The 55,482-nt window shown below is 44.4% G+C and overlaps 1 protein-coding gene and 2 long non-coding RNA genes across 3 annotated transcripts; 2 read left to right on the top strand and 1 right to left on the bottom strand.

Moving 5' to 3' along the window:
* Positions 1 to 16,057: 16,057 nt before the first annotated feature.
* LOC140725039 (uncharacterized) lies at positions 16,058 to 20,750 on the top strand. The gene is made up of 2 exons (XR_012098244.1): positions 16,058 to 16,763; positions 19,590 to 20,750. It is a non-coding gene; the product is annotated as an uncharacterized lncRNA (long non-coding RNA).
* A 16,308-nt stretch (positions 20,751 to 37,058) lies between these two features.
* On the bottom strand, positions 37,059 to 41,199 carry hey1 (hes-related family bHLH transcription factor with YRPW motif 1). The gene is made up of 5 exons (XM_073039961.1): positions 40,879 to 41,199; positions 40,543 to 40,618; positions 40,347 to 40,430; positions 40,048 to 40,129; positions 37,059 to 38,875 (listed from the first exon to the last, which is right to left on the bottom strand). Exons 1-5 carry the CDS (start codon positions 40,962 to 40,964, stop codon positions 38,304 to 38,306), a joined length of 900 nt encoding a protein of 299 aa, XP_072896062.1. The 5' UTR covers positions 40,965 to 41,199; the 3' UTR covers positions 37,059 to 38,303.
* A 381-nt stretch (positions 41,200 to 41,580) lies between these two features.
* LOC140725032 (uncharacterized) lies at positions 41,581 to 44,547 on the top strand. The gene is made up of 2 exons (XR_012098242.1): positions 41,581 to 41,823; positions 44,143 to 44,547. It is a non-coding gene; the product is annotated as an uncharacterized lncRNA (long non-coding RNA).
* The last annotated feature ends 10,935 nt before the right edge of the window (positions 44,548 to 55,482 follow it).

Below are 55,482 nucleotides of genomic sequence, written 5' to 3'. Positions count from 1 at the left end.
AGGGAGAAAAAAATTGAGGTACAGCTTTTTGGATTTCAGAATTTCAGATAAGAGATTGTGGACCTGTACTGTACATGGGTTCATTGTCCGTGCAAACTCAGATGGAAGTGGGAAGAAGCTGTTTCTAAAGTGTTGAGTGTGTGCCTTCAGGCTCCTGTACTTCCTCCTTGATGGCACAATGAGAACAGCCGTGTCCTGTGTGATGGAGGCCCTTGATAATGAATGGCGCCTTTTTGAGGCATCACCTTTTGAGGGTGTTCTCGATGCTGGGAAAGCTGGCGCCCATGATGGTGTTGGCTGAGTTCACAACCTTCTGCAGCTTTTACTGACCCCGTGAATTTGACCCTCCACGCCAGATGCTAATGAACCATTTGGAATGTTCTCCTCGGTATCTCTGTGGAAATTTGAGAGTGTCTTTGCTGACATACCAAGTCTCCCCAGATGCCTTATAGCTTCTTTGTAATTGCATTAATATGTTGAGCCCAGGAGAGATCTTCGGAGATGTTGACACTCAGGAACTTGAAACTGTCCACTCTTTCCGCTGATGATCCCTCGATGAATGGCGTGTGTTCCTTCAACTTCCCCTCCCTGATGTCCACAATGAATCTCCAGATGTTGAGTGCAAGGTTGTTGTTGCAACCCTGCTGAACCAGCTGATCTGTCTCATTTTTGTACACCTCCTCATCACACCCACCAACCATTGTTGAGTCATCAGCAGATTTATAAACGGCATTTGAGCTGTGCCTCACCACACAGGTGTGGGTGTAGAGAGAGTAGAACAGTGGGCTAAGCACACATCCTTGAGGTGCCCCAGTGTTGATTGCCAGTGAGGAGGAGATGCGATTTCCAGCTGTACTGACTGTGATCTCATGGTGAGGAAGTCAAGGATCCAGTTGCACAGGCAGGTGTTCAGGCCCAGGTTTTGGAGCTTGTTGATTAATACTGACGGTATGATGGTGTTGAACGCTGAGCTGTTATCGATAAACAGCAGTCTGACATAGGTATTGCTATTGTCCAGCTGATCCAAGGCCGAGTGGAGGGCCAGTGAGATTGCAATTTCCGTCCCATTTGGGCTCCATCAAACAAGTAGGAGGGAAACACAAATTTCACAACATATGCCAGTGATATTAAGTCTGATTCTGAACAGCCAAAAATGGTGAAATAGTAAATTGAGTTAGTGTGTCCATACTTGATTAGAGAGTCCACTTGTTATCTCATTTTGCCAATTTGTGCTCCAGAGGCGAGTCAAAATGTTTGGTACAGTTTCTCATTTATTCAAGCTCTGGTATGATTCCTGGTTGTAATTAGAACTGGACACCAACTCTCCACTGAGGATAACTTCTAATTGGCTCCTTTCAATATCTCTGCTTGCTTGCAAATCTTCATTCTGTTTTCCAAAGGATTCTAGTTGATTCTAGTGTTGTAGTCATTGGTACCAAGAAGACAAACAGCCATGCCTTGATCAGAGGTGCTGCGTGGCTTGTAAAAATGGTGTATTAATGTTTAATATATGAGTGCTCCCTGTGTGACGAGGCCACTCTCAGGTTAGAGGAGCAAAACCTCACACTCCACTTGGGAAGCCTTCAGCCTGACGGCATGAACATCAATTTCTCCCCACTCTACCTTCTCTCTTCTTCCGTTCCTTACCCAGGGTCCCCTCTCACCACTTCTATTCTCTTCAGCTGCCTATCACCTCTCTCCAGTGTTCCTCCTCCTTTTCATTCTCCCATGGTCCACTCTCCACTCCTATCAGATTCCTTCTTCTTCAGCGCTCTACCTTTTCCACCTATTAACTCCAAGCTTCTCACTTCACCTCCCTTCCCCACCCACCTGCTTTACCAAACCACCCCCCACCCCACAATGCATGACTTCACCTATCACCTTCTAGCTAGTACTCCATCCCCTCCTCCCTCACCTACCTTCTTATTCTGGCTTCCTTCCCCTTTCTCTCCTGTTCTAATAAAGAGCCTCAGCCCAAAATATTGATTCTTTATTCCTTTCCATAGATGCTGCCTGACCTGTTGAGTACCTCCAGCATTTTGCACCTGCTCCTATTTCTTATCATTTTATGAAATAGATTGATCTACATAAAATGCTTTCTAATAAATAATAATAACAGAAAATGCTGGAAACACTTGGCAGGTTAAGACTTTAGGTCTAGGATCCTTTGTCAGATCTGGGAAAGTAAAGTATTTATTTCTCCAGTGCAGCAGTGGCTAATACCAGAGCACATCCTTTTAAGTTGAGCAGAGGAAATTTTAGCAGAGATAATTTTTTTTAAAAAACACAGAGAATGATAACTGCATGGAATGCACTCGTGGATGTGGTTGCAGAGGCTGATACATTAGGATGATTTAACAGACTCTGAGAGAGGCAATGGGTATAAGAACAATGGAAGGTTATGGGCCGTGTAGGATGAAAGGCATAATTTGCTCCTGGAGTATATTTATTTAGGTCAGCACAACATCATGGGTCAAAGTACTCTACTGTTCTATGGTTGAAAATCAAATAAATTTTCAGTAGGAGATGAGTGGGTTGGATGGGTAGAAGAGGAAATAACTCTGATAGGGTGAGATTAAATGGATTAAAGGGGCTGTTGAAGGTGCGTTAGTTTTTTGATGTATTGTTATTGGTGAGACGGTGGGAGATGCATAGCAGACAAAAAGAATAAGAAAAACTGATCTAAAGTGATGACTGGCAGAAATAGCCCATTCTGATTCAGGCAGGAAAAGAAGAGTGCATTGGTCTGGGGTTGGAGAATCTGATACAATGTTTAAAAGATTAGAAAATGCCCCGATGGAGTACTACTGAACAGAAACAGACTTACCCAGACTATATCCCTCTAAACCCTTCTCAGTCAGCTGTCTATCCAAAACTTCTCTTAAGTGTCACAAATAAATCTGATTCTTGCAGCTTGTTCCAAACTCACACCACCCTCTGAGTGAAATAAAAGTTTCCCTCAGGTTCCCTCTTAAATATTTCACATCTCACCCTAAACCTATGATGTCTGGTTCTCATCTCACCCAATCTGTGTGGACAAAGCCTGCATGCATTCACATTATAGTTTAATATAACATTGTAAGACCTCTCCTCACTCTCCTGCGCTCCAGGGAATGAAATCCTTATTTGGGTGGAAGATGATGTTTTTCTTCCCTCAAACTTGTGTTGGACCTTATTGTAAGGTGGAGGATCACAGACACAAAGGTCAGAATGGGCTGGGATAGTGAATTAAGAGGAGGCACCTTGTGAACAGCAAACACAGAGGATCAGCTTGAAGGAAGTGCAGATGCTCGCTCCTGGTTGGGTCTCTGAATGGTGGGAAGGGGAGATGTAAAAGAACAAAATTGTTTCTCCTGCAGTTCCAGAAAGAGCCATAAGATGAGAAACAGTTAGTTGTGGATAGAAGAGTGAGACAAGCAGTGGATTTCTGTTGGAGCTGTTGGAAATTGTGAAGGATTATTGATTGAATACATAGGGTGCTGGGGTAAAAGCTAAGGACCAAGGAAATAGATGAGATGTGGTCAAGGATTCTGTCAATGGGATCTCTACCCAATAGAGGAGCCCTGGTTCAACAAGGAGGAAGACATTTCAGGGCATTTGTGCATGATGCCTCATTGTTGAAATAGAGCCCCCAAAGGAGACGTTGTTCAGGGAAATATAATCAGGTTAACTATGGGTGTTCATGGGCTTGATCAGATGTTTGTGGTTAGCCAGGGAAGGAGACAGAGGTACCCAGAAATAGGAGTGAAGAGTCAGGGACTGTCCATGTGAAGATGGTAGAAATTGGTAGCAAAAGTAACGAGATGTTGGAGTTGTGCATGAGTGTAGGAAGCAGCACTGATACAGTCATCAATGTGCCTAAAAAAGGTTTAAGGGAGTGGACCTGAATAGGATAGAAACAAAACTAGGTTACTTATTTCAAAAATGACAAGTTTAATGTGGGCCAATGTGAGTGTCAATTGCAACATTTGATCTGGAGAAAGTGAGTGGAGGTGGGGGGACAAGTTCAACCAGACAAATGAATGTATTAGTGGAGTGGGGCTTGTTCAGAAAAGTAGTGGAGAGCTCTCAAACCCTGATGTGTGATCGCAGTGAGGAGGACTGTCCATCCATGGTGAAGATGAACTCGTTGGCAGCAGGAATCACACAGGGCTCACTGAAGGGTCTTCCTTCCTCGCTACCATAGTGGACAGAATCTCACCTACTGTAGGACCTCTACTCTCACCTCTCCCCTCATGGACAGAGCCAGAACCGAGTTCTTCTGGCACCCTCAACCAGCCTCCACATACAGTGAATCATCCTTTGATCTAATTCCAACAAGATTCCAGATCGAGACACATATTCCTTTCCCCTAAATGATGCCCTGGTCCAGTCTTCCCTCCAGAATAGCCAATCCCCGTCACATGACACTTTCCATGCCTGAAAGCATAGTCTACCAGGCTCAAGGGCAGCTTCTCTCCCATTTCTGTACAATAAGATTGCTTCTTGGCCTCACAATCTATCTGATTATGATCTTCCACTTTACCATTTACCTGCACTACATTTTCTCTGTGGCTTGACTTTTTTCACGGGGGATATCAGAGGACTACTCATGAAGAAAACGGAGCTGCTCTAGAGCTGTAGTCAAAAATCGGCACTTTGTCAACATCACTGGAACAGATGATCTGCTTATTGATCACTGTTTGCAGGACTTCACTCCCTACATGACAGCAAGACTATGACTGAATGTAAAATGCATCGAAACATCCCAAGATCAATCATAAAAGGTGCCGCATCATTGCAAGAAATCACATTCCCATTTAGATTTTTACTGCAGTTGTTTTTTATTTTGATATTTATGGTTGTTTTACTTGGTGGAAGAGTGCCCAGGTTCCGCCTCGATAAAGCATTACCGTAATCCCATCTGTAATCAGCAAAAGCTTTCAGCTTTCTCAGCCACAGTCACCACAGTGTTCGATATACCAGCGCCTTGAACAAACGAGCAGTAAACTACAAATCCATAACGAGCTTCTCAGCTGCCTTGAAAGTAGAAAAGGTAAAGATTTGTTTGTTTAAGTAAATGATTCATCATATGAAAGAAAAGGTCAACGCAAGTAGATTAATTCAAATTAAAGGGCAGATATTCCTCTGAGGTTACTCAGTCATTGTCCAAGTTATATCCAGGATCCTCCCCACCAACTGAATACACAAGCAGTTATTTTTAAATTACACTCAGGAGAACGCAGTCAGTATTTAAAATCATAATTGTAGCTTAACCAACAATTCCTTCAAACATATTTTGCCTTTAATGTAATTAAATATGTCTCCCAGTGCTACAGCAATCCTGCTGCCTCACGGCACTGGGGACGTGGATTCTATCCAAACCTCAGATGCTATCTATGCAGAGACTGCATGCTCCCCCCTATCCTGATGGGTTTCTGCGTGATGCTCCGGTGTTCTCTCGCATTCCAAAGATAAGGAGGTTGTAGGCTAATTTGTCCCTATTTGTAGATGAGTAGAAGAATATGGGACAGTTTTTGAGTCAAAGAGCTATACAACACAAGAAGAAACCCTTTGCCTTAAATCACCTATGCCAACCAAGATGTCTTTCTGAGCCAGTCTCGTTTGCCTGCATTTGGCCAACATCCCTCTAAACTTTTTTTGTAGGAGCCACCTATCTATTTTCTATCTGCGCTGTATTTTGTGTTGTGCATTTATTAGGTTTATTAAGATAGTTACTCACATGGGTTGGGGCATAGTAGAAGCGAAGAGCTTAGTTATGTATTCATGCTTTGTCTTTGGGGTTACAGTCTACTTTGAGTGGAGCTAGAAAGCGGGACAGGGGTGATAGATTTTTTGTTGCTCATTTAAGACCACTTTAAATCACTTAAATATGTTTGAATATTCTTGAATACATTTAAGAACTCTTCATAGAAACATAGAAAACTAACAACACAATACAGGCCCTTCGTCCCACAAAGTTGTGCCAAACATGTCCTTACCTTAGGAATTACCGAGGCTTACCCAAAGCCCTCTATTTTTCTAAGTTCCATGTACCTATCCAGGAGTCTCTTAAAAGACCCTATCATATCCGCCTCCACCACTGTCACCGGCAGCCCATTCCATGCACTCACCACCCTCTGCATAAAAACTTACCCCTGACATCTCCTCTGTACCTACTTCCAAGCACCTTAAAACTGTGCCCTCTCATGCTAGCCACTTCAGCCCTGGGAAAAAGCTTCTGACTATCCACATGATCAATGACTCTCATTATTTTATACACGTCTATCAGGTCACCTCTCATCCTCCGTCGCTCCAAGGAAAAAAGGCTGAGTTCACTTAACCTATGCTCATAAGGCATGCTCCCCAATCCAGGTAACATCCTTGTAAATCTCCTCTGCAACCTTTCAATGGTTTCCACTTCCTTCCTGTAGTGAGACGACCAGAACTGAGCACAGTACTCCAAGTGGGATCTGACCAGGGTCCTATAAAGCTGCAACATTACCTCCTGGCTCTTAAACTCAATCCTACGATTCATGAAGGCCAATGCACTGTAAGCCTTCTTAACCACAGAGTCAACCTGCATAGTAGCTTTGAGTGTCTTATGGCTTTTCCTGTGGACTCAGACCCCAAGACCCCTCTGATCCTCGAGTCTTACCATTAACACTATATTCTACCGTCATATTTGACCTACCAAAATGAACCACCTCACACTTATCTGGGTTGAACTCCATCTGTCACTTCTCAGCCCAGTTTTGGATCCTATCAATGTCCCGCTGTAACCTCTGACAGCTGTCCACACTATCCACAACACCCCAACCTTTGTGTCATCAGCAAATTTACTAACCCATCCCTCCACTTCCTCATCCAGATCATTTATAAAAATCACAAAGAGAAAGGGTCCCAGAACAAATCCCTGAGGCACTCCACTGGTCACCGACCTCCATGCAGAATATGACCGGTCTACAGCCACTCTTTGCCTTCTGTGGGCAAGGAGAGTTCTGGATCCACAAAGCAATGTCCCCTTGGATCCCATGCCTCCTTACTTTCCCAATAGGCCTTGCATGGGGAACCTTATCAAATGCCTTGCTGAAATCCATATACACTACATCTACTGCTCTTCCTTCATCACTGTGTTTCGTCACAAACTCCAGAAATTCAACCAGGCTCGTAAGGCATGACCTGCCCTTGACAAAGCCATGCTGACTATTCCTAATCATATTATACCTCTCCAAATGTTCATAAATCCTGCCTCTCAGGACATTCTCCACCAGCTTACCAACCACTGAAGTAAGATTCACTGGTCTATAATTTCCTGGGCTATCTCTACTCCCTTTCTTGAATGAGGGAACGACATCCACAACTCTCCAATCCTCTGGAACCTCTCCCATCCCCATAGATGATTCAAAGATCATTGCCAGAGGCTCAGCAATCTCCTCCCTTGCACACCATAGTAGCCTGGGATATATCTCATCCAGTCCCGGTGACTTATCCAACTTGATGCTTTCCAAAAGCTCCAGCACATCCTCTTTCTTAATATCTACATATTAAGTCATCCCTACAATTGCCAAGATCATTTTCCATAGTGAATACTGAAGTACTCATTAAATACCTCTGCCATCTTCTCCCGTTCATATACACTTTTCCACTGTCACACTTGATTGGTCCTATTCTCTGACGTCTTATCCTCTTGCTTTTCACATACTTGTAGAATGCCTTGGGGTTTTCCTTAATCCTGTCTGCCAAGGTCTTCTCATGGCCCCTTCTGGCTCTCCTAATTTCATTCTTAAGCTCCTTCCTGCTCACCTTATAATCTCCTAGATCTCTATCATTACCTAGTTTTTTGAACCTTTCGTAAACATTTTTCTTCTTGACTAGATTTATAACAACCTGTGTAAACCACGGTTCCTGTACCCTACCATCCTTTCCTTGTCTTATTGGAATGTACCTATGCAGAACCCCACGCAAATATCCCCTGAACGTTTGCCACATTTCTTCTGTACATTTCCCTGAGACAATCTCTTCCCAATATATGTTTCCAAGTTCCTGCCCGATAGCCTCACATTTCCCCTTACTCTAATTAAACGCTTTCATAAGACCACTTTCTTAACTTGTCTGTTCCTATCCCTCTGCAATGCAATGGTAAAGGAGAAAGAATTGTGATCACTATCTCCAAAATGCTCTCCCACTGAGAGATCTGACATCTGACCAGATTCATTTCCCAATACCAGATCAACTACAGCCTCGTATGTTTAATATGCTAAGACTGCTTATTTTGTTGTATCATTAATTTAGTTTCATTCATTTTTCAATCGCTTCAAAGTTGTTTGTTTTACAAGTTTCTTAATAGAAGATCAAACGTCTAATTCTACTTTGGAATTTTGTCATTGGATTGGATAGCGCATCATACAGTATCAACCCTCCCCCACCACCATAGTCTCTAAGCAGTTTTGGTTTGTATGAGTAACTGCTACATTTTTTCAAGCCATGTACATGCCTGTATGTTTTTTGAACATTGTGATTTTACCTGCCCGCAGTGTTTCCTCTGCCAGCTCATTCCATATGTGCACAACCCTGTGTAAAAAAGAACACTTTTCAGATTCCTTTACAATTTCTCCTTTCTTACCTTAAAGCTAGACTGAGCTATTCTGGAAAAAAGACGGTGACCATCCATCTTATCAATGCCCCGCCTGATCAGTCTATAAGGTCACCCTTCAGTCTACTGCACCAGCTTAACCAGCCTCTCCTTATAACTCAGGTCCTCCTGTAATTCCTGGTAACATCCTTGCAAATCTTTTCTACACCATTAATGACATCCTTCCTACAGCTGGGCAGCCAGAACTACACGCAATACTCCGAGTGTGGTCTCACCAACAATTGTACAGTTGCAAAGTAGCAACCCAACTACTGTACTCAGTGCCCTGGCCACCCTGCCATTTCAATAAAAGCAGATCACCCCCATCGTTACTTCAAAGGTATTCCACAAAATAAAAAAATTCAAAGTTGAGAGTCCATCTATTGAATTGACTTTATTACTTACATCCTTCATATACGGGAGTCAAAATCTTTGCATTACATCTGTCTAAATGTGAAATTATAGTAATTTGTAATACACATTATGTACAACAGGATAATCAAAATAACATAGAAATACAGTTGTGTCAGCATGAATTAATCAGTCTGATGGCCTGGTGAAAGAAGCTGTCCCGGAGCCTGTTGGTCCTGGCTTTTATGCTGCGGTACTGTTTCCTGGATGGTAGCAGCTGGAATGGATTGTGATTGGGGTGACTCAGGTCCCCAATGATCCTACGGGCCCTTTTTACACACCTGTCCTTGTAAATGTCCTGAATCATGGGAAGTTCACAACTACAGATGCGCTGGGCTGTCTGCACCACTCTCTGCAGAATCCTGCGATTGAGGCAAGTACAGTTCCTATACCAGGCAGTGATGCAGCCAGTCAGGATGCTCTCAATTGTCCCCCTGTAGAAAGCTCTTAGAATTTGGGAGCCCCATACCAAACTTCTTCAACCGTCTGATGTGAAAGAGACACTGTTGTGTCTTTTTCCACCACACAGGCAGTATGTATAGACCACATGAGATCCTCAGTGATGTTTATGCTAAGGAACTTAAAGCTGTTCACCCTGTCAAGCCCACACACATTGATATCTATAGGGGTTAGCCTGTTTCCATTCTTCCTATAGTCCATAACCAGCCCCTTTGTTTTTGGATTTCATATATTTTACCATCTACTACCTTGAGATTCATCTTCTTGCAAGCATTTACAAGGAAAAAGAAATAGAATAGGATTTCACAAAAAAATCTATACATAAACAGATAAAGACTGACAAATAATCAATGTGCAAAAGAAGACAAATTGTGCAAATAAAATAATACTGGGAAAATGAATTGTAAAGAGTCCTTGAAAAGGAGTCTGTAGGTCGTAGAATCAGTTCAGAGTTGTGGTGAATGGTTCAAAGGTTCGTTTTATTATCGAAGTATACAACTCTGAAATTCTTCAATTCTCCAGGTGGCCATGAAACCAAGAAAGAAAAGAAAGGCAGTATGATCATCAACCCCCAAATCCCCCCTCCCCATAAAAATCAAACAAAGTGGAACAGGCACATCGACGCCCAAATCCCTCCTCCTGCACAAAAAAATGAACAAAAATGGATCAGGCATATCAACTCCCCCCCCCACCCCCCCTAATCCCTCCTTCCGCACAGAAACCAAGCAAAACAGAACAGGCACATCAACACCTCCCACCAAATTTCTCCTCCCACACAAAAAAATGAAGTAAGTTAATTAGGTACATCAACACCCCCTCCCCAAATCCTTCTTCCCACACAAAGAAAGAACAAGGTGGATCAGTCACATCGAACCCTGCCCCCCAATCCCTCCTGCACAAAAAATACCGAACAAAACAAATCAGGCACATTGACCCCCCCCCCCCCCAATCCCTCCTCCCGCATAAAAAAAGCCAAGAAGATAAGGCAATAAAACACAGAATATAAAAGCGATAACAGTCTAAGTACACATCCACCTGGACAACACTGTGCACTCCCCCTCTCTGGTAGCGTAGTAGAGTGATCAAAAGGCACTCACCCTCTGCTCTCACTTTGATGCTTCAATCACCCTCGCTGCTTCAGTCAGCAAGCACTGGAAGCTTTAATCATTGAAATTGACCTTGTGCCCTGTCCTGCAGCCTGCCCACCACCAGGCTGGCAACTTCTTTGGCAACCAGACTAAGCCTGCAGAGAAAATTAAAGTAACAGATACTGCAAACTTGATATTGTTAGCTGCTGGATGCATTTATGGAGTCATAGAGTTGTACTGCACAGAAACAGGCCTTCCAGCCCACTATCTCTATCCTAACCATTCTGCTCATCTACACATCCTAATTTTGTGCTTTAGGTCTTTACCCCCTCTATGCCTTGTCTCTGTAAGTATCCGCCTATATGTCTTTTAAACAATGTGTTTGAATTTGCCTCCAGCACCTCCCCTGGCAGCATGTTCCAGATATCAAACACTCTCATCTTAAAAAAACCAAGATCAGTTGATATAAACATTATATAATACAATGACCATTTGTGGTGAATGAAATCACTATAAAAGGAGGGCTGGAATGTTTGCATTTATATAGCCCCCACCATGACTGCAAGATGTTCTAAAGTGCATTCATGCCAATTACCTTTCCTGAAGAATGGGGGTAATGTCAGCTAACTGGAGCAGAGGAACACCAGTGTGATGATAACCAGACAACCTGTTCTAGTCATGTTATTCAGGGATTAAATAATGGTCAGGAAAGCATTTGAGAAATCACGTGAAGCCTTGTTAATATAGCTCGGGTGCAATGGTTTACAAAAAGATCGCCATCACCTTCTCAAGGTGGCCAATAAATGCTGACTCTGAAAGTAGTGCCCTTCATCCCAGAATTTAATTTTTAAAACAGAGATCTTCCTCTAATGACTCCGTTAAGCTGTTTTCTCAGACGATTTCTGAAACAATAGGACTATGTTTTCAATTAGAAAACCTAGGATATATTTTATATTCCATCTTAAATGCATTTATCTTTCCCTTTCAGGGTTCTTTTGAAGACCCTGACCTGGAGTTGCACGCTGACTTTCGTTCTTTGGGGGAATGGGACCCACTCTCAGGTCTCATAACCGGCCATTGTTTGACACGCCAAGGGCTCGGCCTAAGAGTCCGGCTTGGATTTGGAAGCCTAGGATCTCAGGACTCTGGAGACAGGCAGATCGAGGGTCGGTGTCACGGCAGGAGTCCCGTGTGTCATCGGGGGAGTCGGAATATCTACAGCTGTGTGCCCGGAGACCCAAGATCTTTGAGATCTTCAGGCACCGAGCTTGAAAAAAGCAACGTAACGGACTTTTAACATCGTAAACCAGCGAGTTGTTTGCCATGTCTCCCCACTCGCTGGGAAAATGGAGACACCTCTTTCCCCCTTATTAGGGAGAGAGAGCCTGTGGTATGTCGTATACCAGGTGAAACGTGAAGTCTTTGGGGTAACTGCAAGTCTGTGTCTTTGCTGTTGTTTTGCTCAAGCTTGAGTGCTCGGTGGCGGGTGCCGATGCTTTTTTTCCTGTCGGTGGGGGGGGGGGGAGGGGGATTGTTGCTCGCTGCCACTTACACACGGGAGGGAGGGGAGCTGGGGGGACTTTGGGGTTCTAACATTTAACTGTCGTTCATTCTTTGGAGCACTCCTCTGTTTTTGTGGATGGCTGTGAAGAAAAAGCATTTCAGGATGTATATTGTATACATTCCTCTGACATTAAAGTAGACCTTTGAACATTTGATTACACCTTTAAGTAGCTTGGGTTTGAAAACTCTTTCATTCTATGTCAGTAAAATAACCATAACAGAGCAAAACTTCCATTCATTAACTGTAGCCACATTGTTGAGAAGGAGAGGGGATTTGCATTTGCATAATGTGGTGCCATCTTAAAAGTTTCTTCCCTCAGACAGTAAATCTGATCAACCATTCTCAATGGCCCCCAACCCCCTCTATATACTGCGTCAGTCAATGCACTGCACTGTGAACACTTTAAACCAATTTTTTATAAAGCTGTTTACATTATAGGTACATGCTAGTATTCATGCAGTTTATTGCATATCTGAGCTTTAACCTCTAACTTTAGATAATTGTTCATTATTTATAATTGTTGAATGTTGTTTTTTGTTACATATCATGCCAACATACCACAGCAAATACCTAATACATGTAAATGTATATGACCAATACAGTTGATTTTTGATAGTTAATCTTGATGTTAAGATGCCCAGATCCACAGCAGTATACAAATGTCTGGGCCAAATGATCGTTGGGGCGGAGGGAGAATCCCACTGTGTATCGATGATTCCAAGGCAGTGCAACCATTTAATTTAGGCATAGACTATTTAGGAGAAAATGAAGATACCTTTGACAGGATGATGTGATTTTGCCAGCTTTATGTTGTCCCCAGACATCACCAATGATGGGAGTGGATGTAAACATCATATGCCTCTTACTGGCTGATGAAATCCTAGGGTACATCAAAGCCAAAACTGATCAAAATAAGAGCTGGTTTGGTTTAGAGTAATTAGTGATCCCTCTGTAAACAGTAGTTATAATATTATATCAATGTTTGCTACATATTTCCTGCTGTAACTGGTATTCTGTCCTAATCCACATAATTTGTACTTGCAATCAAAACACAATTTTCATTTGCATATCTAGCTCGAATCTTCACTCTGTGTGAATAATGTAAAGACCAGAGATCCATGTGATGACAGCCACGTATTATCATCCAGAACGGCATTAAATATACTCTCAGTGACCCGTATATCTCTAATAAAATGGCCACTGAAAGGTTCAAAGGTTCAAAAGTTTATATAATATCAAAGTACACAGCTCTGAGATTTGTCTTCTCCAGATAGCCACGAAACAAAGAAAACCATGAAAGTGATTCAAAGAAAAACATCAACACCACACGCACAAAAAAACAAATCTTGCTAAAACGACACAATCATCAACCCCACCACCACCCCCCAGTGAAAAAAATGCACAAATGGCAAGAACACCAAATTCCAAGCCCTCCTGCACAAAAAATGCTAACAAATCACACCAAGCGGCAACTAGGAAGAACAGGCAAAAATACAGAATCTTAAAGAAGACTAAAAGAGTCAAATTTGAACTACAGTCCACAGCCCAATCCATAAATGGCAGAACTTCGGTAATATCCTCCGATGGCATCGGGGGAGAGACAGAGCACTCAAATGCATATGCCTTCCCTCGGGAGCAGAGAGCGACAGATCTATCACACACAGTCACCTTGTGCTCGTAGTCTTCTGTTGCTGTAGACCATCCACCTCAAAGTTCGACATTTGTGCATTTAGAGATGCTCCTTTGCACACCACTGTTGTAACACGTGGTTATTTTAGTCATTGTCACCTTCCTGTCAGATTCAACCAGTCTGGCCATTCTCCTCTGACTTTTCTCATTAACAAGGCATGTTTGCCCACAGAACTGCCACTCACTGGCTGTTTTTGTTTATTTTTCACAGCATTCTCTGTAAACACTGGAGACCGTTGTGCATGAAAATCCCAGGAGATCAGCAGTTTCTGAGATACTCAAACCACCCCGTCTGGCACCAACAATCATTCCACAGTCAAAGTCACTTAGATCACATTTCTTCCCCATTCTGATGTTTGTCCTGAACAGCAATTCAGCCTCTTGGCCATGTCTGCATGCTGTTATGCATTGAGTGGCTAATCACACATAATTGGCTAATTAGATATTTGCCTTATCGAGCAGGTGTACCTCGTAAGGGAATGAGATGGTGGCTTGAATGAGAAATACTCAAGGAATCTGGGAAATTGTGATTAGAATAGGTAACTTTTGTCACTGCTCCTCCCTGGAGGCTGCTCACACTTATTAGAGGGAGAAGCTGTAATTCCCACCTCACTATCCCTCAAAAACAAGCATTCAGTATGAACAACGGCGGTCTGTTAGACAAACTGAGGTCCATCATAACTTTAAGGACATAAAATTAATCTATGTGCAGTATACTTACTGTAATACTACATGTTACAAATTACTATAATTTGCACGTTGCATATTCTGACAGAGACATAACATAAAGATTTTCATTCCTCATGTATGTGACATTAGGCGGCAGCACCAACCTTGAATCCGCCCGCCTCCAGAGCCATGAAAATCCAGCACTCTGAAGGCGCAATAGTTTTCCAGGCCGTGTCCTTGGCACATTGAAAAGCAGCCGGTCGTGAGGACGTGAGACTGGGTCCCATTTCTGCAAAGAACCGAAGTCAGTGTGTAACTCCAGGTCAGGGTATTGAACCGAAGCCTGCAGATATTCAATGAAGAACTTATACTGGAGAAAAGATAATTCCTGTGGAAATGACATTCGTAACAGTGAAATACAACAACCAACAAAACACGTTGAACTTATACATGGTATAAGCAGGAGGGCCAGTATTGTGGGGACATGATTGGATGACACAACTACAACTTGATTGGAGATCCATCCATCATTTTGCATGCCACATCCTCTCCAGTGAAGCCATATGAAAGTGAATGAAGAAAGATACTGGATGATGCCACAGCAATGTTTAAACATAGCATTGGAAAAATCAAGCATGTCAAGGGTAAAATAGTGTAAGATGAAAATGCCATACCCAACCTTTGCAAAGTTCGTTGGGTTCCTTCTACCATCCTTGTAAAAGTAGCAAAGGGGGCTGAAGGAATTCCTTCCAAGGTTGAGTAGAGCCCATGAGCAACACCAGTGGTCCCAGCAGCCAAGAAGAATGGGTCTTTCAGGATCTGTGGTGACCAGTGATTCCGCCAGAAAAAGTGGGATCTCTCAGTGGTCACCCACTTTAATTCCACTTCCATTCCCATTCTGATATGTCCATCCATGGCCTCCTCCACTATCATGATGAGGCCACACTTAGGCTGGAGCAACAACACCTTATATTCCATTTGGGTAGCCTCCAACCTGAATCCATGAACATAGATGTCTCAAATTTCCGGTAATGCCTCCCATCTCCCCTCATTCACTATTCTCCATTCCCTTTTCCCACTCTCACCTCATCTCCTTGCCCATCCATCACCTCTCTCTGGTGCTCCTTCCCCTTTTCTTTCTTCCATGGCCTTCTGTCTCTTTCACCAATCCACTTCCCAACTCTTTACTTCATCCCTCCCCGTCCGTTTCACCTACTGCCTGGCATTTCTCTCTCCCCTCCCACCACCTTTCAAATCCACTCCTCAGCTTTTTCTTCAGTCCTCCCGAAGGATTTCAGCCCAAAATGTCGACTGTACTCTTTTCCTAGATGCTGCCTAGCCTGCTGAGTTCCTCCAGCATTTTGTGTGTGTTGTTGTATAGTGCATACATACTTATATAATAAATAAACCTACAAACCTTTGAACCTTTGAAATCTTTAGGCCTGCGTGGGGCAATTTAAGATTTCCTATGCCATTAATGTCTGTACATGGTAGCTGTATTATTTAGTGTACTGTGTATATAGTTGATGCATTCTCTACTGAGTTGGAGTTTATAGCTAATGTTGGGGTTAATTAGTATTGGGGTTAATTAGTATTGGGGTTAATTCGTGTCGGGGTTAATTCGTGTTGGGGTTAATTCGGGACCGCCATTACAGGTCAGGAGTGGCTCACGTAACGCACATCATGTTAGGAAGCTGGAATGCGAGCGAGGGGGAGCGAAACTGGGGACCCCGCTACACCGATACTATTAGTGTCACGCGATACAGTAAACAAAAGAAACAGGTAACTCGTGAGCATCTGGCTATGGGCCAATAGATGGACACGAGTGCCCGATATTACCTAATATGTAACGGGGTATTGTGGTGGGGGGAAAAAGGGATATAAATAAGAGCAGATTGTAAGGAGAGGCCAGAAAGCGCGCCTTCTCCAGCGATTTCCTTGACTCGCTGTACCAGTTACGATTCCAGCCAATAAAGCCACGTTTTGCTATATTCCGATGTTGGTTGTCTCTCTTCCTAAAAGAATACAGGGCAGAATTTCAAGCCCAACATTTGGTGACCCCGACGTGGGGAGGGAGAGACAACACAGGCTGGCGGGTCTGTCGGCAGACAACTTGCGGCCGCACATCGAGTAAGGTAAAGAAGTGCCTGTTATATCTAAGACTTCCACTAGATAGTCAAATTACTGAGTTAGATCTTGTCTGCCGACGGAACCTCACCAACCCCAAATTACCTCGAGAGAGTTCATTCCAGGTGCGGAATCGTGACTGGTAAGTACTTATTTTTCTTATCCGTTTTAGCAGGATCCTCCGCCCGTGGAAAAGTCTTCTGAGTGAGGGGAGTTGAGAAACCCGCCGCCCATAAGGGCATAAAAGTCTCAGAAGTGAGGAGGAGAAAGTGTTCCGTGGTACACCTTAGTGCACGGGGATTTTGACTGCGCCTACCTTAGACCGGTTGTTAAGAGGAGAAATCTCCCACGCGAAGGTCAGGTTTTGAAAGGCGACTGTCCCACATTTTGATCCTCTCTGTGCACTAGGGAGCCATGGAACACTTCAACTTTAAGTTACCAAAACTCAAGACACCTGCGTGTTGAACAACCCGGTGTCCCGTGGTGGCGACTGAGCCTAAACCACGGCACTAATCTTACATCGCAGCTATTGTTAGATAATGCCATTATGGACCCCAACAATGTACTTCAGGTACTAGACCAGGCACCCCACCAGAAAGACCACCTTCTAAGTGAGGTTCGACGCACCCTTGTAGACCCCGTTCACATGGCTAAAATTTTGGATAACCTGGCAGCGAATCCCCAAGCATCTGCCAGAACAGTGATAAAATTAGGTAATCCGCCCCCTGCCTGGGAGGGAATAAAGCAGGCCCCGCCACACAAATGGAAGACGGAGCTCACAATGAGTCTGACCCCAAAGTGGGAGTCACGGGATTGGCCTGAGAAGGGATCAATGCAATCAAACTTTCCGCGTGGCATTGGACCTTTAACAACCGTGCCCCTATCGGGCACCGCCCATCCGGCGAGTACAACCGCGGAACTGGGGTTTGTGGCAGTCCACCTCACGTATCCCCCTAATTCAGACTTCACCCAAAAGGAGTCCGCGACTGTGGCCCCCGCCACTGTCGCTGCAAATAGACCACGCACTGGAGAGGTGCTCCAGAGCGTCAGGCACTCGATCTCCCATAACAATACAGTAAAGGTAGGTGAAAAGAAATTACACATGTTAGAAAAAAAAGCCTTCGGGCGTGGAGAGACAAAGGATGGTTCCCAGCCGATGACCAACCATTTCTGATCCTCTCCTTGCTGGCTAAATTTCAACTTCGTGTCCTCAATGATATGGAAAACAGACGAGGAGAGGCAAAACGAAAGTTTTTTGGGAAATCCAAGTCCGTAGCCAAATTAGAGGATGAGGATGTGTATCTCAAGGAATTCCTGTCCCGGTTCCAGGCGCATGCGGACAAACCGCCAGGGAACTCCGTGCTCCCGCGCCCCACACCAAGGGAGTCAGCCACGTGTCCAGACCCCGAGACTGACCCCGCAGACCCAGAGTGGATCATAGACCACCAGCCTCTTTACCCACCATTTCCCTCCGGATGGTCTAACGCCGCTCATGCCCCGCATCACAATATCCCAGTAACGGCCCCTCCACCATATGCAGAGCCCCCCCAGCCACCCAAAGCAGATCTAGCACCATCAGTCCCGTCAGCCCCGCAGGAGAATGTCCAAGCTCCTATGATGGAAATAAAAGGTGGTATTATTGACGTAGAGGACCCCATCCGAGAACATATGCTCACCCTGCTGACGCAGCACAGCCAGCAACTAAAAGAACTCACTGCCCTGACAGAGGAGGAGGCGAGGACTCTCAAGGCCCATGTCGCCCTCCCGAGGGAAGGGGAGGACTGGCCGGACTGGTGCCTGCCCTCCGAACCTCCCCACTCAGAGTCATTCCAGCGCGTCGCCCAGGCTGGCCGACATGCCGCCCTCACGATTCTAGGTGGCAAGAGAGACCCTGAGCTGAGGCGACAGACCGAGCCTCAAGGGCCTCCAGAGGAGGACTCGGTAGTAGTCACAGGGTATGGACTGCGAGCCACACTGGTAAAAGGCAGCCCGTCCATAGGTCAGGCTAACGGACCCGACCCCTTGGAGGACGGGGATAGCACGCCGGGGGATGGTGTCTCCTGGCGGGGTCTACAGGGCCCCCTACTGGCCACACAGGGAGGGGGGGTAAAGTATGTCCCCTGGGCCCGTACTGATCTGGACACGTTAATAAAAAAGCTGCTGCCACTAACAAATGGGGCGGCGGCGTGGATACGGACCTTTGAGAGGGAGACCTGCCAGGACCGCTTAGCCCTAGCCGATATACGTACCATATTGCTGAAGGTCCGGGCGGAAGAGGCACTGAGCCAAGCACAGAAGCTGGCAAAGTGCACCCGCGCAGATGAGTCATCCCTATTTGACCCGTCTAGGAACCGGTTTTGGGACTCCCTAAAATCTCCCCACTATCCCCACTAAAATCTGCACAGACAATGGCACCCACTTTAAAAACGAACACTTGGCCAGAGTAGAGGGCGTTCTAGGGATAACCCATCGGTTCGGCAGTGTCTACCACCCGGAAAGCCAGGGCCTAGTGGAAAGAGCAAATCGAACCATAAAAGACAAAATTGCAAAAGTAATGGCAGGCACCCAGCTCACTTGGGTGGAGTCTCTCCCCCTGGCTCTGATGTCCATGCGGCAAGAAAAGAATGGGGAAACTTTTCTAACACCACACGAGATACTAACCGGGACCGCGCACATCGCCACGGTGGGAGGAAAACTGGGAGACAATGAATCAGGACATGACCCAATACATGAGAGTCCTGGGCCAGATGGTGAGGCTCATAGCTAAACAAGTCAGGAATGCCCACCCTGAGGATGCAGCCCCCGAGCTGCCGCTAAAAATAGATGAGGTCTACCTGCGGCAACCAGGGCGCTCCTGGAGCGAGCAGCGATGGCATGGCCCGTACCCTGTTACAGAAATTTCAAACAATACACTCAAGGTGGGAAGGGAGGGGGACAATAACTGGCACCATTTCTCGCACTGCTCCAGGACAAAGAAAGGAAGACGATTGATCCCGACTCCGACATAGAGGAGGAGGAAGCTGAGGAGGATGACGCCATGGAAAACCCTGATATGGGTAGGAGTGATGCTCCTAGGTAAGGCGCCGATGGCCGAAGCGAACAATACAGGCCCGGACGGATCACTGACCAAGGGTTTGACTAAATTGCGGTCCCTGGCCAATGAGCTAAAGCAACAATCGGGAGTCAATAACCCAGTGCTGGATTGGTTGAACCGTATGTTTGGGAAATGGGGGGTCCTATTTGGACAGTTGGCTTTAGGACTGTCTATTTCAATTGCTATCTTTATCACGTGTGGTTGTTGTTGCATACCCTGTATCAGGACCCTAGTTGTCCGAACTATAGATCGAGCCTTGACTGGAAAGGATGGACCTCCACCGGCGTACCAGGCACCCTTGTTCCCGGTGGAAGGGGAGATCGAGGCCCTCCCGAAAGCGGACGCACTATGGAAGAACATGGACTGGAATGGGCCATGCCAAGGAGGAAATTGAGAGTTGCTTTTGAATAAGTCTTCTGAAATGTTGCATGCTACTTGTATAAATTGCGTATGTTTAGGGAACCCCTACCCATATTTTGTGACCCTAGGTCGGACAAATCAGGATGTGCAAATAGGGAGGACATGCCAAAGAGTGCTGGGGGACGCTCACCTCCCTGCCTGATCCCGGCAGCCGCGGAAAAGATTGTAAGGGATGTGGGGATGTGGCCTCTGGGAGGGAGTGTTGGGGTTAATTAGTATTGGGGTTAATTAGTGTCGGGGTTAATTCGTGTCGGGGTTAATTCGGGACCGCCATTACAGGTCAGGAGTGGCTCACGTAACGCACATCATGTTAGGAAGCTGGAATGCGAGCGAGGGGGAGCGAAACTGGGGACCCCGCTACACCGATACTATTAGTGTCACGCGATACAGTAAACAAAAGAAACAGGTAACTCGTGAGCATCTGGCTATGGGCCAATAGATGGACACGAGTGCCCGATATTACCTAATATGTAACGGGGTATTGTGGTGGGGGGAAAAAGGGATATAAATAAGAGCAGATTGTAAGGAGAGGCCAGAAAGCGCGCCTTCTCCAGCGATTTCCTTGACTCGCTGTACCAGTTACGATTCCAGCCAATAAAGCCACGTTTTGCTATATTCCGATGTTGGTTGTCTCTCTTCCTAAAAGAATACAGGGCAGAATTTCAAGCTCAACACTAAGCAGGGAGAAGTGCTGTGTATTTAATATGTAAATATATTTCAGTAATCTTGTATACAGGCAGCCACAAAACAAAGAAACCTAATAGAACCCATTAAAAAAGAGGACCGTTAAATCCCTAATGTGCAGAAAAACTAGTGCAAACAATAAAAGTAACCAAATAACATTCAGAACTGAAGTTCACAGAAGTGAGTCCACAGCCAGGAAGCCTGTCACAGCCGATCAGTAATGAAGAGTAAAAAGTTCATCTTTGTTGTCTAATTCAGTGAGTAATTGATATTGGTATTGGCATAGGAATTGATTTATTATTGTTAGATGTACCAAGATACAATGAAAAGCTTGCACTGCATACTGCTTACACAGATCAAATCATTATACAGTGTACTGAGCTAGAATAAGGTAAAACAAGAACGATGTAAAAACTACTGAAAATGTGCAGTGTAGGAAAACATAATAGACAAGACAGTAGGTGCAGGAGTAGGCCATTCGGCCCTTCTAGCCAGCACCGCCATTCACTGTGATCATGGCTGATCATACACAATCAGTACCCCGTTCCTGCCCTCTCCCCATATCCCTTGACCCCGCTATCTATAAGAGCTCTATCTAACTCTCTCTTGAATGCATCCAGAGACTCGGTCTCCACTGCCTTCTGGGGCAGAGCATTCCACATATCCACCACTCTCTGGGTGAAAAAGTTTTTCCGCATCTCTGTTCTAAATGGCCTACCCCTTATTCTTAAACTGTGGCCTCTAGTTCTGGACTCACCCATCAGCGGGAACATGCTTCCTGCCTCCAGTGTGTCCAATCCCTTAATCTTATATGTTTCAATCAGATCCCCTCTCATCCTTCTAAATGATAGCAATATTAACATCCCGGTTACAATTAATAGCTTCCAATATTAGGACCATCTGCTATGACATTGTTACACTATCCAGTTATGGAAATCTATCACATTCCTAGGTCTAAATCCAGGAATTCCTTTCACCTGAACGCCTTCACCAGGACTGCAGCACCACAAGAAGGCAATTTACTACCAGAAATCTTGCAGAGATATCCGGACCCAGTAAATAAAACTTCAGCATCTTAACCTTTCCCTGTTTAATGTTGTCTTCTTAGTACGTCAATTGGGATTGAGGATGGCATACTTCCTTAATTCTGGTTCTGTGAGTTCTATGTTGTATGATGATGCCAATATGGGACCAGAAACTCTACCACAGATGGGACAGGAGGTGCATGATAGGGTGGGCAAGTAGGTGCTTTGAGAGTGGTGTATTTTTCCACCGCTCTTAGCTGCTGTGTGATCCCAAAATATGGCCTCAAGGATCTGTCTATCATCCTAAATGCTCCTTCTCCACTTTGAGTGGGCCAGAGGTTTCCAATGGTCAATGATGATGTTGCATTTTGTCAGGGAAACTTTTAGCACATCCTGAAATTGTTTCCCTTGTCTCTGTGGTAATCTCCTAAAGATTAAAGATGAGCTTTATTTGTCACAAGTACATTGAAACATCAAAACAATATAATGGTCTTACGGTTTTATGCAAAGTATGGTCACGTACTTTGGTAGAAGAAATAAAAGCATAGTCAGTTTTCTAAATGGAAAGAAAATTCAAAACTCCGAGGCACAAGGGGACTTGGGAGTCCTTGTGCAGGATACTCTAAAGGTTAATTTGCAGGTTGAGTCAGTGGCGAGGGAGGCAAATGCAATTTTAGCATTCATTTCGAGAGGGCTGGAATATAAAGGCAGGGATTTAATGTTGAGGATTTATAAAGCTCTGGTGAAGACTGGCTTGGAGGATTGTGAGCAGTTTGGGGCCCTTTATCTAATAAAAGATGTGCTGTCATTGAAAAGGGTTCTAAGGAGGTTCATGAAAATTATTCTAGGATTGAAAGGCTTATCATTTGAGGAACATTTGGTGGCTCTGGGCCTGTACTCACTGGAATTCAGAAGAATGCGGGGGGGGGGGTATCTCATTGAAACCTATCAAATGTTGAAAGGTCTCAATAGAGTGGATGTGGAGAGGATGTTTCTTATAGTGAGGGAGGCTAAGACCAGAGGACATAACCTCAGAATTGAAGGGTGTCCATTTAGAACTGAAAAATAAGCAGGAATTTCTTTAGCCGGCGTGGTGAATCTGTGGAATTCGTTGCCACAGGTGGATGTGGAGGCCAAGTCATTGGGTACGTTTAAGGCAGGGGTTGATAGATTCTCGATTAGTCAGGACATGAAGGGATACCGGGAGAAAGCAGGAGACTGGGGCTGAGAAGTAAATGGATCAGCCATGATGAAATGATGGAGCAGAATCTGTAGGCCAAATTGCTAAATCCTGCTCCTATATCTTATGGTCTTATGGAAATGCATCATTTATGTCAACAACTAACACAGTCTAAGGATTGTGCTCGGGGCAGAGTGCAACTACACGTCTGACATCAACATAGCAGGCGCACAGCTTATTAACCCTAACTCGTTCTTCTTTAGAATGTGGGAGGAAACTGGAGGAGATACAGAGAGAATGTGTAAACTCCTTACAGACAATGGAAGGAATTCAGCCACAATTGGTGATCACTTGTGCTCTAAAATCTTATGCGAGACGCTGCCCTGCTGAAACTGGATCAGCATGTCTTCTTCTAAAATCTGGTGTCAGACATGCTTGCATGGTTTGTCCATTTTATTGACTGAGTGTAACCAGGACCTCAGTGTTGGAGATCTGGGCCTAGAGCACTAACTGGTAACTGGTTCACTTCTGTGCTGTAAACAGTGAAGGTCCATTGTGTCACTGGTTATCCCTGTCAGCATCTTCCCTTCTTCATTCATTTACACTTTTCTTGTGTTATTTTTCAAAGTAGCTTGGTGAAGGTTTGTAAGATTATAACAGATGAGTGGGCAGCTAGAGACTTTTTTTCCAAGGTGGAAATGGTTAATACAAGGGGGCATAATTTTAACTTGATTGAAGAAAAACATAGGGGAGGATTTTTATTTCACAGAGTGGTGAGTGCATGGAACCCGCTAACAGTTATGGTAGAGGCAGATATGAAAGAGACTATAAGATCATAAGACATAGGAGCAGAATGAGGCCACTCAGCCCATCGAGCCTGCTCCACCATTCCACCTTGGCTGATCCCAGATCCCGCTCAACCCCATACACTTGCCCCCTCGCCAATATCCTGACCAATCAGGAAACGATCAACTTCCACCTTAAACATACACACGGACATGGCCTCCACTGGAGTCTTTATGTCACTCTTAGGCAGATTGATGAAAGAAATACGAAGGATTACATGGGAGGGAAGGGTTGGATTGATTTTAAAGCAGTTTAGAAGCTCAGCACAACATTGTGGGCTGAATGGCCTGTATGTTCTATGTTCTAAAGTGCATTACTTAGTTTAGTCAAGTCCATTGTGTGAAATAATGATTACAGCAGAAGATTAGTCTCAAGAAACCATTGAAATCTTTATTTTTATAAACACATTTACTATTTTGTTTCATCCCTTTGTGATGAAAACATATTTTGTCTGTGACGTGGCTTATATTTCAACACATGAATGCTACATGTTGCATTGCCAGTGCCAAATCAGCAGGAAATAGCCTGCATTCTACTCACGTTTTAACAGGCAGAAGGTAATAAGTTGGGTGTCCAGAATCTCCCCTTATACACTTCCAATGAGAGCTTCCGGCTCTTGCTGGGATGAGAGAATGGAATCAGCAGGAACTTGATTTTAAGCCTGGCAATTGCTACTTAATACATGGAATTTTAAGGGATTGAAAATTGGCTGATCTTCAGGAATCAAAGAGAAGCAAAAAAGAAAGGGAATTTCTTGGGGCGGCAGGGAGTGTTTGGATTACTTGTAACAAGATTAGCTTTATTTGTCACATGGAGATTGAAACATTGAAACATGCAGGGAAATGAGTCGCCTGAGTCAGGGATGTGTTGATAACAGCCCACAAGTATCACCAAGCTTCCGACACCAACTAACGTACCCATAACTTACTAACCCTAACCATACGACATCGGACTGTGAGAGGAAACCGGAGCACCCGGAGGAAACACACACAGTCACGGGGAGAACGTGCAAACTCCTTACAGCAGGTCAGGCAGCATCTATGGAAGTGAACAAATAGTCAACGTTTCGGCCCGAGGCCCTTCTTCAGGACTGGAAAGGAAGGGGAGGAAGACGTCAGAATAAAAAGGTGGGGGGAGGGAAAGAAAGATAGCTAGAAGGTGATAGGTGAAGCCAGGAGGGTGGGAAAGGTAAAGCGCTGGAGAGGAAGGAATCTAAAAGGAGAGGAAAGTGGACCAAAGGAGAAAGGGAAGGAGGAAGGGCACCATGAGGAAGTGATGGGCATGTGAGGAGAGGTAAAAGGCCAAAGTGGGGAATAGGATAAGACCTGAGGAGGAGGGATTTTTTTTTACTGGATGGAAATATCGATATTCATGCCATCAGGATGGAGACTACCCAGACAGAATATATGGTGTTGCTCCCCCACCCTAAGGGTGGCCTCATCGTGACAGACATGTCGAAATGGGAATGCGAGTCCGAATTAAAATGTCCGGCCACTGAGAAATTCTGCTTTTGGCAGATGGAGCAGAGATGCCTGACGAAGCAGTCTTCCAATTTACCACGGATCGCACCGGCGTAGGGGAGGCCGCATTGGGAGCACTAGGTACAATAGACGACTGTCGCAGATTCGCAGGTGAAGTGTTGCCTACCTGGAAGGACTGTTTGGGGCCCTGAATGAAGGCGAGGAAGGAGGTGAACGGGCAGATGTAGCACTTTGGCTGCTTGCTAGGAGAGAGATTATAGGGAGGGACAAATGGACAAGGGAATCAGGGAAGGAACAATCCTCGTGGAAAGTGGAAAGTGGGGGGTGAGGTAAAGATGTGTTTAGGTGTAGGATCCCTTTGGAGGTGGGTGGAAGTTGCAGAGAGTGATGTGTTGTGAAGGCTCATGGGGTGGTGGGTAAGCATAAGAGAAACTCTATCATTGTTAAGGCAGCGGGAAGGTGAGGGTGAGCGCGGATGTCCGGGAAGCGGAGGAGATGCGGGTGAGGGCAGCATCGATGGTGGAGGAAGAGAAAAATCCATTCTTAGAAGAAGGAGGACGTCTCTGATGTCCTGGAAAGGAAACCCTCATTCTGGAAACAGATGCGGCAGAGAAAAGGAAATAGCATTTTTAAAGGAGACGGTGGGAAAAGGTATAGTCAAGAGAGCCATGTGAATCAAAAGTTTTATAAAGGATGTCAGTCGACACTTTGTCTCCAGAGATGGAGACAGATAGATTGTGAAAGGGAAGGAAGGTGTCAGAAATAGAACAAGTGAATTTAAGGGCAGGGTGGAAGTTGGAGACCAAGTTGATGAAATTGACAAGTTCAGCAAGGGTGCATGAAGCAGCACCAATACAGTCAGAATCAGAATCAGGTTTATTATCACTGGCATGTGACGTGGAATTTGTTAACTTAGCAGCAGCAGTTCAATGCAGTACATATTCTAGTAAAGAAAGAAAATAAATAATAATAATAAATACAATAAAAGATACTAATAAATAAACAAACAAATCAATTACATATATTGAATAGATTATTTAAAAATGTGCAAAAACAGAAATAATGAATATTTAAAAAGTGAGGTAGTGTCCAAAGCTACAATGTCCATTTAGGAATCAGATGGCAAAGGGGAAGAAGCTGTTCCTGAATCGCTGAGTGTGTGCCTTCAGAGTTCTGTACCTCCTACCTGATGGTAACAGTGAGAAAAGGGCATGCCCTGGATATTGGAGGTCCTTAATAATGGATGCTGCCTTTCTGAGACACAGCTCCCTAAAGATGTCCGGGGTACTTCATAGGCTAGTACCCAAGATGGAGCTGACTAGATTTACAACCTTCTGCAGCTTCTTTTGGTCCTGTGCAAAGGCCCCTCCATACCAGACAGTAATACAGCCTGTCAGAATGCTCTCCATGGTACAACTATAGAAGTTTTTGAGTGTATTTGTTGACATGCCAAATTGTTTCAAACTCCTAATAAAGTATAGCCACTGTCTTGCCTTCTTTATGACTACATCAATATGCTGGGACCAGGTTAGATCCTCAGAGATCTTGACACCAAGGATCTTGAAGCTGCTCACTCTCTCCACTTCTGATCCCTCTATGAGGGATTAATTCATTATAGTAGTCAATTAAAAAGAGAAATTTGTCTTTATTACCAGAGGTTTTGAAAACAAAATAATCATATCTTATTGCACTTAGAGGAGAGCTTTGGTGAGACTGAACTCAACAATTTCATAGATAAGAAAAGCAAAACCGAATTTTCTGCTAAGAAACGGAATTTCCATTTTCATAAGAATGGCTCACTGTCAAGAGCATCCACACCCTAGTAGGTGAGGTTTTTTGTGACAGCGGGATCTTCCAAGCCTTATAAGCTCATCAGAGCTGATGCTTATTTTCCGTGGTTTCCGTGGCATGAAGCGACTGAGAGGACAAGATCTCCCCCTGGATAGGTCGCCAGTCTATCACGAGGTTAACCCCCATGCTGGTACCCAGTACCCATTTTCATCTGGGTGGACTGAAGCAATGTGCGGTTAAGTGCCTTGCTCAAGGACACAACACATTGCCTCAGCTGGGGCTCGAATTCACAACCTTTAGATCGCTAGTCCAACGCCATGCACCACACATTTGATCAGAGTCAGGTTTAATATCACTGGCATATGTCATGAAATATGCAGCAGTACATTGCAGCTTATAATTAAAAACTACAACTTACGATAATGTTAAAAATGTAATGTTTAGTGTAAAGAGAGGAAAAAAGTGAAGTAGTGTTCATGGGTTACTCATGCATTCAGCAATCTGATTGTAGAGGGGATGAAGCTGTTCCTAAATTGTTGAGTGTGTGTCTTCAGGCTTCTGCACCTGCTCCTTGATGGTAGCAATGAGAAGAAGGCATGCCCTGGGTGATGGGGGTCCTTAATGATAGATGCCACCTTTTTGTGGCATCACATTTTGACGGTGTCCTTGATGCTGCAGAGGCTAGAGTCCATGATGGAGCTGGCTGAGCTAGCAACTTCCTGCAGCTTTTTCCGATCCCGTGCAGTGGCCCCTTCGTATCAGACGGTGATGCAACCAGTTAGAATGCTCCCCATGGTACTTCTGCCAAGATTTGCTGAAGTCTTTGGTCATGTTCCACGTCTTCTCAAAGTCCTGATGAAATATAGCCACTGTCATGCCACCTTTTTTAATTCCATCAATATGTTGGTCCCAGGAAGAATCTTCAGAGATGTTGACACCAGGACTTGAAACTGCTCACCCTTTCCACTGCTGAACCCTCAATGAAGATTGGTGTGTGCTCCTTTGACTTTCCCTTCCTGAAGTCCACAATCAATTCCTTGGTTTTACTGATATCGAATGCAGACATACAGACAGACAGACATACTTTATTGATCCCGAGGGGAAATTGGGTTAAAATGCAAGGTTGTCGTTGCAACACCACTCAACTGATCTAACTCGTTCTAAAATTAATGTTAACGTTAACGTTTTGTGACCACAGGGCTGTAATGTGACGAGTTCATGTTTCCAGTTGAAGGCCTCATGTCTCTTTCCTCAGATGCTGGCTGACTTTGTGTCTATTCATAGCTTTTGGCTGGGGTGAGTTTAAGAGGGAAGTTTGTTAGCCTCCAAAATGGGCTCTGAGCCATAATGGATCAATTACGAGAATGTGGCATGTGCACACGCGGCCGATTGATCGGGCCTTTTGCTTGGCAGAGGTGCTCTCTTTATGAACAGGCTTTTAAGTGTTCTTGTTTTAATCTTGTCAGGTCCACTTCATCGCTCCTGCACTGTAAATTGCTCAGCGTGTACCATGGCTACCATGACTCAATGGTGGTCGTCCATTGTATCCAACAATGACAGGAGGCCTGTGCAGAAGAGTTTTTAAACTGGAGGAGTAATTGCACTGGGACAATTCTACTTTCTCATTCTTGGAAGTACAGGTCCAGTGGTAAGAGTGGTTGTCACAACTGGGGTCTTCCTTGGTTGTAGTGGATGACCATGACTTCTGTGCCTTGTCATGCCCTTCCCCTCTCCACGGAGCGTTGCAGAACCACCTTCCTGTCCATTGGATCCACCCAGTCCACCAGAGCTGACCATCACATGCTAGGACAGGCAGGTCCCTCTCTCACCAGGGTATGAGACCCAATGGCCACCCTCACCTGGTCTAGCCCACCTATCAAAGTGGCCACTGTCACATTCAAATAGCTACTTGGAGCCACAGGTGAGAGCTGAGTGTCCAGTGGGGACCAAAGGTGAATCAGCTGCCCTGGAATGGGCACGCCATGCCCCTTCACCAGATATACCTCCACTCCCTGGACAACCCATACACAAAAACATGACTCAGTCAAAAAGTTTAATCATACTACTTCACCATCATTCTTGCTCACACAGATACAACAGGCTCACAATGTGCAACCTGTTCTCAATATACACTCCTGTCCTCCCCGATTTGAGGTTGTGCAGGTTCCAATGAAAATACCTGCTCCATTTCCAACACTGTAGTTTCCATCCGGTACAACAGCAGCTGAAGCATACTGCTCAGGGTCTGGAGTGGGGAGCACCAGATGGAGACAGTCAGCAGCAGCCCAACGTGTGAGGTGTTCTACCACTGACAGAACACTGCAGCAGGAGGCAGCAGGCCATGTTATAAAGTAGTATGTTATGTTATGGCATGATTAACTTATTATTATTTAATTATTTGTGGTTTTATATTGCTATATTTCTACACTATTCTTGGCTGGCGCGGCTGTAACGAAACCCAATTTCCCTCGGGATCAATAAAGTATGTCAGTCTGTCTGTCTGTCTGAAGCAAGGACCCTGGTTCACAGTAACAGTTCTAGAGGCAGGCTAGGTGAGGTAGAGAGGAGGAGAGATGTCGTCTTCTCACAGGAAAGCAGCAATGAGAAGAGGCCGCAAAGCAAGAGAGCCAAGAGGTCTGGTGCCGATGCAAACCTCTGTGATGATACTTCATTTCTATTTCTTCTCCACGCCTGTTCGATGGCCTCATTTCTCAGCAGGTTAGGTTCAGTCCTACATGTTCTTTGTAATTCTCTGTATGAACTGTCTCCAACGGGCGTTCAGCACTTCAGATCCTGAGCAGCCTGTCTCAGCTGCAATCGCACCGACGGGAAACTACAGAGTTGGAGATGGAGCAGGTGCTTTCAGCGAAACCTGCACCGCCTCAGACAGGGGAGGGCAGGAGTTTATAATGAGGGGACTCTGTTATGCTGGATTAGTATGATTAAACTTTTTGATGAGTAGGTTAGTTGTCCTGTGATGAGGCTAGGATTAAATAGGTTGGTTTTTGGGTGAAGCGGCTCACTTCCCTAAATAAAAAATAAATAAATGCATAATGAAGTGTAGCATAGAGAAAATGCAGTGCAGCTACACAATAAGGAGCAAGGTCATAATGAGGCAGAATGTGAGGCAAAGAAGTATTTATTCTGTGGGCGGTTAACCTATCAAAACTTTACAGACTACGTCTTTAGAATATGGGAGGAAACACACACGTTCCACAAACTCCTTACAAGCAGCATCGGAATTGAATTATCGGAATTTATCCACTGACGTGATAAATGCTACGCTACCATGGCACACCGCCACGGTAATGGTTTAACTCTAGCTCTGCATTGTCGTAGCTTTACCTTATCCTACCTCAACATACCATATAATGATCTGATCTGTATGAACAGCCTGCAAGACAAGCTGTTAACTGTATCTCAGTAAATGTGACAATAGCAAACCAATTCCAAATCCAATTCTTACACGTTTTACCAATTTCCGGCATCTTCCCCCCTTCCTTTCCAGTCCTGATGAAGGGTCTCGGCCAAAAACATCGACTGTTCACTCGCGTCGTTAGATGCTGCCTGACCTGCTGAGTTCAGCCTGCATTTTGTGTGTATTGCACCAGTTACGAATGGCTGGTTTGGTGACTTGGGCCAAAATAATGAGTTTAGCCACCAGAGGGGGCAGTAAACGCATAGATTGGGTGAAATAATGACCGAGTGAATTAAATCAGAGCAAAAGAAAACTATTTCATAGAGCATAGAAATCTACAGCACATTACAGGCCCTTTGGCCCACAATGTTCTGCTGACCATGTAACAATTCTCCAACTGCCGGTAATTCCCCCCCCCCCTCCCTTCCCCATCCCACTTTCACTCTGCCTCTTCTTCCAGCTGCCTATCACCTCTCTCATGATCCTGCCTTCTTCTACTACCCATAGTGCTTTCCCCCTACATTCCTTCTTCACCTCTCCTGCCTATCCCCTCCCTACTTGCCCCCCCACCCCTTGATCTTTCCTCTGATTGGTTTTCCACCCTCCCCCCACCTTCTTTATAGGGCCCCTGCCTCCTCCTTCTTCAGTCCTGACGAAGGGTCTCTGCCCGAAACGTTGACTGCTCATTTCAACGTTTGCTGCCCAACCTGCTGAGTTCATCCAGCGTGTTTGTACGTGTTGATTTGACCATAGCATCTGCAGTGTACTTTGTGTAACCTACTCTCAAAGCTGCCTAGAATTTTCCTACTGCATAGCCCTCTGTTTTTCCAAAAGACACTATTGTATCCACCTCTACGACCGTCGCTGGCAGTGCATTCCACGCACCCACTACTCTCTGTGTGAAAAACTTACCCCGACATCCCCCTTGTACCTATTTCCAAGCACCTTAAAACTATGCCCCTCGTGTTAACCATTTCAGCCCTAGGAAAAAGCCTCTGGCTATCCACACAATCAATGCCTCTATAGAGAGAGTGCAAAGGAGATTTACAAGGATGTTGCCTGGATTGGGGAGCATGCTTTACGAGAATAGGTTGAGTGAACTTGGCCTTTTCTCCTTGAAGCAACGGAGGATGAGAGGTGACCAGATAGAGGTATATAAGATGATGAGAGGCATTGATTGTGTGGATAACCAGAGGCTTTTTCCCAGGGCTGAAATGGTTAACACAAGGGGGCATAGTTTAAGGTGTTTGGAAGTAGATAAAAGGGGGATGTCAGGGGTAAGTTTTTCACACAGAGAGTGGTGGGTGCGTGGAATGCTCTGCCACGAAGGTGGTAGAGGTGGATACATTAGGGTCTTTTAAGAGACTCTTAAATAGGTACATGGATCTTAGAAAAATAGCACAGAAATAGGTCAATTGGCCCATCTAGTCTGTGCCGAACCCGTTATTCATAGTTCCATCAGCCTGCACCTGAACCATAGCACTCCATAACCCACCCATCGATGCACTTATCCAAACTTCTCAAATTTCTCTGGTTGCTACGATAGCATAGCAGTTAGCATGATACTGTTTCAGTTCAGGGTATCAGAGTTTGGAGTTCAATTCCAGCATCCTTTGTAAGTAAGTTTATATGTTCCTTCCCGTCTACACGTGTGGGTTTCCTCCGGGTGCTCCAGTTTCCTCCAACAGTCCAAAAACATACCAGTTAGAAGGTTAATTGGTCACTGTAAATTGTTCCATGATTGGGCTAGGGTTAAATTGGGGGTTGCTGGGCAGCATGGCTCGAAGGGCCAGTTCCACACTGTATCTCTAAATAGAAGAAAATTAAACCTGCATTCATCACTTCCACTGGCAGCTTGTTCTGCACTCTCACCATCTGAGTTCCCCATCAGGTTCCCCTTAAATATTTTACCTTTCACCTTCAATTTATGACCTCTAGTTCTAGTCTCAACCAGTCTTAGCGTATTTGCCTTATCTATACCAGTCACAATTTTGTACACCTCTGTTAAAACTCCCCTCATTTTCCGATGCTCAAAGGAGTAAAGTTTTAACCTATTCGACCTTCCAGTTTAAGATGGTGCTGGTGAATCTCAGTGACTTCTGGCTGGCGGCCGATGAAACAAGGAAAATAACTAAATGCTTTGTTAATCATTCTTCTTCTAACAAACGATCATGGCAAGTCTGTGACTTCCCTCTGGACTTGGAGGCAATTTGATGTGGCAGAACCGAGGCGAGGCGGGGCAGCAAGCCCATCGCCGAGAGCGAGGAAGACCGGGAGTTTGATCGATTTAAGCAATTGGAAAGGTCGGGTACAGGCCAAATCAAGACAATGGGGTCCAGGCCCAGAGCATACTGAAGCGACAAAACCCAATGTTTGATCGGCAATTTAAGTGGATCGGAAAGGTCAGGGTGTCAGGGTCTGAGGCGATGGATGGTTGTTGATCATGCCTACGCTGAGCTAAGGGTCTGTGGACAGGTCTGACCTTGTGGGCTTGAGTTCAGAATGCCACTTGCTTGCATTTATTGCCTGCATGATTTCATCTTTTTCTCACATTGGGTGTTTGATGGCCTTTTTAATGTTTATTTTGAGGGGTTTCTTTGTTTTGTGGCTGCCTGTTAGGAGCTGAATCTCAAGGTTGTATAACATATACATGTTTTGATAATAAATGTACTTTGAACTTTGAACTTCCCCAATAACTCAAGTCAAGTCCCAGTGACATCCTTGCAAATTTTCTCTGTACTCCTTCAATCTTATTGATATCTCTCCTGTTGCTAGGTGACCCAAACAACACACAATACTCCAGATTTGGCCTAACCAATTTACTCCAATTATTCCAATTACTCCAGATCTGGTCTTACACAATTTTAACATAACATTGCAACTCCTGCACTCAATTTTTTTTAAGAAGCCCAATGAGCCAAGTGCTCTCTTCATGACCCTACCTACCTGTGATGCCACTTTCATGGAATTATTGATCTATATTCCCAGATCTATCTGTTCTACCGTACCCTACCCTCAGTGTGCAAGTCCTATCCTGCTTTGTCCTCCTACAGTGCAACACCTCACAATTGTCTGCTTTAAATTCCTTGGATTAAACCAGGAAAAGTAAGTATAAAGTCTGGTAAGGGCAGTTCAATGGTGGAGCAGTTTTGGTGTTTTCAGGTTGTAGTATGCCTTGCCAAATTTTTATGAAGTCATGGATCCTTACATAAATGCAGATTTGTGGCTGGTCATTTCAAGCAACTTTGTCGTGTGCAAATTTCTGTCTGATGGTATCAATATCGATTTCTCCTTCCAATGAACAACCTGCCCACCCCCTCCCTTCCTCTATTCCCCACTTTGACCTTTTACCTCTTCGCAGATGCCTATTCTTTCCCCTGGGTCCCCTCCTCCTTCCCTTTCTCCCATGGTCTACTCTCCTCTCCTATCAGATTCCTCTTCTCCAGCCCTTAACTTTTCCAACCCACCTGGCTTCACATATCACCTTCCAGACACCCCCTTTCCCCTCCCCCTCACCTTTTAATTCAGGCATCTCCCCCCCCCCCCCCCCCACCCATCCCACTTCCCTCTCAGTCCTGAAACATCGACCCGAAACATCGGCCCGAAACATCGACCGTACTCTTTGCTATGGATGCTGAGTTCCTCCATCATTTTGTGTGCGTTGCTAAAAGGTCTTTTTCTTTACTTAACAATGACTATATCTGTAACACTGCCCAAAAATTTGAAGCCCAACATCAGAAACATGACATTCACAGCAAAGGCAAACCTTCTAAGTTTTCTCCAGTGGCCTCCCATGCCGTCATGTATTGCTGGATACATGCTGTTGCGTCTATCTCTGCGTCACAGACTCAGCATGCCAAATACCTTCTTTATTTACTTAAACCACTACCATGCCTAATAAGTAGCAGGAGCTGGTGGGAAGAAACCTGTTTGCGGTGAAGGGAATTTTCTCTTTCTCTTTCTCATTCTCATTTAATTGTTAGATCAATCTATCTATCTAACTAACTGAAATTATCAGCTCTGAGAAATGCTGAGTGACAGTGGTATTGTGACTCAGGGAATGGCAGAGGTTAAGCATAAACTTTTGGTTTCAGCTGTGGGGCACTGATCATAAAAGTGGACACGACAGTGTTACAGACCACAGTTAGGGAGTCCCAACTCAGGTAGAGTCCTTTCCAGAGTCATGGGTTTGTTTTGGGGAGCTGGCCATTTTCATATTTATTGCTGTAATTAAATGGTTCTGCCTGAGAAAAGATCTTGAGGAAGGGTTGTAGGCCAGAATTTAGGCTGTGATCAGGAGCGAAGTTTCAGCTGAGCCAGCAGACAAGCGTTGAATCACAATTGGCTCTGACCAGTTTTAAGCATTAATACAGAAAAGAATGTGTTAGGACTCTCAGCCTAGAAAAGACATTCTGGCCACCCTTGATTAATCTCTTCTCCAAGTGCAGATTTATCCTCCCCCCTGGAATTTTTCCAATAATTTCCATAGCACTGCTGTTGGTTAGACACACTGGCCTACAACTAATCTGATTCTACTGATGGACGGATTAGTAAATTGCGGGTATGCTATGCTGGCATCATAAGCCTGAGGACACTTGCAGGCTGGCCTAGCACATATTCAGACTGTTTTGGATGTTGACACCCACAACACATTTCACAGGATGTTTCAAAGTTTTGGTGTGCGTGGGACAAATAAAGCTAATCTGCTCTGGCTTATCTCTACTGCCCTTCTCGAAAAGGTACTACATCCACTGATCTCCGGCCATCTACCGACTCTTTTGTGACCAGAGGTTTGAAACTGTCTGCCCAACTCCCCCTAGTATTTCTGCTGCGTGGCCCTAACTTTTTGTTCATCGCTTCTTCCACCTGTTGCCACCAAACTCACATCCCCACCTTCTGAAGCTGGCACTGGCCCCTCACCATCTTCTGCCAACCATCCTGTGTGGAACTGCTTCCCCAATGTGTCCACACTCCCTCATTCTAATGTGCTTCAGAGTCCAGTTTCAAGATCTTCCAGAGCATGCCAGTCTGCTTGAGAGATAGATTAACCTGTCCCCAATGTAACCCCACTTCCATCGACCCTTTACCAGGTTGAGTTAAGCACGAGAAAAATCTTGTTTAAGAATGGTTACAACAGCACGTTCCACTATCTCCCATCCAGCCCTTCCTTCACCATCACAAATGTCATGTTACCAGGCGCAGAGGTCCAATATATGGATCTCTTAGACTGCTGGTAGCTACAGTAGATAAGGCAATACTCCTGTACATTCATCAGTGAAAACAGTATATTGGAGCTGCCTGTCACAACACTGGACAGTCCGCCTGTTCTGTACATATGGAAATAGACAAGGTCAGAGGCATTCTCAGTATAAACACAAGTCCGAACCAGAAATAGGAAACCAAATAAATAAACTTCTGGACAAAACTGTACCCATGTGAAGGTTAGCAAAGAATCATCCATTGCAGGTAACAAATTTGGCCTTTTTGGCAGTTTGGCATCCTTAATGCAGTATTAAATCTCTTTTGAAACATTCAGTCTCAGTCAGTGTCATCATAAAGTATGGCTGTATGTGCTAACCAATTTGTATTGGTCTGTTGTTAGTATGAAATTACTCTACAGAGCTTGGGATGAAACAGAATTTAGTGTTATGGAAATAAGTAGATGCAATTTTAATCTGGTCCTACTGCAAAGTCAAAATATAAATGATTCTGATAAAGATCCGAAGTGGTCAATGCAGTTTTCCCTGCTTGTGTCATGGAACTTCCTGTCATTGCACTGAAATAAACCAGATTAAGTATATTCAGAGGAATGTTCAAAAAAGCAGAGGTATCTTGGGCTCCCTATCTATAAATCCCTCAAAGTTGCCACACAAGTTGATAGGGTTGTTAAGAACGCGTGTGGAGTGTTAGGCTCCATTAGTCGGGGAAGTGAGTTCAAGAGCTGCAAAGTAATGTTGCAGCTCTGTGAAACCCTGGTTGGACCATTCTTGGAATATTGTGTTCAATTCTGGTCACCTCATTAGGAAGGATGTAGAAGCTTTAGAGAGGGTGCAGAGATTTACCAGAATGATGCCTGGATTGGGGAGCAATCTTATGAGGATAGGTTGAATAAGCTATGTAGGGTTTTTCTCTTTGGAGCAAAGAAGGGTGAGAGGTGACTTGATAGAGGTGTACAAGGTGATAATCGAGTTTACAGCCAGAGATTATCCCAGGACGGAAATGGCTAATATGAGGGGGCATAGTGTGTGAAATACGCTGCCAGGGGTGATGGTAGAGGCAGATACATTAGTGACATTTAAGAAACTCTTATGGATGATAAAAAATGGGAAGGCTATGTAGAAGGGAAAGGTTAGAGTAGGTTAAAATGTTGGCACAACATTGTGGGCCAAAGGGTCTGCACTGTGCTGTGATGTTCTATGTTCAATCTACATTTATACTCACAATCAGGAGTTGAAAGCAGTAACAATTCTCAGGAAAGAAAACACTCTAACAAGAAGATATCCTGAATTGCACTTGTAGTTTATTATTTCATCTGTTTAGTATTGCCAACACAAGCCAGAACACAGTAACCCAAGACTACACCTTATTTTACCTTCCAAAAGTTAATGGCTTCAGCACAGGAAAGTACCTGGGTGCTTGCTGCCCACAGAAACAACACTGGAAATCTGATTTGTCCTCGCTCCATTAAGCAACATAAAATATAAAATATCACCTTAAAGATCAAAATCTACATTACTTAAGCAGTTTATTCAATAACTAAAGAAACCCAGCATATTGACCTTATCAAATTGACCTTCTTATTTTAGCTCATTTATTGTGTTTAAGGCAAGTAATGTTGACCTTGTAGCTTCTCCCGAACAGATGTACGTACATGATAAATACAGGTTTGATGCCAGTTGGCTTGAAGAAATTGCTAAGTCTGAAAGGGTAGTAAGTTAATATTTTCAGGCAACATTTAACCAAACTAATAAGCAAAATATATATCCTCATCTTAAGTTATGTGTACATACATACCCCAGCATGCATGAATGCATGCAGAGTGTTCCACAAATTCTCAAATGTGATCTCTCTCTCACACACACACACACACACGCACGCACGCACACACACGCATGCACGCACACACATGCACGCACACACATGCACACACGCACCTTTGCAATGAAAATTTATTTTTGTCGCTAAACCAACTGAATGGATTCAAAAGTTGTTTTCTTTTAAAAACTTGACTAACTATGTTTTGTTGCGAATAAACAATAGGATTTAAGTCACAAGACAAATAAATTTAATCCAATTCATTATATTAGACTTCTTTAAAAAAAAGAATAACTTTACACTCAAAGTTTCAAGGAAGCTGATAACAAAAATGTCGGAAATTATCTCTAGAGCATTAACATAAAGTATCAGACAGTTTGTTTAGGCTCATCTCTCTGGTAAAATGAATTGCTGGAACCTTGCAATTTAAAGTAGAACACTTCAATAACGAACAGATCAAAATGTTCACATGGGAGTATTATGATTATTATTTATAACGCTATGAGCTAAAGAGGCAATCTAAACAGCTGGATTCACTGGGCTCCAATTGTTGTAAAGTTGTACACTGTTTGCCTGCAATGAACTCAAAGAATATCTTTAACATTCCAGGACAGTTACGTTGACAAAAGCTCAGCTCAGCTGAGTTTAAACTAAGTAGTCACTATCTCTGTCAGCTTCAGGAAGAAAAGATATCCTTCTGAAGAGTCCTTAGAAAGCACCAATCTCCATCCCCCAGGGTCTGTAGGGCTTGCCGATGTTGTTGGCTGAAGTCTGAGTTGCTGAACTGAACGTACTGGGTGAAATCAACGGGAAAGACAGAGGAAATGCAGATAGCGATGACATTGAGAACAAAGGGGGGGACAGTTTTGTGGAGGTGGTAACAACAGGAATGACTGGACCCACACTGCAACTAGGAGGCACCCGACGTGGGGACGTCTCAGAGTGCGAGGAGGTCCCGATCCGGTTTTGATGGTGAGGCTCCGTCAAGGCAGTACTGCTGCTGTTGTGGACAACCGGTGGCATCAGGAGCGGGTGCAGATGGTGATGCGGGTGGTGACTGAAGCCATTGCTCCAGGGAAAATGTCCGATGCTTGGGGGGGCAGTGTTTGCTGCTTCCCTCTGAGATGCATAGTTGTTGAGGTGAGAGACCAGGCGCACTCGGAGTGGATCGGAGCTCTCCAGGCCTTCAATGATACTCAAGTACCGAGCCACTTCAGCCAGACATTCTCGAAATCCCAGGCTGCGGTAATCCATGGCTAGAGCATGAGCATCAAAATAACCTAAAAAGATCAGATTAAATTGTTTTATTTTATAAGTTAAACAATTATAATTATGTATTTATACAATAAATATTCTAACGGCAGTCCATTCTGGAGACTTGAGAAGTTTTGAAACTTAAAGGAATTCAACTGCATTTTACAGGAGCACCATCGGGAACATCCTGACAAGTTGCATCTCCTCCTGGTATGGGAACAGCCGAGCATCAGACCGGAAGTCCCTCCAAAGAACAGCTGAGAGGACCATAGGGGTCTCCCTTCCATCTAGCGGGGGCATTTATCAGGAGCACTGCGCACGCAGCGCCATTAGTATTATCAAGGATCCTTTCTGACTTTCTACCATCAGGCAGGAGACAGCGTGATGCATAAAAACAAGAACGGTCCAGATGGGAAAGTTTCCTCCCACAGGCCATAAGGCTTCTGAAACTCCTTGCCACACCACATTTGAAGTGTCACTGGCTAATCCATTCTGTACCTGACAATATTTAATTTATGCATTTTAGCTTGAATATTTGTGCACAAATCATCTTTAGTTTTTATCCTTCCTTTTCTAAGTGATTGTGTATTATATGTGCGTTATGTGTGCTACACCCTGGTTCTGAGAAACAATGTCTTATTTGATGGCATAAATGTATATATAGTTAAAGGACAATAACCTGACTTTCTTATAGAAGGAATCCCATTTGTCCCATTATAAAGTAACAATAACTTGCATTTATGTGTTGAGTTTAACATAGTAAAAATATACCTTGGCTGCAAAATCAGACAAAATGGGCACTTAGACAAAAAATTGGACCAGCTTGGTTGAAAGGGAAGATTTTACAATAACTTAAAGATGTTTTAATATATCTTGAATATTTTAAGATCCGTTGTCAGCTAATCCACATTAATAAATTTAAAATTAAAATAAGTTCATGTTCTCAGCTCAGGAGTTTCCAAACGTTGCATATACTATGTAAACGTCGACTCAACTGATAACAGCCAAACTGGGTTGGGAGGATCAAACTGGTGAAACTCTGAGATACGGATTAGGACGTTGTTCTTTAAAAATCTCCACAGCCATAGAGAACACAACTAGAAAAACTGCCCAGAATTTCAAACGAACACCAGACGGAATCCCGCATTGTTGAAGTTGTCGGTAGATACAAGAAATACCAAAAAAAAACTATTGTTACCTTTGCCACCAGCCGCATGCAACATCTTCAAGTGGTCAACAGTCATCTGCAAAATCTCTGCCTTTTCCAGCTTGGCGGATCCCTGCCAACAGAGGTAGTAGCTACAATTAAACCTGAGCGAAACCGGTTTGTCAAAATACTGCACACGTACGCGATCAACGGTTTCCTTAGTGCTTACTTTTATTAAAATTATACTTTTAGCTTTACTTGCCTCCAGAAAGTACTCAAAGAGTTTTTAAAGCGACTTAGTTGATTTTGTTGCAAATGTTTTTGTTGAAAATTAATACTCTTTCACTTACTTGTTTCTCATAAGCGCTCGGCACCAGCCTTCGTAGTTCAGACAGGCTGTTGTTAATACGATCCCGTCGACGTTTTTCTATAATCTATGTAAAAGAAGAGTTTTCTCAATTAGACAGAACACGTACGAACAATTTTCGTTCAGATTTCATAGAGCGAAAGCGATCCTGTTCCCCCAGGTGATTGTGTGAAACTTACCCCGCGCCTCCTTTTCCTCGCCAGGACCTGTGAGGTGGTACTGGGGGACATGGAGCCCGTGGCTGTGCTGGAGTTCCTGAAATTCAATCCAGCAAACCGGAATCAGCATTTTAGCACAGAAGTTCTGCATAAAGTTCGCAGACCGAAGCCGGTTTAAAAACAAATCAATAATAAAACACAAGTTCCAGAACTTAGATGGTGAATACGCGCAGCAAAAGCTTTTATTATTATTCTAATGCGTGCATAATTATGCTTCCATAATTAAGCTACTCCTGATATAACTTCCGGATGTAAGAATAAACACTATCATCTCTACTAAAATTCTCGTAACATTACCCGTTTTCATCGGCGCTTTCTTTCTCAACTTCGATCATTTCGTCCAATTCACTGTCCGACGAGCTGTAATCGTGAGTTCTCTTCATGTTTGGCTCAATTGTTCCCGTGTGTGCTCTAACATTAATGGAGCTTCCAGCAGATATTGTCCGCTCCGCTGCCTGCCACAGACTGGTAGCTTTTCCCACGGTATTGCACTTACCAACTCCTCCACTGACCTGTCAACCCCCCGCCACTGGTGGCGGCGATTGACAGCTCGCGCGGCCCATTTGCCGGGCGCCCGTGCTCCGGGGCCGACCGCCGGGCTCTGATTGACGGCTCGGCCCTTCCACTGAGGAGGCGGCCTCTCGGGGCCGCCGCGTTGCCATTGGCCGAGGCCGCTGGCCCCCGGCGGGCGGCGGGCCAATCGGCTCGCGCTGCCCCGCGGCTCAAACGTCAAACACGCGCGGGTCGGGGAAAGCGTGGGAAAGTTGCAGCGGCCAGCGGCGCGGGCCAATCAGAGCTGGCGGCTGTCGGGCGTTCGAATGAAAGTAGCAATTGGCCTGGGCGACTGTCGGTCTGCGGCGGACCGTGTGAACGGTAACATTAGCCCTCTCCGAGGCACGCCAGCCAATTCCAGCAACGGCGCCGCCCCTCCACTCATTGTACACTTCACACTGGCCGAGCTCACTCGCACCATTCATTTTGTATAGAGACATCCGCACTGCTGAGAGAGAGAGAGAGGGAGGGAGGGCGACAGACAGACAGGCAGACCAACCCGCCTTCTCCAATTTCACGTATACAAAGGATACGCGATGGGAACCATGCAATACAGGATTTTACTGCATGCCCTGGTCAAAACAGCACAGCTAGAAACCACGGTTCACACAAATGTACGAAATGCTCTCGGGGTCCGAAGATTCTAAGATACAACATCCAGTCCGTATTTATCGCCATGCACGCCGAATGGTTAGGGAATACAAATTATTTCACGTTTATGCACTTGAGCTTGTGTTTTTGCCAGAACACCGCTGTTTATATTCTGCGCCAAGGCGTGGTGTTGTAAAAAGATAATGAGGGCCATTAAAAACAGAAATGGAATTTTGCAGCGCCACAATTAGACAAAAAAACCACAATCAAAAACAAAATCTCAATGCTGGAAATCTGAAACAAAAAGCTAGGGGGAAAAAACTACTGGTCAGGCAGCATTTGTGGAAAGAGAAACCATCTGTGACCCTCCTATAAAACTCAGTTGGTGACCTCAGCCACCTAAGGAAGAGCAGAACGGCAACTTTTGGCACTACAGGAAGACAGAAGGTTGAAAAAATAACTCAATGTGCTTCAATGAAATTGTGTCATGGAATATTTGATGACCACATGAGAGAAGCCAGTTTTGTCTGATCTATGGAATCTGGCGAACCTGTGGAATTCTTTGCCACAGGCAGCCGTGGAGGCCAAGTCTGTATGTATCTTTAAGGCAGAAGTTGATATATTCTTGATTCCTTCTGGGCATGAAGGGACGCAGCGAGAAGGCAGGAGACTGGAGCTGAGAGGAAAATTGGATCAGCCATGATGAAATGGCAGAACAGGCATGATGGGCTCAACGGCCTAATTCTGCTCCTACATCTTAAGGTCTTATCTGAAAATGGGCATCTCCAACATTTTGGTGTTCATTAAGCATCAGTCTCAAATGAAGGATTTGGAGTGGACCGCGTGTTTGATAAACAATTATTATATTAAAGATGTGCTACTGCCCATAATGCCACTGGGTTTTAGGGCAGCAATGAAGGTTCAGCGTTTAAGGGCTTCCTTCAGTAGCTTCCTCTCGGTTTTCACTACTGTCAGTCACACAAGTCCCAGGTGGAGACTCAGGAATACCGTCACACTCAGATGGAGAAGGATCCTTCATTGCTGCTTCCATAATAGTTTTGTTTTACCATTCAGGGTTGTTAGCCCTGAGCTGAACTCCCAAACCTGTATGACCAGAAGACCACACTTAGTCTGGCCTTCACCCTTTGACCTGTTTACATGGGTGACCCTACCAAGAGCCAAAGCATAAAGCCCTGACTCCAGACAACATAGGTCTCTGGGGCATTGAGGCACTCAAGACTCCAAACCACGACAAGGTTGTGGTCTTCTTGTAGATTTACTAAACACACAGTTTCATATACATTTCAGGGATTCATTGTGAGCAAATCTATATGATAGAGTATCCTGGCAGAATTAGACCGAGGAGGTAAAGGTAAGGGAAGTCCTGTTCATCATAAACAACCCTCAGATGAAGATTTCCCAAGTTTCTGGTGTGGTCTGCTGGATTCCGCTGATTTATGACTGACACAGACTGTGGGCCTGCCCTTATCAGGACTTGACATTCCACAAATTAACTTTACAAACACAAATCCAGAACATCCCAACCTCTCCATCCAAGTTCACACTACTTAGGAGAATGGCTCATTTCGCAGACGATCATGTCCACAAAACACTTCAGGGGTGTTTGGATATTTAATTTCATGGGTAGTGTGTTGGGAGAGTGCAGGATAAATCCGTGAACATGCTAGTTTCAATAAAGTATATAAACTGCATATAATTAACCATTATCACTGGAAATAATACAATGAGGGTTACAACATAGTGGCTACGAAGGAAAGAGATGAAACCATAATTTAGAAGTTACTGTAATTGGAAAAAGGGGAGTTTACCATTTTTCATTCTATTCAAACAGGTATTAATCAACAAGCTAATTGTAACTTTATTATTGAAAAAAACAGGAAAATAGAGTATTTTATTGACATGAACTTGGCCTGTCAATACACTAATATTTGAATATTACTTGCTATGTAAAGTTCTTAATTCAAAGTTAAAGTAAATTTATTATCAAAGAACATATATGTCACCACACTGAGATTCAGTTCTTTGTAGGCATTCACAGGAAAATAAAGAAATGCAGTAGAAGTTATGAAAATCTAAAATAAAGACTTACAAACAGCTAATGTACAAAAGAAGACAAACTATGCAATCAAAATAAATAAATAATACTGAGAACATGACTTTGTGAAGTCCTTGAAACTACAGGTTGTGGAAGTCATTTTTATCGTGCCGTCAAAATTTTGCAACCTCTATCATCAGCAAAGTGCTTTTCAATCATACGATTAAAAGTTGCTAAATGAACTTATTGTTACATTGTGCACTATTGTAATATTCTCTTTTGCATTTATGTTGGGAAATTATTTTTTTTATTCGCTGTCTACAGAAAATTGCGCTGATAACAACCCCACGATATGCTTTCAGATTTCGGGAATAAAAAGTTACCACCAAAAGTTGCAGCTTTGGAGACAACTGAAAGTTCAGAAGTTCGAATTGCTCCTGGAAGACTGTCAGCAAATTGAGACCATGACAAAAAAAAAGTTGCCAAGAACTGAGCAAGCCTTTCTTCTCAAAACTTAACATCTTTATTTCTGCAGGCCTTGAGCTTAAAGTTTCTAAATGCATCCTATAAATCTGTTTGTCAGATTTGGAAGCCAGCTGAGTTGATATAAATTGCAGATATTTTTCTTTAATTTTATCTTGATCAAGTTTTTCTTTCACTTGATCATGAATCTTACACCTCTAACTTCTTTATTGCTAGCTGCATGTAATCTTTCAAAAGCTGTTTTGCCTTAAATTTGAATAAAAGTTTTACTCAATCATAATTTATATCTTGTCCGGCTTGCATTTTAATGAGGACATACTCTAGAATTGTGGATGGTGAATGAAGGCTTAAACAAACAAGCCATTCTGTAAGGTTCCTTTCTTGGCAAACAATCTCAGAAAATGTATCCAAGGGTCAAAGATTACCTTTCATCAGGGGAGGTGATAATTACATGGTGAAAAAAGACTGCAAGGGAGGAATAGGGTTAGAAATTGTTACCAGAAATTGGTGCCACTGTAGCTTCTCCAGTCTGAAAACTTGGGACACAGAATACAGAATTGACATTCCTAAAAAAAACTGGGATCATCAGAAAATTATTTTTTTCACCTCTATTGAGAACCTTGGCATTGGAATACTTTTAATTTTGGAAAGGCTTTCCTATATGGTGATTAGCAGCAGTTCCTGCTGACAGTGTGTCAGTGTTTCCTAACAAAAAACAGCCCCCCACAGCACGCAGAAGTAACTGGCTGCTAGTTAATCAGATCCTGGCTTTTCTCTCTTTAACAGTGTTCACTCCTGCCTCTGACAGAGACGGGATCACAGCCTCCCGTCAGTGCCACTCCGATTCTCACACCACGTTTTGTAAGCAGGAACTGGGGCACTCAGGAGAATTCCTGTTTACTGCGTTCGGCGGCCGGGCTCGCTTCGAACAGCGCCGTTGGCTGAAGGGCCGAAATGGATAGCGGCAGCCGGGAAAGGAACGGAAGAAGCCGGTTAATGGAGAGAAGTGAAAGATGAGAATGGGTGACTGCGGGAAGGAAAGGGAAGCAGGGAGCGGCCAGGAGAAGGAGAGGAAACGTCGAGGGAGGGTGGGGAGATGGGAACTGGTCACTCGGAGGAAGAAGAGGATCAGAATGAAATGAGGGAGCAGACAAGAAGGACATCTTGGAATAAAGAGGAGTGTTGATGGACAAATACCTCCCTCAATACTTGGGCTGAAAGAAGGGCAGAGTCCCGGAAAGTGGGAGGAGAAGCTTGAGGGGTGCAGGCAGCTGGGAGAGAAATCTAATTACTTCTGAGGAAGTGCCATTCTGATGAACCTCCAGAACCTTTTAGAACTGCAACCTCGAATTTGGTTTCTGCCTGGGAAGGTGTGTACACCCAGAGATTATCCATCAGCCACTCGCTTTCATGTCGTGTCATGATCAGAGCTTTCTCGAATAACTAGCTCACATGACGCACTTTGTAGTGGATCCCAGTTGCCAAGGCTGGCTTAAGTGAATCCTTTTCTAAACATCACCCACTTGGTAACTCTACACCCTTCCGCGCGCGCGTGCAAACGGGGATTATTCTCTCTTCGTTGACCTGAAGAAACCAACGTTTGAAGCACAGCAAGTGAGAAATGAACAGTAAAGGACTAAAAAATTAGCTGCCCACCTGCTACCTCCGTACTTCTCCAGGCCTTCCTTGATTTCCTTCCTCAGAGACACATAGCTGGAATTAAACATGGACGGAGCTTCCCAACTATTGAGGGAGGAGGAGACATTCCCAAGCCACTAGGTTTTGTGTGAGGGTCACAAGCAAGCTCAAGTGCGGGAAATCAAGTACACAGAGGAACTTGGTCTGAGTTTCACCTGACAAGGAACTTCAAGGACCCAACAGAGAGAGGTTGGCACCCCACCCCCAAAATACAACCTGGAGCACGTAGGAATTCTGGACATTCAAAATAATATACTAATTAAATGATTCCAAATTAAATAAAAGAGATAGATACAGAGAGAGCTGAACAATCCCCATGATCCCAAATGGGACACCTGTAAAACAAAGTGAAAGCCCAGGGCTGGTGCAAAGACAAACAATTAGACATAAGAGGTAAACGATTCAAGGAGAAAGTATATGCACTAGGTGACGCCATGAAAAATACAGCTGACGTACAGTGATCCCTGGTTGTTGCATTATGTTCCAGTGAATATGACGGTTGGGCACCCCGGCACAGAACACAGGGCATACAGTAGACCAGGAACAGGCCCTTCAACCCACAACGTTGCCCAGAACCGCTCAGCAGTTCCTGTTTAACATTACCTGGTCCAGCATGCTGACAGGAACAGGACAAGGAAGGAAGAGACAAGTTTGAAATGTTAATTGCGGGACTTCCACATGTCACCACCTATCCGCAAACATCACCAGCACCCAGCCCCCACCACCTCCCACCAAATAGTAAACATAATAACGTCGGAGGTCTCTTGTCGCTGCTGCCCAGGAGCCGACAGATCAACTCCAATGGGGGCAAAATTGCAACCATTCTGCCTTCTTATTGGATATTTCACTATGGATAGAGTTGATCCCATGACTGGGGAAACAAGTATTGTAGAGCAACTGAGGAACGCGCAGTGGAACAGGGCAGCTTGGCGTCTCCACCAACTTGGTGCCACTGTGCAACACTCCCTCCCCCCCACAGTGAAGAGCAATGATGAAGCCCCAGTAAACACGGGCCACTTCCCACACTTCTGGACCCAACTCTTGGTGAAGCCTGACTTGGAAAATGAAATACACTGCCACCATTAGTTCGCCCACACAGTCTTTTGTTCCCACCTGCTTCAAAAGGGCAACAATTATCCCAGCGCCCAACAAGAGCAGAGTGAGCCGCCTCATGACTATCACCCAGTCGCACTCAAATCTACTGCGATGAAGTGCTTTAGGAAATTGGTGATGGTTAGAATTAACTCCCGTCTGAACAGGGAACTGGACACACTGCAAATTGCCTATTACCACAACAGGTCTACAGCGGATGCAATCTCTCTGGCTCTCCACTCGGCCTTGCACCACCTGGACAACACCAATATCTGCTGTCCATTAATTACAGCTCCACATTCAACATCATTAATAATGAACAAATCTCAAAACCTGGGCCTCTGTACCTCTGGATCGTTGGCTACCGTACCAGGAGACCACAGTGGATGTGGATCAGTAATAACACCTCCTCCTTGCTGACCTCAAGGATGTGTGCTTAGCCCGCAGAGCTCAAACAACATCTACAAAATTGCTGATACCACCACTGTTGTTGGTACAATCTCAGATGGTGTTGAGGAGGTGTACAGGAGTGAGATAGATTAGGTGGTTTAGTGGTTTTGCCACAACAACCCACACTGAATGACAGCAAGAGCAAGGAATTGATTGTGGTACTTTAGGAAGATGGAGTCAGGAGAACACACACTAGTCCTCATTGAGGGCTCAGCAGTGGAGGACTGGGTGAGCAGCTTCAATTTCCTGGGCATCAACATCTCTGAGGATCTATCCTGGGCCCAGCATATTGATGCAATTATGAAAAAGGCACACCGGTGGCTATATTTCATTAGGAGTTTGAGGAGATTTGGTATGTCACCAAAGACTATAGGAAATTTCTACATATATATGGTAGAGAGCATACTGACTGGTCCCATCATTTTCTAGAGGTGGTTCCTCAAGAGGATGGCAGCAATGATGAAGGACCCTCACTATCCAGAACATGTCCTCTTCTCATTATTACCGTCAGGGAGGAGATACAAGGAGCCTGAAGATGCACGCAACATTTTAGAAACTGGTTCTTCCCCTCTGCCATCAGATTTTAGAGCCACCCATGAACCCAGGAACACTATCTCACTATTTGCATAATTTATTGCATAACTTAAAATAATTGAGCTGGGCAGCCCGCAAGTGTCGCCATTCTGCTGGTGCCAATGTAGCATGCCCATGAATTACTAACCCTAATTACGTCTTTGGAAAGTGGAAGGAAAGCCCCCATCCTCCTTACAGACAGCGGCATGCATTGAACCCCAGTCTTACACATGGCGCTGTAAAGCATTGTGCTGATTGCTAAGCTATCATGCTGCCCTGACAATTGAAATAAGTATTTCACTAATCGTGTCTTCTGAACACAAGAGAATTGTTTGATATTATGGACATCAGAAAGTGACCATTAAGTCTGCACCAGCCTGTAACTGTATCAGAGAACTTTTGCCGGTCAGAAGAAAGAGAGGCTGCAGCATACAGGGTAGACCAGCCAGCCACAATACAGAACTTGCTGGTGGACATTGCAGATTGGCATGTTGGGTGCTGCTGGATTGGCATGTTGGGTGCAGCTGGATTGGCATGTTGGGTGCTGCTGGATTGGCATGTTGGGTGCTGCTGGATTGGCATGTTGGGTGCAGCTGGATTGGCATGTTGGGTGCTGCTGGATTGGCATGTTGGGTGCAGCTGGATTGGCATGTTGGGTGCAGCTGGATTGGCATGTTGGGTGCAGCTGGATTGGCATGTTGGGTGCTGCTGGATTGGCATGTTGGGTGCAGCTGGATTGGCATGTTGGGTGCAGCTGGATTGGCATGTTGGGTGCTGCTGGATTGGCATGTTGGGTGCAGCTGGATTGGCATGTTGGGTGCTGCTGGATTGGCATGTTGGGTGCAGCAGCATTTTTGAAGAGGGTGTTCTCACTAATGGATTTAGCAGCCATGAGTGTTAGTAGAGACTATCAACATCATCACCATTACCATCCGTTTTGGTTCCTGATCCATAGAACCACAGAACATTACAGCACAGAAACAGGCCTTTTGGCCCTTCTTGACGGTGCTGAACCATTTTTCTGCCTAGTCCCACCGACCTGCACCTGGCCCACATCCCTCCAAACCCCTCTCATCCATGTACCTGTCCAAGTTTTTCTTAAATGTTAAAAGTGAGCCCGCATTTACAACTTCATCTGGCAGCTCATTCTACACTCCCACCACTCTGTGTGTGAAGAAACCCCCCAAATGTTCCCTTTAAACTTTTCCCCCTTCACCCTTAACCCATGTCCTCTGGTTTTTTTTCTCCCCTAGCCTCAGTGGAAAAATCCCTTTAAGAATCTACCAAAGACCATCTACCATGATCGCCCAGACAGTAGCCCATTATCCTCTGGGTGCTTACAATGATACCAGTCAGAATGAGCAGACTCACAGCTTCACTGGAGGAACATCCTTCCTGGTAACAATTCCCAGTGGCTAGAGCATTTATTAAGCTAAGAGACACCCACTTCAATGGACTATTAGTTTCATATCACAGAAAAGTACTCCTTTATTGGCACAAATCTGCACTGATGAGATGACTTTTAAAGTGCACTACCAGTGGTGGTTTTAAATTGGTGATCTCTGAGTTGATAGCTGGTACCAGTGTAGCCATTAGTCTACTTTTAAAAGGAAGAAAGTTAGGACTAGCAATTAATCTGTGCCTTATTTGAAATCTGAGTACGCTGCATCCAGCCCTGAATCCGAACACTTCGACTTGTTAAGTGGAGCATGTGATCCCTGTGCCCCTTCAGTATCACAGGGATAGTAGTGACTATCCCTACTACTAGCTGCCACTACTTATTATTTGGCTTCTCTTTGTTAGCTCACTTGAACAGAATCCAATGAATGACGCTCCCATTGCAATGTTTAAAGACCATGTGCGCTTGTTGACTGGAATGTAATAGAGTCATAAAGTCATTGAACACTACAGCACAGAAACAGGCCCTTTGGCCCATCTAATCCATGGCCTGACTGGTTTTCTGCCTAGTCCCATCTACCTGCACTTGGACCATAGCCCTCCATACCTCTCTTACCCATGTACCTACTCAAACTTCTCCTAAGTGTTACAATTGAACCACGTCTACCACTGCAGCTGGCTGCCGATTGACTGCTGACCCATGCAGTCTGCCACAGTCTCTGCAGATGTGCCTGAAGTAACTGATGTACAGTACTTAATTGCTCTGCCTCACCTACTATCATCCAGTAGCACTTATATGCACTGTGATGAAGTGATTTGAGAGGTTGGTGCTGAAACATATTAACTTCTGCCTGAAAAGTGACTTGGATCCACACCAGTTTGCCTACCAGCACAACAGATCTACAGCTGATGCCATCTCATTGTCTCTTCACTCAACTCTGGATCATCTGGACAGCAATGATGCATACATCAGGATGATCCTTATCATCTACAGTTTGGCATTCAATGCTAACATCCCCTCAAAACTAATCAATAAGCTTCAAGACCTTGGCCTCAATACCTCCTTGTGCAACTGGATCCTCAATGTACTCACTTTCAGACCCGTCAGTTCAAATTGGCAATAACATCTCCTCCACAATCTCCAACAGCACAGGTGCACCACAAGGCCGTGTGCTTAGCCCCCTGTTCTACTCGCTTTACACTTATGACTGTTCAGCTAAGTACAGCTCTAAAGCCATATTTAAATTTGCTGACGACACTACTGTTTATAGCCAGATCAAAGATGGTGATAAATCAACATATATGAGGGAGATTGAAAATCTGGCTGAGCGGTGCTACAATAACAACCTCTTACTGTTGCCTGGATTGGGGAGCATGCCTTATGAGAATAGTTTGAGTGAACTTGGCCTTTTCTCCTTGGAGCAACGGAGGATGAGAAGTGACCTGATAGAGGTGTACAAGATAATGAGAGGCATTGACCATGTGGATAGTCAGAGGCTTTTTCCCAGGGCTGAAACGGCTAGCATGAGAGGGCATAGTTTTAAGGTGCTTGGAAGTAGGTACAGAGGAAATGACAGGGGTAAGTATTTTATGCAGAGAGTGGTGAGTGTGTGGAATGTGTTGCTGACGGTGGTGGTGGAGGCAGAAATGATAGGGTCTTTTAAGAGAATCCTGGATGGATACATGGAGCTTAGAAAGATAGAGGGCTATGGGTAAAGCCTAGGTAGTTCTAAGGTAAGGACATGTTCGGCACAGCTTTGTGGGCTGAAGGGCCAGTATTGTGCTGTAGGTTTTCTATGTTTCTAATGTCAGCAAGGCCAAGGAGCTTCAGAAGAAGGAAACTAGAGGTCCATGAACCAGACCTCATCAGGGATCAGAGGTGGAGAGGGTCAGCAACTTTAAATTCCTTGGTGTTATCACTTCAGAGAACCTGTCCTGGGTCCAGCACATAAGTGCCATTATGAAGAAAGCACGGCAGTGCTTCTCCTTCCTTAGAAGTTTGCAAAGATTCGGCATGACATCTAAAACTTCTATAGGTGCGTGGTGGAGAGTATCATAGCCTGGTATGGAAACACCAATGTCCTTGAATGGAAAATTATACAAAACGTGGTGGGTACAACCCAGTCCATCATGGGTAAAGCTCTCCCCACCATTGAGCACATCTACACAGAGTGCTGTTGCAGGAAAGCAGCATCCATCATCAAGGACCCCTCCATCCAGGCCTGTTCTTTTCTCGCTGATGAGATGCCATCAGGAAGAAGGTGCAGGAGCCTCAGGACTCACACCAGCAGGTTCAGGAAGAGTTCCTACCACTCAGCCATCAGGCTCCTGAAAAGTGGGGATAACTTCATTAGCCCCATCACTGAACTGCTCTCACAACCTATGGACCCATTTTCAAGGACTCTTTATCTCATGTTCACAATATTTATTGCTATTACTGTTATTATTTTTTAATTTTGTATTTGCACAGTTTGTTGTCCTTCGGACATTGCTTGATTGCCATCCTGTTGCGTGCGGTCTCTCATTGATTCTATCATGGCTCTTCAATTTACTGAGTATGCTTGCCAGAAAATGAATCTCAGGCTTGTTTACTGGTGACATGTATGTACTTTGATGATAAATTTACTTTGAACTTTGTAAAGGTCAGCATATCCTGCACTGAGATCCCAGTGCAAGAAGGATTGGTGTGTTGCTCAGCAAGAGTTGAAGAATGCAGAAGGTGCCAAAACCAGAAGAGCAGAACACGCACAATATGCTGGAGGAACTCAACAGGTCAGGGAGCATCCTTGGAAATGAATAAACAGTCAACATTTCAGGCCGGCACCCTTCTTCAGGACTTTACAAGAGATTCAATACTTTCAGCAGAGCTAAGGTAGGAATCCTCACTCAGAACCTGCAGAATCATCACAGTTCAATCTTTAGCTCCAGTATCGAGAGGCCTTCAGATTTGTTTTTCTTCACTCTGCCACCATTGTTTTCACTCTATACTGCTGCTTCTTTCCTCAGCAACATTTTCCTCATCAGCAGAGATAGAAGCAAGAATCTGTTGATGGGAATTTTGGGAAGGCATTAATATACGTAGTAGGAACAGGAGGAGGTGAACAGTAACTCAGTGCTGTACTAGCTTGCAATCTGACAGAAAAGCACATCACACAAAATGCTGGAGGAACTCAATGGGTCAGGCGGTACTCTTGTCAATGGAATTCATTGCCACAGACAGCTATGGAGGCCAGGTCGTTGAGTATATTTAAAGTGGAGTTTGATAGGCTCTTGGGTAGTATGGTGCCCTCAACCATCAGTCTTTTGAGAAATTGGGTTAACTATACTCATTCTACTTCTGGTGTTCCCACAACCAACGGTCTCACTTTAAGGACTCTTTATTTTTTTATTTCATGCTCGTTATCTATTGTTATTTATTTATATTTGCATTTGCACAGCTTGTTGTCCATTAATCTTGTTTACAATTACTGTTCTATAGATTTGCTAAGTATGCCTCCAGAAAAAGATTCACTGGGTTGTATGTGGTGACATGTATGGACTCTGATAATAAATTTTATTTTGAACTTAGAGAATGGGGCTGAGAGAAAAAATTAATAAGAGGTGATCCAATCGCGGAGCAGGCTCAATGGGCTAAATGGCATAATTTGTTCCTATATTTTATGGAGACAAATGGACAGTTGGCATTTTGGGTCAAGATCTTTCATCCAGACTTACAATTTTCTGAACTGAGAATTATCCTAATGCTTGTAATTGCATCCCATTGCATGATGGGACTTCTGTTGTGTACCTGCTGAACTGGAGACTATCCATAACTCAATATCCAATAGGAAATCAAAAGATGTAACCCAAATAATTACATTCAGTCACATACTGTATGTCTTTGGCTCATGTTTGCCCAGAGCCTTCTCACCATATCCTTTGATGCCCCCACCGATCAGGAAACGATCAACTCCAGCCTTAAATATACCCATGGACTTGGCCTCCACCGCAATCTGGGGCAGAGCATTCCACAGATTTAATACTCCATTCTAAACGGTCATTCCTCAATTTTGAGGCTGTGCCCTTAGTTCTGGAACCCCCACCAAAGGAAACATCCTCTTCACATCCACCCTATTTAGTCCTTTCAACATTTGGTAGGTTTCAATGAGATCCCCCCAGCATTCTTCTAAATTCCAGTGAGTACAGGCCCAAAGGTGCCAAACGCTCCTCATATGTTAACCCCTTCCTCCTGGAATCATCTTCATGAACCTCCTCTGGACTCTCTCCAATGATGACACCTTCTTTCTGAGATATGGGGCCCAAAACTGTTGACAATACTCCAAGTGCAGCCTGACTAATGTCTTATTAAGGCTCAGCATTATCTCCTTGTTTTTATATTATATTCCCCTTGAAATAAATGCCAACATTGCATTTGCCTTCTTTGCCATAAACTCAACCTGTAAATTAACCTTCTGGGAGTCTTGCACGAGGACTCCAGGTCCCTCTGCACCTCTGATGTTTGAATTTCCTCCCCATTTAGATAATAGTCCACACTTTTGTTCCTTTTACCAAAATGCATTACCATACATTTCCCAAAACTGTACCATCTGCCACTTTCTTGCCCATTCTTCCAATTTGTCTAAGTTCTGCTGCAATCGCACTGCTTCCTCAGCACTACCTACCCCTCCACCTATCTTAGTATCATCTGCAAACTTTGCCACAATGTCACCAATTCCATTGTCCAAATCATTGAGAATGTGAGAAGTAGCGGTCCCAATACAGACCCCTGAGGAACATCACTAGTCACTGGCAGCCAACCAGAAAAGGCTCCCTCTATTCCCACTCACTGCCTCCTGCCTGTCAGCCATTCCTCTCTCCTGTATCTTTCTTCTCCAGTCCTGCTGAAGGGTCTCGGCTCAAAAAGTCATCTGTACTCTTTTCCACAGATGCTGCCTGGCCTGCTGAGATCCTCCAGCATTTTGTGTGTGTTACTTGGTTTTCCAGCATCTGTGTTTCTCTTGTTTGTAATTGAAGTGGAAACAAGTTATCTTTGATCCCAAGGGACTTCCCTAGGGAGAAGCTGCGATATAAAGTTTAATGAATTCCAAAGTATTCACCTCCACATTGACTTTACACAATATTAAGAGAAGACACTTCCACCAAATGCCCTGCTTGACTGATTTTGTCACGGCAATGCAGTGAACATTATCACTACGCTCATATTACTTGCATGTATCCTTTAATTGTATTGCTGGCACTGCTCCCTCTAAGCCGCGTAGGTGCGCAGCCACGCGGTAACTGAAATGCCCCCACAGACATAGCCTTTGTTGCCACGCAGCTGGAATTTTCTTTTATATAATGTTTTATTAACGTGCTGCACAGTCTTAAGAGCGTGTCAGAATTTCCTGCTCAGAGCAATGGTTGGTCCGGGCAGCTGTGAAGAAATAGTGGGAACGTTGATTACTGGAAATAGATCTTTTTACAGGCACTCTGTGTTGCTGAATTCTTTTTTTTTAACTCACTGAAAATCCACCTGCCTGTCATCTTTACATATAAGACAAAGTAAAGAGCAACAGATAATCATTATAAAAGGGGACAATTTTTTTTTGTCCCCAACCATCTTGAATCCTCTTTGAGGGCTGTGAGCTTTGACAGCCTCTACATCTGCAATAATGTCTTTAATCCTCTCCAGCCAGTATCCATTACTGCCCAGAATCCCGTGATCCCTGCTGGATAAAGTGTCCACTTCATGCCGAACAATGGGCTGAGGTCGAGTCAGTTTGGTTTGTTATGGAGACAGGAGATCGTAAATACAAGAAAAGCAGCTCACCCGGAGTGCATGGGGCATCTGGTTGCGAGATGTTGCAGGGGTCGTTGTTTTTGTCTCGTTCTGCAAGAGTCGCATGACCTGCTCGACCTGCACTCCCCAAACATATTTTCTGTCAAAACACAGCAGAGACTCAACAAACAGAGAGCCTTTTCTTATTTAATGGAGTGAAAATGGCTGGACTCGATGGTCAACTGCTTCT

This window comes from Hemitrygon akajei, chromosome 1 (assembly GCF_048418815.1).
Source record: "Hemitrygon akajei chromosome 1, sHemAka1.3, whole genome shotgun sequence".
NCBI classification, from domain to species: Eukaryota; Metazoa; Chordata; class Chondrichthyes; order Myliobatiformes; family Dasyatidae; genus Hemitrygon; species Hemitrygon akajei.
This window is presented reverse-complemented; position numbering and strand designations above follow the sequence as displayed.

Excerpts from the sequence above, each read along its gene's own strand:
- hey1 (XM_073039961.1), bottom strand. The coding sequence starts at position 40,964 with ATGAAGAGAACTCACGATTACAGCTCGTCGGACAGTGAATTGGACGAA. Across the intron at positions 40,431-40,542 it reads CGAGGAAAAGGAGGCGCGGG|ATTATAGAAAAACGTCGACG; the intron begins GTAAGTTTCACA and ends TCTTTTACATAG. Across the intron at positions 38,876-40,047 it reads GCATGCGGCTGGTGGCAAAG|GTTATTTTGATGCTCATGCT; the intron begins GTAACAATAGTT and ends TGATCTTTTTAG.